Below are 57249 nucleotides of genomic sequence, written 5' to 3'. Positions count from 1 at the left end.
AGTGAGGGGATCTGAAAGTAGAGGGACCTAGGTAAAAAATTCCTTTGATTCCTGTGGAGGGGCGATGGAAGAGCCCCAAACAAAGACCCCAGTGTCGACTGTGGATCCAGGAGGGGGCGGTGGAGGGAGCAGTGGGTAGGAGCCGCGCTGGCTTCGGCGCCAGCCTCTCCCTCTGAGGTAAGGCCTCATCTCCTGCCAGCAGTGTCCCCCAGGACTCAAGTCGAGTGAGGCTGCAGGTCTGGGGAAACAGCCCAGAGGCATCTTCCTGTCCCCTCCGAGCCTCTGCTCTGATGCAAGTCTCTTGAAGAAGCTGCCAGGAGAACTTTCTAGAGCCACATTCTACACTCACTGCGCCAACATCTCTTCTCTTTTTTCTTCCTGGGGGATTTTCTTCCGGGCAAAGAAGCCAAGCTGCAGAGGAAGAGATAAGAACCATCGCCAAATGCCCTGACGGGAGACCTCGCCAATGGCCCTGGCACATATCTGAGGCCTTCACTTTTGTTCTGCTTCCAAAAGCGGAATTTAATTTTGTTTTAATTGGCTTAACTTATTCAACCAAGGATCGGGGAGAACAGTGAAGGAGATCTGGGCATCGCACCCACAGCTGACCAGCCGCCGGCGCAAATCCCAATTACACCCAGGGCCCGTCAGCTCGTGGGCGCCGTGCCCCTCACTCCCGCATGCACTGCTCACCTTCCACAGACAGAAGACAAGGAGGGCCAGCAGGAGCAGCCCTCCCAGGGCGCTGCCCAGGAGGACCCACAGGGAGATGAGCGCCGGGCGGGTCTGAACCACCTCCAGCAGGCTCTGCGCAAGAACAGTTGTTGCTGTTGTTGGGGTTTCGTTCCATTTTTTGTTTTAGTTTTATTTTTGGTACTGGAGGTTGAACCCAGAGGTTTTCTACTTCTAGGCTATACCCCCAGCCCTAGTTTTCTTCTCTTTTCCTTCCTTCCTTCCTTTTTTGCTTTCTTCCCTTCTTTCTTTCTTTCTTTCTTTTTTTTTATTTTGGTACTGGGGATCAAACCCAGGGACATTCTCCCTCTGAGCTACATCCTCAGTTCTATTTAATTTTTATTTTGAGACAGGATTTCACTAGGTTGTTGAAAGTCTCACTTGCTGAGGCTGTCCTTGAAACTGTGATCCTCCTGTCTCAGCCTCCCAAGTACTGGGATTACAGGTATGTGCCACCACCCCCCAGCTTTATTTATTTATTTTGAAACAGAATCTTGCTGAGTTGCTGAGGGACCTTAGTAAATTTCTGAAGGTAGTCTTGAACCTGTGATCCTCCTATATCAGCCTCCCAAATACCGGGATTATAGGTGTGCACAACCAGGCCTGGTTACAATCAATTGTTTCTTTTCTTTCTTTCTTTCTTCCTTTTTTTTTTTTTTTTTTTGTGGTACTGGGGATTGACTGAACCCAAGGACATTCTACCTCTGAGCTACACTCCCAGTCCAATTTTATTTTAATTTATTTATTCACTACTTGCTGAGGCTGTCCTTGAACCTGAGATCCTCCTGTAGCAGCCTCTCCAGTACAGGGATTACAAGTGTACACAACCACACCTAGCTGGGATCAACCATTTCTACTCAGAGGAGAGAGCCGAGGCAGGAAGGGAGGCAGTGGAGCCCTGCCACTCTCCCTGTCACTTCCCACTCAGCTGGTCGGCTGCCTTTGTGCAGGCACCCTTACCCCACCTATCAACACTCCTGTCCTAGCTCTCGGCCCACCTCGCTCCAGCGGGGGGCTTCTGGCAGCTGTAGGACACTGTCCTTCTCCGTTCCCAGCTCGAAGGTGCTGACCACGGTCAGAGACTTGAACCTGGCCTGTGGAACAAGGGGATAGGAAGACATTGATGGTGAGCATCACCAGGCGATGAGACTGCGGGGCCCCAAGAGCAAAGCTGGAGCTCAGTGGCCAGCTTCTAGGGCCCCTGAGACCAGAAGAGGTTGAGGACCAATGGGAGAGCGAGGAAGGCAACAGATGCAAAGCCTCTGGGTTTTTATTTATTTTTGCACTGGAGATTGAACCCAGGGGCCTTCCACCTTGGAGCTGCGTCCCAGCCCTTTTAAAAAATAATAATAATAATAATAATTATTATTATTATTATTATTATTTTGGGGTGGTGCTGGGGTTCCTGGAAGCCCTTCTACCTCCGGGCTACACTCCCAGACCTATTTTATATTTTTATTTGGAAACAGGGTCTCCTAAGCCAGCGCACGCAGCTGGCCTTGAACCTGCGCGATCCTCCTGTCTCTGCCTCCCAAGCGCGGGGATTACAAGCATGTGCCACCACGCCTGGCTCCCTATTTTAATTTTTGAAACAGGGTCTCTTACACCAGTGCGGCTGGCTTCGAACCAGCATGATCCTCCTGTCTCCGCCTCCCAAGTACAGGGATTACAAGTGTGCGCCACCACGCCCGGCCCTATTTTATTATTTTTTATTTTTTCGGTACTAGAGATTGAACCCAGGGACATTCTACCTCTGAGCTACACTCCCAGCCCAATTTTTTTTTTTTTTTTTTGTGGGTCTGGGATGAAACCCAGGGGGCATTTGACCTCTAAGCTACATTCCCTGCCCTATTTTTTTTTTAATTCTTTATTTTGAAACAGGGTCTCACTAAGTTGCGGAGGGCCTCACTAAGTAGCTGAGGCTGTCTGCGAATGGCGATCCTCCAGTCTCAGCCTCCCAAATGCTGGGATTACAAGCGTGTGCCACCACGCCCAGCTTCTGATTTTTTATTTTTTTATTTTGAAACAGGGTCTCACTAAGTTGCAGAGGGCCTCACTAAGTAGCTGAGGCTCGCAGGGAACCCAGATCCTCCTGTCTCAACCTCCCAAGAACTGGATTACAAGTGTGCACCACAACGCCCAGCTTTATTTATTTATTTTTTGAAACAGTCTCACTAAGTTGCTGAGACTGGCCTGGAACCTATGATACTCCTGTCTCAGCCTTGCAAAAGCACTGGGATTACAGGCATGTACCATAGTATATTGTTATTTATTTTCATTATGTTATTTATTTATTTTATGGTATTGAGGATTGAACCCAGGGGCATTCTACCTCTGAGCTACACTTCAAGCTCTATTTTATTTATTTTTAAAAAGTTTGAAATAGGGTCTTGCTAAATTACAGAGGTTATTACTAAATTGCTAAGGCAGGCCAGGAACCTGTGATCCTTCTGTCTCAGCCTCTCAAGTCCTGGGATTACAAGCGTGCACCACCAGTGCACCACCACACCTGGCCTGCCTCCGGAGCTTTAAATGTGTTGTTTACCTGAAATGTATTCCACTCCCCTTTCATTTAGCTAATCTCTCTCTATTACACTGAGGTTTATCCTCTGGGAATTAGGGAAATCTTTCCCTGTAACTCACTATCTATGTAACTATGGATTGTTTTAAATGTCCCCTGAGCTTTCATGTGTTCAAATGTAATCACTGTTGTGAGATATTATTAAGGGGGTGGAGACTTTATCCAACTATGGTGTTTAGTTGGGGCCTTTGAGATATGGTTAGGACTAAAATCATCAGAATGGAGCCCCCATGATCGAATCCTGGTGGCTTTCTAAGAGGGAGAGAGACAAGATGTACAATGTGCCCCGCCGTGCTGTGATGCAGCCAGGAGGGCCCTCACCAGGGCTGAGCTGAGGCCAGTACCATGCCCCTGAGCCTCACTGAGCCGGCGATTACTCATGTGTCTTTGCCACTGAACTATCAGATCCTTGAGGTTAAGATCTGCATCTTACTGGCCTTTATGGCCCCAGGGCCTAGTCCTGGCATGGTGCCAAGTATGTAGAGGTTTCTTAAAAAACTTTTGTCAATGCCGGGCGTGATGGCGCACGCTTGTAATCCCTGCACTTGGGAGGCTGAGACAGGAGGATCGCGCAGGTTCGAAGCCAGCCTCAGCTACTGAGTGAGGCTCTCAGCAACTTAGTGAGACCCTGTTTCCAAATAAAATATAAAATGGGTCTGGGAGTATAGCCTGGAGGTAGAAAGCCTCAGGGTTCCACCTTCAGTACCACCAAAAAAACAAAAAACAAAAAAAACCCTTTTGTCAAAAGGGTGAAAAGATACCAAAGAAAGATAAAGAGAAAACTAGACTGGGAGAAGGGTGGTTTGTTAGACTTATCCCTAAAATATATGCCTACATCCCCAGGATCTGGTGTTACGCAAAGTAGGTGGTAAGTGGGAATATACAGTATAAACACCTAGTGCTAAGTAGCCACTTATAATTAATGTCACTGTGCTCAGGAACTCACACTGACTTCTGACCGCCCACCGTATTAAGTTCAAATAATCTCCCTAGCTTCAGAGACCTTTCATCATTCAGATCATTCTCATCTACACAATTTTTTTTGGGGGGGGAGTACTGAGGGTTGAACCCAGGAGCTGTCTGCGTCTGAGCTATACCTAAGACTTATTTTGTTTAATTTTGAAACAAGATCTTGATAAGTTGCTGAGGGCCTCGCTAAGTTTCTGAGGCTGGTCTTAAACTTGCGATCTTCCTGTCTCAACCCCCTAAGCACTGGGATTACAGGCATATACCGCATGCCTGGCTTCAACTATACAATGTACATCCCACCGTCCCGATACAAATCCTACATGTACCAGCAATATTTCATTCATTCATTTAATAAAAATTGAGTAATACCTATAATGAATTAGATATGATGCTAATATGGAATCTTTCATATCACAAGCACTTGATGGATTATTAACTAATTAAATTCAGATATCCTGTGATTGTTACTTGATTTAATTATTGGGAGGGTGTCAAACCCAGGAACACACTACTACTAAGCTAAAACTCCAGCCCTATTTATTTATTTATTTATTTACTTACTTACTTATTTCCTTAGACTGGGGATTAAACCCAGGACCATTCTGCTTCTGAGCTATACCCCCATTCCTGTTTTATTTAATTTTTTTTTTTCAATACTGGGGATTGAACACAGGGACCTTCTACCTCCAAGCTACACTCCCAGTCCTATTTTTTTTGGTGGTACTAGGGTTTCTGGAAGCCCTTCTACCTCCGGCTACACTCCCACAGGCTACACCCCCAGACCTATTTTTATACTTTTTTATGTGGAAACAGAGTCTCTTAAGCCATCATGACTGGCTTCGAACCTGTGCGATCCTCCTGTCTCTGCCTCCCAAGTGTGGGGATTACAAGTGTGCACCACCACGCCAGGCACTCCCAGTCCTATTTTTAATTCTTTATTTTGAAATAGGGCTCACTAAGTTGTGGAGGGCCTCGCTAAGCAGCTGAGGATAGCCGTGAACCCATGATACTTCTGTTTATTTTACATATGCTCTACCATGCCTGGTGAAAACAGGGTCTCAGTGGCTGAGGCTGGCTTAAAACCTATGATCCTCCTGTCTTGGTACTAAGATTATAGGTGTGTGCCACCATGACTGGCTTTCTTATTTTGAAAAAGGTTAAGCCAGGCATAAGGGCACACACCTATAATCCTCGTACTTGGGAGGCTAAGATAGGAAGGTCGCAAGTTCCAAGCTAGCCTCAGCCACTTAGTGAGGCTATCAGCAACTTAGCCAGCCCGTTTCCAAATAAAAATTAAATAGATCTGGGGGTGTAGTCTAGAAGTAGAAGTGCCATGGGTTCCATCTCCAATACCACACACAAAAAAAGAAAGAAAGAAAGAAAGAAAGAAAGAAAGGGAGGGAAGGGGAGAGAGAAAGAGAAGCTAAATTATTGAATGAGGCTGTTCTTGAACCTGAATTCCTCTGCCTCAGCCTCCCAAGTACTGAGATTACAGGCATATGCCACTGCACCCAGAATTTTAACTGATTATTAATACAGCAGTAAGAAAAGTAAAAGGATAATAACTAGGTTCTATTGAGTATTTCCCATATGTCCACCTCAGTACGCATTCTTTACAAAAACTCAAAGAAACAGGTTTTTTTTTTTTTTGGTGGTACTGGGGTTCCCGGAAGCCCTTCTACCTCCGGGCTACACTCCCAGACCTATTTTTACATTTTCATTTTGGAAACAGGGTCTCCTAAGCCAGCGCGCGCGGCTGGCTCCGAACCTGCGCGATCCTCCTGTCTCCGCCTCCCAAGCGCGGGGATTACAAGCGTGCGCCACCACGCCCGGCTTATCTTTCCCATTTTGAAGATTGAGCAAAAGAAGTTTAGCGAGATGAAATAACTTGCTCATAGTTAAATAGCTACTAAAACTTGAAACATGGGTCTGTCTACTTCTAAAACCTATATGAACGTTCCAGATGAAAACAGAAGGTGAGAAGTAAAAAAAAAAAAAAAATTTACCCTCCGGAAAAATTCATTATGAATCAGCCTCAGTAGTCCAACAGAGACCTCCGTCCCCTTTGCCAGCGGCCCAAGGTGGCAGCTCACGACCTGACACCAAGCATTGCTCCCATTCTACCGAGAGAGAGACCTGTCAGGACCTGGAGGCGAGGCCCCGCCTCCCAGGCGCTTCCCCTTCGCCCCGCCCCTCCCATCACCAGGCCGAGGCCCCGCCTCCCAGGCGCTTCCCCTTCGCCCCGCCCCTCCCATCACCAGGCCGAGGCCCCGCCTCCCAGGCGCTTCCCCTTCGCCCCTCCCATCACCAAGCCGCCAGCTCCCGGCTTCCCGCTCTGGGTCCTCTAGTGATTCATACCAGCCGGCTCGTGTGCTGAAGCTCCTCCGGATGCACAGGGGGTCCCGGGGGCTCGGTCAGGTTCTGCACTGTGCAGCTGGCCTGGAGGGAGAGCCAGTTGAGACCCTGCTGCTGCGGGAACAGAAGCACACTACCCATGCTCTTTTTTTTTTTTTTTTTTTGGAGGAGGGTAATGAGGATTGATCTCAGGCACATTGTACCTCGAAGCAGCACCTCCAGCCCTAGTCATTCATTCGTTCATTCATTCATTCATTCATTTTGTGGTACTGGAATGGAACCCAGGGGCATTCGACCTCCAAGCTACATCCCCAGCCCAATTTTTTATTCTTTATTTTGAAACAGGGTCTCATTGAGTTGCAAAGGGCCTAAGTAGCTGAGGCTGTCTACAGACCACGATCTTCCTGTCTTATCCTCTCAAATTCTGGGATTACAAGCGTGTGCCACCATGCTCAGCTGTCCTGTTTAATGTTTATTTTGAAAAAAGTTCTTGCTAGCCGGGCGTGGTGGCACACGCTTGTAATCCCCGCGCTTGGGAGGCGGAGACAGGAGGATCGCGCAGGTTCGAAGCCAGCCGCGCTGGTTTAAGAGACCCTGTTTCCAAATAAAAAGTATAAAATAGGTCTGGGAGTGTAGCCCATAGGTAGAAGGGCTTCCAGGAACCCCAGTACCACCACAAAAAAAAAAAAAGAAAGGTCTTGCTAAGCTGAGAGTGATGGTACACACTTGTAATCCTAGTACTTGAGAGGCTGAGACAGGAGGATCGCAGGTTTGAGGACAGCCTCAATAAGAAGTAAGACTCTCATCAATGTAGTGAGATCCTGTTTCAAAAAAAGAAAATTTGGCTGGTGGTGTAGTTCGGAGGTAGAATGCCTCTGGGTTCAAATCTCAGTATCACACACATACACACACACAAAGGTCTTGCTAAGTTGCCAAGGCTGGTCTTGAACCTGCGATCCTCTTGTCTTAGCCTCCCAAGAACTAAAATTGAAGATGTTCACCACCATGCCCAGCACTACCCACACTTTTAATGATCTTTCTAGAGCTGGGCGTGGTGGCGCACACCTGTAATCCTAGTACTTGAGAGGCTGAGACAAGGAGGATCACAGGTTCAAAGACAGCCTCAGCAAGTAGTGAGACTCTTATCAACCTAGCAAGACTGTATTTCCAAGTAAAAATAATATAGGAGGTCAGGCATGGTGGCACACGCTTGTAATTCCAGCATTTGGGAAACTAAGACAGGAGGATCGTGGTTCACAGACAGCCTCAGCTACTACTTAGTGAGACCCTTTAAAACTCAGTGAGACCCTGTTTCAAAACAAAGAATAAAAAAAATAGAGCTGGGGCCGGGTGTGGTGGCGCACGCTTGTAATCCCCGCGCTTGGGAGGTGGAGACAGGAGGATCGCACAGGTTCGAAGCCAGCCTCGTTGGCTTAAGAGACCCTGTTTCCAAATAAAAATATAAAAAAATAGGTCTGGGAGTGTAGCCCAGAGGTAGAATGGCTTCCAGGAACCCCAGTACCACCAATAAATAAATAAATAAATAAATAAATAAATAAATAAATAAATAGGGCTGGGGTGTAGCTCAGAGATAGAATGCCCCTGGGTTCCATCCCCAGTACTGCAAAATATTTTATTTTATTTTATTTTATTTTATTTTATTTTATTTTATTTTATTTTGGTGGTACTGGGGGTGGAACCCAGAGGCTTTCTACCTCCGGGCTATACTCCCAGACCCATTTTATATTTTATTTGGAAACAGGGTCTCACTGAGTTGCTGAGAGCCTCACTAATTAGCTGAGGCTGGCTTCAAACCTGTGCGATCCTCCTGTCTCAGCCTCCCAAGCACCGGGATTACAAGTGTGCACCACCACGCCCGGCTTCTGCAAAAGATTTAAAAAAGTAAATAAAATAAAATAGGGCTGGAGGTATAGATAGGAAGTAGAATGCCCCTGGGTTCAATGTCCATTGCCACAAAAAAAGGTCCTTCTATGTATAATCTATCTCTTCCTTCCCAGAGAAACCATACATGTAAAAGAAAGGCCCTCCAGGAAGAGGAGGTCTGAGAGCAGTGGGCCAGCACAGAGGCAGGTGGTGGGATGCCCAGCTTCGGGGAGTCCACTGCTCAAGACAGCAGGGTTCCACGCACTGCAACCCAGACTCACGTTGTTAGTGATGACTTGAGACAGCGACAGGAAATAATTGCCCCCGTGGGCTACGGCTGGAAGGAGGGCTGAGATGATGAGGCCGCTGACCACATAGCAGCCGAGGTTCTGAACCTGAGCGGAGGATTGGAAATGGGAAGACATGGGACGCAGAAGGTCCTTCCTCATCTCCCCCTTCACCCTGGGTACCGCTGAAATCCAAAAGATGCTCTTTTCCTCGTCCCACACCCTATCGTTCTCCCAACCCCGCCCCTGCCATGGTAAGACCCCTCCAGCTTCTCACCCTCAGGGTAGTTTTGAATTCAGGGCCAGGACCCACTTGGAGGGGCCGGTAGGGGTGAACCTCATAGCGGTGCAGGGTGGACTCACTGTGTGGACACCAAGTCAGGAGGTACAAGTCACAGCCATGCCACACACACAGGGTCACACGATCAGCACACAGGGGGTTTGGGGATGCCGTGGCCAGCACATGGATAGAGAGAGGAGTTAGATGTTAAGGAAAGAAAGAGAGCATGACAGGCTCGATTCAAACTTTATGACCACATCCCAGATCCCCTGAGCCCAGCGCCAGCGCAAAGCCTCCTGCCTAGGATAGTGGGAGGCTTAGAGAAGGCTCCTCAGGAGTGGGAGCGAGGACAGAAAGATTGAGTAGCCGCAAAGTTTGTGTTCTGGGACAGTGACGCACATGGAAGGAGAGGAAGAGACAATGTGATGGGTTGTCCGGAGCTGGGGCATACCTAGAGAACAGGAGGTGAGGCTCATAGCGGATGTGGGCGGAGATCTGAGCCGAGTTGTCTTGAAGGGTCTCCTTCCTTTCCAGGCTGCTGCTGTGGGGTCAGGGGACAGAGGCTCACAGCCCAATTTCTCCTCAGACCTCCAGGTGCAGTCTACCTTCCTGCTACACCCCCAGCCCTTTGAATTTTTTGTTTCGTTGTTGTGTGGTTTTGTCTGTTTGTTTTTGTGGTACTGGGGATTGAACCTGGGGCATTCTCCGAGCTACACCACCAACCCTCTTTTATTTTTTATTTGGAAACAGGGCTTTGCTAAGTTGCTGAGGCTCAAACCTACGCTCCACCTGTCTCAGTCTCCCAAGTACCGGGATCACAGGTGTGCACCACCACACTTGGCTTATTATAATGTATTGCTGAGTCTCGCTAGGTTGCTGAGGCTGTCCTTGAACCTGCGATCCTCCCATTTCAGCCTCCTAAGTACTGAGATTACGGACACTCCCCACCACACCTGCTCTTCTAGAAAATCGACATGATTCTTCTCCCAGCCCTCTAGTCAAGACCCAGTAGAAAAGGCTGGGCAGAAGCGCCCTTGTTCTCACCTGCTGGTAGTCAGCCTCACCCACACCTGGCTCAGGAGGAAAGAGCAGCTAAACTCAAACTCCAGCACAAAGGTCACCTGGGGGAGGGGACACGAGGTCCTAAACAAGCATGGAGGCAGGGGAGCCCCAACTCCCAGGCCACAGAAATCCAGGCCCCTGCTCCCTGGAGCCCCTTCCGCACCCTTGGCCCTAACTCACCTTGGCTCCAGTCTGGAAAACAGGGTGCCCCACACTGCAGAGCCGGGCATTAGGGGAAGGGGCTGCGCATTCCACCTTCAGCGGGCTGTCCCTCTGAGGGCAGAGGAATGGGGGTGCAGGCTAGAGCTGAAGCGGCTGCTGCTCTCCACCCCTGGCCTCTTACACACCAAGCCTTCCTGGAAAGAGCCTCGCAGCCCCAGCTAACACCCCAACTTCTGTCCCCCTCCAAGGGCACCTGAATAGTGAGGCTGGCCAGGTGGAGGTTTCTAGAGAAGCGCAGGCTTAGGCTGGTGTTGTAAGCATTTTCCTTCCTGTTCTCCAGAGTTGCTGATACCAGCACTTTTCGCCGGCCACCTCGAACCACGAATGGGGCCTTCCTGGGAGTGTGGATAAGGGAGAGACAGGAGTTGAAGAAATAGCAAAAGTGTCTTTTTTTTTTTTTTTTTGGTATTGAGTATTGAGGTTTGAACCCAGTGGTTCTAACTCTGAGCGACATCCCCACATCCCTAGCCCTATTTTACTTTTTATTTTGAAACAAGGTTTAGTGGGGCATGGTGGCGCACGCTTATAATCCCAGCATTCAAGAGGCAGAGGAATGCAGTTTGCAGATAGCCTCAGCTACTTAATGAGGCCCTCTGCAACTCAGTGAGACCCGGTTTCAAAATAAAGAATAAAAAATAGGGCAGGGGTTGTAGCTTGGAGTTCGAATGCCCCTGGGTTTCATTCCCAGACCCGCAAAATAAATAAATAAATAAACAAACAAACAAACAAAATAAAAAGACTAAAAAGTAGGATTGGGGGTGTAGCCCAGACATGCAATGCTCCTGGGTTCCATCCCCAATACCGCAAAACAAACAAACAAACAAACAAAAACAACAAAAAAACAAGGTCTAACTAAATTGCTGAGGCGGGCCTTGGACGTGATATCCTTCTGTCTCAGCCTCCCAAGTACTGGAATTACAGGTGTGCGCTACCACGCCTCGCAGCATCACTGTTGTTATCTGAAAGTCCCTTCTGGTCCCTCTCAGGTCACCCTGGCTTGCCAGTGTCCGTCCAACCTGGAGCCTTTGATGTCCATATTAGCTTGAAGCACCAGGTCTGTGACACATTCATTGTCAGGGCCACAGTCTTTGGAGAAGGGGACCTGGAAGAGAGAGAAGGGCCTGAGATGCCAGGAAGGCAGGGAGGAAGGATTGGAGCTGGGGGAAAGAGAGAAGAGGGGAGAGACTGATTAGAGGGGCCTAGGTCAGATCTCACCAGGGTCCAAGCCCCCCAGTGCCGGGACCCAGGGACAGGCAGGGCTCCACTGCTCACCAGCTTTCCGATGGAGGTGGGGGAACCTTCCTCCAGCACAGGCCCTGGCTTTGTGGTGTTGTCCAAGGCAAAGGTCACAGTCAAGGCCACCGGCCGAAGATAATCTGATGTGTCCTGAGGGAAACCAGAGCCGAGGATCCTGGGGAGCCAGAGTCAGGGTACAACCCAGGCCCTGGCAGCACTGCTAGCTGTGGAGCACGGCCCCAAGGCCTCATCGATATCATTAAACTGCATCCTTCTACAACGCCCATGATAACATCACCACCATCATTGTGTGATACTATTATTATTTTGGGGGGCTTGAACCTAGGAGTGTTCTACCTTCAAGCTACACCTCAGTCCTTATTTTGAAACAAGGTCTCCCTGAATTGCTGGGGACCTTGCTAAATTGCTGAGGGTGGCCTTGAACTTAAGATTCTCCTGTCCCAGCCTCCCAAGCACTGAGATTACAGGCATGCACCATCATGCCTGGCAATATAATTATCATCACCGCTTGCAGACAAGAAAACCAAGACTTTGAGGTTGACTGGCAGAGTTGGTGGTTGTAAACGGCAGCGCTAGGACTCACACGCAGCTCAGCCTGACCCCAGAGCCTGAACTGCCTTGCGTTCCTAGCTTGGCTCTGGCTGCTCCAGTTGAAATCGCCCTCCGGCCCAGCCTTCCCCTGGCCTCCAGCCCAGGCAAAGCTGCTCCCGTCCCTTCCTCACCAGCACGTGGAAGCGCAGCTGCTCACAGGTGACATTGCCCGCGCTGAGCTGGAGCTGCCGAGGGGCCAGCCTCTGGCCAGAGCCATCAAATGCCGCCCGGGGCCCAGCCATCCAGTCGTCCAGCGATGCTGTGAGCCGCAGGTCTGAACGGGAGGCAAGAGCGAGGGTGGACAGGAGTGTGGAGACCGAGGCCGCGCGGGCTGGGGCGGCCTCCCAGACACTCTCGTCACTCACAGAAGTGGGGGGCCCAGCGCCCCGGGGTGCGGGAGGTCACTCGGAAGCAAAGGGCTGCGGTCAGGCAGGCTGCCTCCTGGCCTCGCCGCTTACAGTCCCTCTGGACCACGCTGATGGCAGGGGGGGTGACGTCCAGGGATGGGGCCACGTGGACAATGGGCCTGGAGCTGCGAACAGCGGGAGAGAAATCCTAGCGGCAGGAGGCAAGTCCTCAGGGAGGTGCTACCTCAGTGTTGACCTGCCCGCGGCCCAAACAAAGAATGAGGGGCTGGAAGGCACACGTGATGCCCTTCCCTGAACCCCGCACACAGGTCAGATGATAGGCTCAATTCAAGAAGCACTGTGTCAAAACCTGTTCTTTTTTTTTTGGTGTTTTTTTTTGTTTGTTTTTTTGTTTTGTACTGGGGTCAGAACCCAGATATTGAAACAGGTTCTCGCTAGGTTGCCGAGAGCCTTGTTAAGTTGCGGAGGCTGTTCTTGATCCTGTGATCCTCCTGTGTCCGTCTCCCAAGTACTGGGATTACAGGTGTTAGACACCACACTCGACTTGAATGAAAACCTGTACATGGGTGACCCTGTGTGGTCCTTACAATAGACCTACAAGGTGGGTGCTATTAGTGTTTTCCTTCTGGAAACCAGGAATGAGCTGGGCATGTTGGTGGGCAACTGTGATTCCAGTACCTGGAAGATGAGGCAGAAGGATCACAGGGCTGAGGCCAGCCTCAGCAACTTAGTGAGACCCTGGCTCAAAATAAAAGATCAAAAGGGCTAGGGTGTAGCTTGGAGGTACATGGCCCCTGGAATCAGTCTCCAGTGCCACCCAAACAAACAAGACAAAAACAACGGGATCAAGTGACCAGGACACACAGATCGAGCCAGTGACCACAAAGCCCTTGCTATTTAGGGGGGCAAGGATTCTGGGGGTCGGATCCAGGGACATTTATTTTGCCTCTGAGCTACAGCCTTAGCTCTATTTTTTAATTTAAATTTAATTTAATTTTATTTTATTTTTGGTGGTACTGAGGATGGAACCCAGGGGCCTTCTACCTCCAGGATACACTCCCAGACCTACTTTATATTTTATTTGGAAACAGGGTCTCTTAAGCCAGATGAGGCTGGCTTCGAACCTGCGCGATCCTCCTGTCTCCGCCTCCCAGGCGCGGGGATTACAAGCGTGTGACACCACGCCCGGCTAATTTTTATTTTTAAAACAGAGTCTGACTAAGTTGCTACGGGACCTGCTAAATCACTGAGGCTAGCCTCAAACCAGCAATCCTCTTGTCTCAGCCTCCCAAGTACTGGGATTACAGACCCGGGCCACCACACCCGGCCAAGCCCTTGCTCTTAACACCTGTGCTGTGCTGCCCACTGCTACCTGGGCTGGGACTCCTCACCTCAGCAGGACGGCTGCCCCCTGGGCACCCACAGCCACATCTACCAAGTCATCTCCATCCAGGTCCAGCCGGCCATCCACACTTCGGCCAAAGTAGCTGAGGGCCTGTGGCATGGAGGTAGCCGCAATCCGCTGAGAGGGAGAAAGGGAGGCTGATGCAGGACTGCCAGGCGTGTGTGTGTGTGTGTGTGTGTGTGTGTGTGTGTGTGTGTGTGTGTCTGACTGGGATTGAACCCAGGGGCATTCTACCTCTGGGCTACACCCCAAGTTCTATTTTATTTTTTATTTTTGAAACAGTCTCATTAAGTTGCTGAGTCTAGCCAAGAGCCTATGATCCTCCTGTCTCAGCCTCCCAAGTATAGAGGTTACAGATGTATGCCACCACACCTGGCTCAGGCTTTTCTTTTCTTTTCTCTTTCCTTTTCTCTTTCTTTCTTTCTTTCTTTCTTTCTTTCTTTCTTTCTTTCTTTCCTTCTTTCGTGTGTGTGGTGCTAAGTATGAAACCCAGGGGTCTTTTACCTCTGGGCTATACTCCCAGACCTATTTCTATTTTCTATTTTATTTGGAAACAGGGTCTCACTAAGTTGCTGAGAGCCTCACTAAGTAGCTGAGGCTGGCTTCGAACCTGTGCGATCCTCCTGTCTCAGCCTCCCAAGTATGTGCGCCACCATGCCCTGCCTCACTCAGGTTTTTTCTAATACCCCCATCAGGCAAGGGAATAAGAAAAACTTGCCTGGGTTCAGGAGTCCCTTCTTCAGCAACCTTCTCCCTACCACCTCTCTTTCTTGCCTGCTAATGAAAGCACTTGTTCGGCTTGTGTCTCAAACCAAGAAGACCATGGATAAGCCAAGAGCATACTTTTCCTTGTTTTTATTTATTTATTTATTTTTCCATTTATTTATTTTTTGTGGTACTGGGGATCGAACCCAGAGGTATTCTACCTCCAAGCTACACCCCACTCATCTCTATTTTTTGTTTTGAAACAGGGTCTTGCTAGATTGCTGAGAGTCTCACTAAGCTATTGAGGCAGTCTTGAACCTGCGAGCCTCCTGTCTCAGCCTCCCAGATACTAGGATTACCGGCATGCACTGCCATACTTGGCTTCCTTCCCTTTCTTTCTTTTCTTTTCTTTTCTTTTCTTTTTTTTAAAATCTGGGGATGGAACCCAGAGGCATTTGACCTCCAAGCTACACCCCCTGCCCAATTCTTTATTCTTTATTTTGAAACAGGGTCTCACTGAGTTGCAGAGGGCCTCACTAAGTAGCTGAGGCTGTCTGCGAACCGCGATCCTCAGGTCTCAGCCTCCCAAATGCTGGGATTACAAGCGTGCGCCACCACGCCCGGCTCTCCCCTCCCTTTCTTAACACTGTGCCCTGCTCTATCTGGACACTCCTCACCTGGGCAGGATGGGGCCTGACTCCGCTCTGGGTTCCATGATACAAGTATAGTGCTCCCCGGTGTCCGTCCTCCAGAGGTGCTCCCACGGCCACATCAGCAAAGCCATCTTGGTTCAGATCAGGAAGAGCACCCATGGCAAAGCCAAACCGAGCATCCTGGGGAGGATCTGGCTGGAGCACTCCTTGGAATGTCAGCAAAGACTGCTAGCAGGTGCAAGGAGGAGACAGAGGACGCTGACTCGGGAGCCCCAGTCTCTTAGCAAGCACCCACATCTATGTCCCTTCCCTCCACCCCCTGACAAGTTCTAGGGGGTCCCAGCAAGTCTCACCTGGCCCACCAGATACACATACACACGTCCCGTCTCCTTGTTCTGGGGCCCCAGGAACATGGGGGCAGCCACAAGTAAGACATCCGTCACGCCGTCCCTATCTGTGTCCAGTGGGCACAGCTCACTGCCAAAGTAGGAGCCAATCTGGCAATGATGACCCCAGAGAAGAGAGAAGGTGACTGTGGGCAAGGGGACTCGGCGGGACACACTCACCAGCCTGCCCATCACATCCCTGACAGGCTCTGCTGACCACAATTCGGTGCAAACTTTTCTGGCCTCTCTCTGGCTCCTGCTCACTCCTCCCCCTCAGCCTGGGAGTCCCTGGGGACTCCGCGTCCCACCCAGCGCTTGGTACCCTACCTGCTCCCCCAAGAGGCTGTGAGCGACTCGCACAGCCCCATCTTTCTTAAGCTGGAAGGCGATGACTTTTCCTCGATGTTGAAACCTTGGAGCCCCAGAAAGAAAGAGGCGGCGTCCAGCCCGCAGAAGCATGGAGGAAACCGAGTAACCTGGAAGTGGGTAAAGAATGGGGTGGCACATGCCTGCACTTAGGAGGTGAGGCCAGCCTTGGCAACTTAGCCAGGCCCTGTCTCCAAATAAAAAGGGGCTGGGGGCGCGGCCTGCAGGTAGAACACCCCGGGCTCAATCCCTAGCACCTCCCAAAAAGGAATCAGGAGTAAAAGGGAAAGGAAGATGGGGTCAGAAGAGGGGTCCCCCAAAAGCACTGAGGAGCCCCAAGGGAGCCATAGATCAGTGAGAGACTGCGGGGGGAGGGTGGCCTTCTGTCCCTCACAGGGAGGCGGCCCTCTGCAGCTCCGTACTACTCACCCAGGTAGGCCGCGTGGTTCTGCAGTGCTGGGGGAAACTCATCTTCCAGGGCCATCCGAGAGGGGAACAGGCGGTGATCACCCTCAAGCCACAGCACGGAGCCCCCCCAGTCATAGGCCCCCACCATCCCAAAGAGAATCCCGTCCTGTGGGGCAGAAGCAGGCAGGGTCATGGAGAACACAGCACGAAATAAGGAGAAAAGCCTCCCCGGGAGCGAGGTGGTCACCATTGACTGAGGGTGTGCTGAGGTCTGTTAGAAAGGCCTGGGAGGTCAGCATGGAGTTTGCCTAAAGGAGGAATCTGCAAACCTGGCATGGTGGTGCACACCTGTAATCCCAGCACTTGGGAGGCTGAGACAGGAGGTGGGCAGGTTTGCAGCCAGCCTCAGCAACGTAGTGAGGCCCTCCGTAACTTAGCAAGTTTTCAAATAAAAAAAAATAAAATAGGGTTGGGGGTGTAGCTCAGAGGTAGAATGCCCCTGAGTTCAATTCCTAGCACCAAAAATAAAGTAAAATAAAATAAAATAAAATGGAGGAATCTGCAAAGGCCCTGGGGTCGAAGTTGTCCAAGTCAGAGGGTGGAGAGAGTCAGGAAGGGCTCAGAGTCTGTCCAACCTTTAGCCGATGAGCGGAGAAGCCAATCTGAGACATTTCCAGCCCAAAGGAGCTTTCATTTTCTCCGTGGGACCCTGGGACATGAGAAAAGAGCGAAGCAGTATCAGGGGAAGCATGTCTCCCTCTGACCTACTGAACTCACTCTGACCCCAGCTCACACCTAGAATTCCCACCCTTCCCTTCATTTCTCCAGGGTCATGGTTACCCTCGAGGCCAAAAATGCGGTCTCCCAGAGCATCCACGATGTCGGTGAGCGCAGCCTCATCTGTGACATTGAAGAAGAACCGCTCATCGGGATCGCTGGCGATGCTTCGGATTTCCCAGAGGAAGGAGCTGGGGTCTCGCTGCCGCCGGAGGTAGTGACCCAGGACCTGCGGTCAAGAGATCCAGACGGGGTCTGCTAGCAGTGCTGACACGGAACAGAGCCAGCCCGGGGAAGGAAGGGAAACATGGCTGAAGCCGAGGATGTACTTAATATTGTGTGTGTGTGTGTGTGTGTGTGTGTGTGTGTGTGTGTGTGTTACTGGGAATTGAACCCAGGAGCATTCTTCCTCTAAGCTACACCTCTAGCCCTATTTGTTTTTTATTAATTAATTAATTAATTAATTAATTTATTTGTGTGTGTGTGTGGTACTGAGGGTGGAGCCCAGGGGCTTTCTACGTCCGGGCTATACTCCCAGACCTATTTTCTATTTTATTTGAAAACAGGGTCTCACTAAGATGCTGACAGCCTCACTCAGTAGCTGAGGCTGGCTTCGAACCTGTGCGATCCCCGTCTCAGCCTCCCAAGTGCGGGGATTACAAGCGTGCGCCACCATGCCCAGCTTTTATTTATATTTTGAGACAGGGTCTCACTGAGTTGTGGAGGGCCTCGAACCTGCGGTCCTCCTGTCTCAGCCTCCCAAATCCTGGGATTTACAGGCATGCACCGCCATACCAACTTTATTATTCCTATTTTTTTTCTCAATTTTTAGTGTATTAGGAATTGAATCCAGAGGCATTCTACCTTTGAGGTACACCCCCAGCCCAATTTTATTTCTTATTTGGAAACAGAGTCTTGCTAGCTTGAGAATCTCACTACTTGCTGAGGCTGTCCTTGAACCTGTGATTCCCCTGTTTCAGCCTCCTGAATCCTGGGATTACAAGTGTGCACCGCCACGCCTGGCTTCTATTCCCATTCTCTTCAACTTCCCAGTCCTCAAAGTCTTCCCCTGCCAGACCCTCTAGATCCAGAGTCATCTCTCACCGCAATGCCGTAGCGCGTCACCCTCCCGGCCTCACAGGCCTGCAGTGCCGCAGGAAGCTCCTCTCCATCATGTGATTCTCCGTCTGTGACAACCACCAGGAGCCTGGCAGCCTCTGGCCGGCCGCCCCGGGACTGACTGAACCCTTCTGTGCTGAGAAGAGGAGAAAAGAATGAGGTATGGTCAGATGTATAAACACACACACACACACACACACACACACACACACACACACACACGGTTGTGGTTTTTGAGTTTTTTGGGGGGTGTTTTTTGCAGAACTAGCAATTGAACCCAGGGGTATTCTACCTCTCGGCTACACCCCCAGCCCTATCTATCCTTCCTTCCTTCCTTCCTTCCTTCCTTCCTTCCTTCTTTCGTTATTTTTTACGATACCAGGGATGGAACCCAGGGACATTCTACCTTAGAGCTACACCCCCAGTCCTATTTTTTATTCTTTATTTTGAAACAGGGTCTCATTAAGTTACAGAGGACCTCACTAAGTAGCCAAGGCTGGCTATGAACCTGGATCCTCCTGTCTCAGCCTCCCAAATGCTGCGATTACAAGCGTGCACCACCACACGCTCACTCTTATTCTTTATGTTGAAACAGGGTCTCACTAAGTTGTGGAGGGCCTAAGTAGCTGAGGGTGACCTTGAACCTGCTGTCCTCCTGTCTCAGCCTCCTAAGTACTGGTATTATAAGTGTGTGCCACCACACCCAGCTGGGTTTTTTGTTGTTGTTGTTGTTGTTTGTTTTGTTTGTTTTGTACCAGGATTGAACTGAGGGGTATTCTATTTCTGATCTATACCCCTAGTCCTTTAAAAAATTTTGTTCTAGGCCGGGCGTGGTGGTGCACGCTTGTAATCCCTGTGCTTGGGAGGCTGAGACAGGAGGATCACAAGGGTTCGAAGCCAGCCTCAGCTATGTAGTGAGGCTTTCAGCAACTTAGTGAGACCCTGTTCCCAAATAAAATATAAAAAAGGTCTGGGAGTATAGCCTGGAGGTAGAAAGCCTCTGGGTTCCTCCCCCAGTACCACCAAAAAATAATAATAATAATAATTAATAAATAATAAAAAATTTTGTTCTTATTTTTAAATAATGTCTTGCTAAATTGATAAGTGTTTTACTAAATTGCTGGGGCTGGCCTTGAATCTGCAATCCTCCTGTCTCAGCCTCTCAAGTACTGGAATTACAGGCCTTTACCACCATGCCCAACTTATACAGGATTTAACACTATCATCAGTTTACTGAGATTGATATCTTTCCTTTTAGGCCATTTCCTAACAGTGTTTAAAATGGAGACAAAGGGCCAGGCGTGGTGGCGCACGCTTGTAATCCCAGCGCTTGGGAGGCTGAGACAGGAGGATCGCACAGGTTCGAAGCCAGCCTCAGCTACTTAGCGAGGCTCTCAGCAACCTAGTGAGACCCTGTTTCCAAATAAAATATAAAATAGGTCTGGGAGTATAGCCGGGAGGTATAAAAGCTCCTGGGTTCCACCTCCAGTACCACAAATAAAATAAAAATAAAATAAAATGGAGACATAGATTTAGAGCTCAACTGTTTGAATGCCACAGAATGTATAGATTAGTTTATCATTAGAACCAATAAGCACAGAATTTATTCAACAAATACTATATTTGGGGAGCTAAATATTAAGGGAAAGTATAATAGAGGAGAATGGTCAAATCAGGGAAGTCTTTCCAGAGACGAGTTTTGAATCATGTTTGGAAAGAAGACTAGGATATGAATGAGGAAGAACCTGAGGTCCAGGATCAAAGTATGCACGGAGGGATGGAGAAAGACAGGGCTCTGTGTGCAGAGATGAAGAACAGACATGGCGCAGGCGTGGCGCCGCACTCCTGTGACCCCAGAGCTTGGGAGGCTGAGGCAGAAGGATTGCAGTTTCAAGGCCAGTCTCAGGAATTTAGCAAGGCTCTCAACAACTTAGCAAGACCCTGTTTCCAAATAAAAAATAAAATAGGGCTGGGGGTGTAGCATAGAGGTAGAATGCCCCTGGGTTCAATCCCCAGCAACACACACACATACACACACACACAAAAATAAATAAATAAGCCAGGCGTGGGGGCGCACGCTTGTAATCCCAGCATCTGGGAGGCTGAGACCAGAGGATCGCGGTTCATGGTCAGCATCAGCTATTTAATGACGCCCTTTGCAACTCAGTTAGATCCTGTTTCAAAATAAAAAATAAAAAATGGGGCTGGGGGCGTAGCTCGGAGGAAGAATGCCCCTGGGTTCCATCCCCAGTACCACAAAATAATAAATAAATAAATAAATAAATAAATAAATAAATAAATAGAAATGCAGCTGGGGCAGAGGGGAAATGACAGCCAACTTAGGCTCCCTCCATGTGCCACCAGTATGCAGGGAAAGCCAAGCATGCAAGGCATCTTGGGATGAGCACACTCTACTGCAAACCCTCCACCCTCTGCACTCCAGCCTCCTGCTGCCTCGGTGCCTCACCAGGCCACCATTATGGCTTGGGCGGTCTTCGTTTCTCGGCCCTCCCGCCGGCTGAGGTTCCTGGCAGCTCTCACCACTTCTTCCTTGGTGCGGAAATCTCCCAGGGACCACTCATGGACAGGGCTCTCTCCGTACTGCACCAGCCCCACCTGAGAGCAAAGTATGCGCCCGAGTGGAAGGTGTGAGGGAGGAGGATGGGGAGAGGAAAGGAAGGGAGAGGGAGGTAAACACCTGATACCACTGAAGACACCACCTCACACTCGTCTCTCCCCTTCCAGGCCTCCATATTGCCTTCTCTTACCTGGATCTGCTCTGGATCAATAAACAGCCTCCCTACCAGCCTCCGTAGGAAAGTCTGAACTTCAGACCAGGGGTAGATGCTGTTGGAGCCGTCCAGGACAATGACGACATCCATGTACGTGGGGCAGCCTGGGAGGAGGGGGAGGGTGGTGGGAAAAAGAGACGGGAGGATTCTGGGTTGGGGTCAACAAGGGAAGAGGTCACAGGAGGACACCTTCAATTCAAACATTTATCAAGCACTTCTGACATGCAAGGGAAATACTGTGCCAAGCCGTGGGCAAGCGTAGAAATGAGTAAAACGAAGGTGGGCATGTATACAATTTACTACACAAAGAAGGAAGTAAAGCCAGGTGTGGTGGCACACGCTTAGAATCCCAGTACTTGGGAGACTGAGACAGGAAGCTTGCAGGTTCAAAGCCACCCTTAGCAACTTAGTGATGTTCTCAGCCACCTAGTAAGACCCTGTTTCCAAATAAGAAAAAAAAGGGCTGGGCATGGTGGCGCACGCTTGTAATCCCAGCGCTTGGGAGGTGGAGACAGGAGGATTGCGTAGATTCAAAGCCAGCCGCGCTGGCTTAAGAGACCCTGTTTCCAAAAAAAAAAAAAGGTCTGGGGGTGTAGCCCAGAGGTAGAAGGGCTTCCAGGAACCCCAGTACCACCAAATAAGAAAAAAAAAACTTGAGCTGGGCATGGTGGCCATGCTCGTAATCCCAGTACTTGGAAGGCTGAGACAGGAGGATTGCAGTTTCTCAGTCAACCTTAGCTATTTAGTGAGGCCCTCTGCAACTTGCAAAATAAAGAATAAAAAAATAGAGCTAGGGGTGTAACTTCAAGGCAGAATGCCCCTGAGTTTAATCACCATTATCATTTTTTAAAAAATTAGGCTGGAGGTGGACCTTGGAGGTAGAATGCCTCTGGGTTCAATCCCTAGCACAAAAGAAAAGAAAAAACAAAAATAAGTCAGTAAATATTGGGTAGAAATCTACCACACTATGGGAGAATGAAGAGAACACCCCCATCACACACACTGTTGGGAACCGAACCCAGGACTCTCTCTGCTCAGCACAGGCTTTAACACTGAGCTACATCTCCAGCCCCAGAGGGTTGATTCCAATGGTGGAGAATCAAAAGAGGGAGCGAATGAGAAGGGTTTTTGGTGTGTGTGTGTGTGTGTGTGTGTGTGTGTGTGTGTGTGTTGCTGAGGATGGAACTTAAGGACATTATAGTCTGAGCTACACCCCTGGCTCTATTTTATTTTTACTTTGAAACAGGGTCTCACTAGGTTGATGAGAGTCTCACTACTTATTAAGGCTTCCCTCAAACTTGCAATTCTCCTGTCTCAGCATCCTAAGTATTGGAGGTGTGTACCACCATCCCTGGCTCTTAGAGGCACTTTATTTTTTAATTATTTTATTTATTTATTTTTGCGGGTCTGGGGATGGAACCCAGGGGCATTCAACCTGCAAGCTACCCCCCCACCCTATTTTTTATTCTTTATTTTGAAACAGGGTCTAACTAAGTTGCCAAGGGCCTCACTAAGTAGCTGAGACTGTCCACGAACCTCAGTCCTCCGGTCTCAGCCTCCCGAATGCTGGGATTACAAGCGTGCGCCACCACGCCCGGCTTTTAGAGGCACTTTAAATAAAGAAAAATAAAGGTGTGAAAATACATGACAGCTGGGCCTGGTGGCGCACGCTTGTAATCCCAGCATTCCGGAGGCTGAGACTGGAGGATCGAGGTTCAGGACAGCCTCAGCTACTTAGTGAGGCCCTTTGCAACTCAGTGAGACCCTGCTTCAAAATAAAGAGTAAAACTAGGACTGGGGGTGTAGCTCGGAGGTCGAAGGCCCCTGGGTTCCATTCCCAATACCTGAAAAACAACAACAACAACAACAACAACAAAGCTGACACAGAGTGGTGAGGTGGATCTCTGGCTGAGCGAGGCCCAGGGTGTGCAGGATGCATTGGGTGTTTGAAATTGGTTAGACAAGATCATGAAATCTTGATGCTCTGGTACAAAATCCGGATTCTAATCTCTTAGGAAACATGGAGCTTTTGCAGGTGCTTTTGGTAACAATGAGGGCTAGCCATGCAAGCCCTCCGCCAGGCTCCATACCGTCTTGCCCCATCTTTATCCCACCCAGCGCCCCTGCCTGGGAACTAAGTCCTTCAGTTAGTTGACTTGGTGCTCTGGCTCACGTTGGGCGGTGGGTGCCAGGCTTCCCTGCGGCCGGAACGAAGCATCAACCAGGGCACAAATTCCTGAACTGAAGACAGAGCTGCCACAGGCACGAGACCAGAGAGGGGCGCAGGCCTGGGGATGGGGGAAGAAGACGCCCTTGGAACATGCTCCCAGCCCCAGGCGCCATGGAGACCACTCCCTGGGATGCCCTCACTTTGCTTCCTAGGGCTTTAAACTCCTCCACCCTCCCACCCCACCTGTTTCCCTCAGCACACTGTGCTCTTTGGGACCTTCTCCTCTGCTCACCATGAACCCCCCATCACCATCCGTCTCCAGCAGAGACATCCCCAGGTGCATATTCACAGCAGGATGAGATGAATTGCCCAGCGGGTAGTCACCTGGTTGGAAGGGAGTGGAAAAGAACGAGATCAAGGGGTCACAGATGGGGTGCTTGAGTTCAGAAGGGGACAGGGAGCCTATGGGTCATGGAGGTTGTAGAAACTAATGCTTAAGGGGTCAACACGACTCAGGGTATCAAAGTCAGGTATTAGAAGGGAAGGGTCAGGCACCCTCTTACCCAAGTGGCCCTTGGCACATGGGGCGTTGTGGGGGTCCCCTATAGGGCAGCGGTAAACGTCCCCTCTCCTGTCGCCTGAAGGCCCATCCCAGGGGGCGCCCACCAGCATCCTGGAAAGAGAAAGTGAATATAAGCATAGGGTGAACATGACCTTCACACAGGCCAGAGGGAAAGTACTGCAGGTCACAAGTCTAGAGCCCCAGTCTCCAAAAAAACCAGATGGGAGCAGGGTGTGGCGGTGCATGTTTGTAATGCCAATACTTGGGAGGCTGAGACAGGAGTTAGCACAGGTTCGAGGACAGCCTCATCAAGTAGTGAGACTCTCAGCAACCTAGTGAGACCCTGCTTCAAAAGATAAAAATAAGAGCCAGGCGTGGTGGCGCACGCTTGTAATCCCAGCATTCGGGAGGCTGAGATTGGAGGACCGTGGTTTAGCGGACAGCCTCAGCTACTTAGTGAAGCCCTCTGCAACTTAGTGAGACCCTGTTTCAAAATAAAGAATAAAAAATAGGGCAGGGGTGTAGCTCGATGGTCAAATACCCCTGGGTTCCATCCCCAGACCCACAAAAAAAAAAAAAAAAGATAAAAGTAAGCCAGGCGTAGTGGTGCACGCTTGTAATCCTAGTACTTAGGAGGCTGAGACAGAAGGATCAAAGGTATGGAACCAGCCTCAGCAGCTTAGTGCGGCTCTCAGTAACTTAGTGAGACCCTGTTTCCAAATAAAGTATAAAATAGGTCTGGAGGTGTAGCTTGGAGGTAGAAAGCCCCTAGGTTCCATCCCTAGGACAACACACACACACACACACACACACACACACACACACACACACACACATAAAAGTAAACCGGCATGGTGGCACATGGTTGTAATCCCAGTACTTGGGAGGCTGAGACGGAAGGATCGCAGGTTTGTGGCCAGCCTCAGCAACTTGTGAGGCCCTCGGTAACCTAGTAAGACCCTGTTTCAAAATAAAGAATGAAGCCGGGCATGGTGGCGCACGCTTTTAATCCCTGCACTTGGGAGGCTGAGACAGGAGGATCACACAGGTTCGAAGCCAGCCTCAGCTACTTAGTGAGGCTCTCAGCAACTTAGTGAGACCCTGTTTCCAAATAAAGTATAAAATAGGTCTAGGAGTATAGCCTGGAGGTAGAAAAGCCCCTGGGTTCAACCCCCAGTACCACCAAAAATTAATAAAAATAAAGAATGAAAAAAAGATCTGGGAGTGGAGCTCAGAGGTAGAAGGTCCCTGGGTTCTATTCCCACTACCAACATAAAAAATAAATAAATAAATAAATAAATAAATAAATAAGGCTGTGAGCTCAGAGATAGAATGCCCCTGGGTTCATTCCCCAGCAACACACACACACACACACACACACACACACACACACACACACACACGTTCAGAGGCCCAGCTCTTTTGCCTCTCCTCGGTCAGCAGCACCACAGTGTGAAAACCCCATGGCCCTCTGGTTTCCTCTCACCATCGCTGTCCACCTCCAACATGTTGTAAGACACTGTATCCAAATTCAGCTTCTGGTGGCCCTGCAAACAGGCGTGGGTGATGCACATCCAGGTTAAAGGGGGAGCCAGGACCTGGGGGCCAGGACCATAAGGTTAGCGTGAAATGGTCAGTCCATGAATGACTGCAGTGGTAGAGATGTCAAGGCAAATGTGTGTGGTGGTGCACGCTTGTAATCCCAATACTTGGGAGGCAGAGAGGGGCCTTACAGGCTCAAAGCCAGCCTCAGCAGCTTACTGAAGCTCTCAGCTACTTAGTGAGAGCCTGTTTCTTTCTTTCTTTTTCTTTTGCAGTCCTGGGGATTGAACCCAGGGACATTCTACCTCCAAGCTATACCCCCAGCCTTGTTTTTTATTATTAATTTTGAAACAGGGTCTCACCAAGTTGTTGAGGGCCTCCCAGCAGCTGAAGCTAGTCTCGAACCTGAGGTCCTCTTGTGTTAGCCTCCCAAGTACTGGGATTGAAAGTGTGCACCACCATGCCTGGCTGATGTGGTGGTGGTGCACGCTTATAATATTCTAGTCATAGTAATCCACACCTGCAATCTCAGTACTTGAGAGACTACAGGAGGATCACAGGGTTGAGATCAGCCTTAGCAACTTAGCAAGACCCTGTTTCAAAATAAAAAATAGAGCTGAGCATGGTGGCACATGCTTGTAATCCCAGTACTTGGGAGGCTGAGACAGGAGGATCGTGCAGGCTCGAGGCCAGCCTCAGCAGTTTAGTGAGGCTCTCAGCAACTTAGCCAGACCCTGTTTCCAAATAAAATATAAAATGGGGGCTGAGGGTGTGGCCCAGAGGTAGAATGCCCCTGGGTTCTATCCCCAGTACCTACACACACACACACACACACACACACACACACACACACACACACCTGGGTTGAGGGTGAGCTGGGAGGTCCAATGCCCCTGAGTTCAAGTCCCAGTACCACAAAATACATAAATAAATAAAGGGTTGGGGGTATAGTTCAGAGGTAGACTGCCCTTGGGTTCAATCACAAAACAAACAAATAAATAAATAAATATAAAAATAACTGGACTTGTAGCTTGGAGGTAGAACACCCCTGGGTTCAATCCCTAGTCCTTCTGCAAAATTAAAATTTGAGCCCTTCTGCCTGCTTCTTCCTCATCAGTTCTCCTAGACTGTGTCAATGTCATAGACTCAGAGCCGCCAACAAGATGATCCCTTCCTGTGTCTGGGTCCTGTGGCCCTCTGCCATGACGATGCACAGCTGAATTTCCATTCCTACTCCTGAAATCTCATTCGCAGACATGTCTGGAAAGGTCAAGTTACTCTTTTCCACATCATTCCTCCTACATATCCTCCTCTCAAAACCATGAGGGCTAAAAGAGCGAGAGGGCCAGTCTACAACCCCAGCATAACCAGGCCTTCCAAAAACCCCTTCAGAAGGAAAGCAAGTGTGTGTCTGCGGCTCTCCCCGTCTCTTCTTGATCCACAGTGCCGTGGTCACACTCTCGCTTTTTCTCCAACGTCTAAGTCTCTGGTTGACTCCAGCCCTGGAAACCTCAGTGGTAATTAAGCGGGTGGGGCGCCTGCCCACACACACAGCCATCCATCCTTGCCAAGGGTCCCATCACCCCAGTTTCCCACAGTCTGCTTCATTTCCATCTCGCCCCGTCTCCCAACTGCCCCTTGCCCACCTTCCTGGTCCCCTCAAACTCTGGCCCCTCCAGTGGTCCCCCAATCCTGTCCTGCCTCGATTCTCCTTCTGACCCCAATTCCCTTAAAATCAGAGAGCTGGTATTTTAGGAAACAAAGATTATAGGGCACTGGCAAGGAAAAATTCCGGACCTCTGGCCCCTCCCATATTTCTCTTCCCAACTGTTTCTTGCTTTTTCAAGCAACCCTGCCTCAAGCTCCCACGACCACCACCACCACCACCAATAGCTATAGTTCCAACCCGAAACTGTGCTTACTTTCAGAGAGGTGTTTTGTATGGGAGCCTTTCTGCATCCAGGAAACTGGCAGGGCTGGATAGCCAGGAACTGTAGCCCATTGGCTAGAGAAACTCAGAGTTCTGACCACACAGTAAGGCAGTTATGCCTCAAGCCCAGGTGCTACCAAGGGTAGGGAGAAGTAGGGAGGGAGATAACAACAAGAAGCAGACTCGCCACGTGGAAGGTCACATCGTGTTTCTTTTCTGTCTCCTCACACCCACAGGGCTTAGGACAGAGGTTTTAGATAATGAGGTACAAACTTCATGCCAGGTCCTAGGCAGCCTCACCCCCCCTGCCATGCGGGAACTGACTGTGCGCAGACACATGAACTATAGATTCAGTACTAACCTCCTACTCTAACTCCCAATGATTTTAACCCCAATGGTCCCAATCCCAATCAATCCACCTATCTTCCACTCCCACCAGAAACCAAGAAGTTAACCTTCCTCACCTGTCAGGAACATCAGGGGCAAGAACAGGTGAGGGAGGAGGAGGCCCTCCATGCCGGCCGATGCGTCCCGTCAGAAGTGCTCTGTGCCCGTGTCTCTGTCCTTTTCTGTTTTCTTTACTTTCCCTCCCATCCTGCCCCCTCCCACTGGCAGCTAAAAATAAAATTAGAAGGAATGGGAGGAGTGATGGTGGGAATCTGTGGGGAGCCCCAGACCAAAGAAAGGAGGACCGAGGGAGCTTAGTCTAGTTCTGTCTCCATGCTGCCCCCTGGAGGCCACATCTCCATTCCCAAAGAGAACACAATTTTTGACCATGTCTGCAGCTTCTCCCTTTTCTATTCTTTATTTGTTGCCAGTTTGATACCACTTTTCTCACCTTTGGGACGGAAAATAGAAGCAGGAGATAGTTTTTTCTCACTCCCTATTTATCTCAGTGTGAGATAAGCGATCTGAAGGAGCTGAGCACAGTCCCATCATTTCCCCACCTACCCAGGAGCATCCCATCGTGTGGAGATGCAGCCTGAGCCAAGCCTTGTCAGCCTCCTCCCTTAGCCCTGCTCGCCCGGCCTATGCTGCCTTGCGGGCACAGTTTGGGGAGGGGCTATCTATAACTATGAATCTGTATTATATTTGTTTTTTTTGCAGCCAGTATAATTATTTTAGCATTAGACTACCCCATCCCCAACTCCTCAATAGGCTACAAACTTTAGGGGAAGGTACTGGGGGTTGAACCCAGGGTTGTTCTACCTCTGAGCTACACCCTGAGCCTTATTTTATTTTTTAGTTTGAAACAGGGTCTAAGTTGCTGAGGGCCTTGCTAAGGTGCTAAGGCTGGCCTCAAGCCTGGGATTCTCCTGTCTCAGCCTCCCAAATACTGGGATGACATGAGCGTGCCATCACGCCTGACTGAGGCTACAAATTTTTGTGGGGACCGTGGTGTATCTTAGTTTTTGGTATGTCCACTGAATAGTATAGGTGCTCAATAAAAATCTGTGACATGGTTTGAAGCCATGGGAAACCCAAACCACAGTGACGGGAATAGCGGCCTCGAATGACCCGAATATGAGGAATCAGACCAAGTGTTAAGGAGCAAATTCATCTTTAATTTGCTGACCTGGAAGGCTTGCTCTCCATTGTGGGAACAGGCCACAGCTATTTACACAAAATCATTGTACAGTATTTACAGCGAGATGCTGGACACAGCATCGATCTGGATTGGCAAAGAAGGGGGAAGAACCAGCTACGGAACAAAGCGCTGAAATCAAGTGTAAGCAGAAACCGGAAGGTGTGAAAACAGGGAAGGACCCAATCGAGGGGGAGCTCGGTGGAGTAGACATGAGGGGGAGAGAGATCATCAAACAACCGGGGGTGCAGAGATATGAAGGAAGAGGCCACCGGACATAAAGTCTTAAAAGGAAGATTGGGAGTTTGAAGGAGAAAAAAAATCTGCGATAAGCTACCTCTGTGAGAAAAATGAAAGCAGTTAGAGCCTTACAAACCAAACCTTATGCCTCCCCTACCAAAAAAAGGGGACAGAGACAGACTCTTAAATAGACTTCAGATAGAGTCAAGAGACTCAAACCATGAAAGAGGAAAAGAATAAAATCGTGGGCATAGCTAAGTCATCTGTCCTCGCCTCATCTTCCCGAAAGTTCCTTGCTCCACCCCAAATCTCGGTATTTTAACTTCATTCAAGGAGTAGAATAGAAGAAGGGTGGCATAGAGGAGGCCAGCAAGATTCCACCTCACCAGTGCAGGGCCCCTCCTTACCCTGACTCACAGTGCTAGGGTTTGAGCCGTAGCCACGGACAGACCAGGGTGAGAATAGACAGGATGGATGACACGAGGCCACAAAGCCCCACAACCCCAGGGCCACAGCGCCAGAGGCCTAGTTTGTCCAGTGGGATGAAGAGGTCACAGGCATTTCTGACCACATCCAGCAGAAGAGGGGGATGGCCTCGCAGGACCCGGGCCAGAAGCAGGACTCGGAGCCGAAGCTTCAGAGCCAGCTGGGGCAGGCCTCCGCCCGGAGCCCCCGACACCCCAGGTTCAGTTCCTCCTGGGACTCCTCCACCGCTGGAAGCCTTCATTCGCCGGCTACTAGCTGAAGACTCTTGTTCCATCAGTAAGCGAATCTCATAAGCATCACGGCTCAAGTTCATGATGAGAGAAAACAGGTAGTACCTGAGACCCACAAGGCAGGCGGGTTAGAAAGGACATGCGTACCACTTACCATATCCAACACAGCACTGATGCTTTTTATTTCCATTAGTGCGAAGGGATTATACATTAGAACATTAGACGTGCATGTTGTAACTATGAGAAATGTCTTAGTTGGGTGTGGTGGTGCACATTTGTAATCCAGGCATTTGGGAGGCTGAGATAGGAGGATCGCGGTTCGAGAACAGCCTCAGCTACTTAGTGAGGCCCTCTGCAACTCAGTGAGACCCTGTTTCAAAATAAATTGTAAAATAGGGCTGGGGGTGTGGCCCGGAGGTAGAAAGCCCCTGGGTTCCACCCCTAGTATGGAAGGAAGGAAGGAAGGAAGGAAGGAAGGGAGAGAGAGGGGAAGGAAGGAAGGAAGGAAGGAAAGAAGGAAAGAAAAAAAGAAAGAAAGAAAGAAAGAAAGAAAGAAAGAAAGAAAGAAAGAAAGAAAGAAAGAAAGAACCCAGGCATGGTGGCGCACGCTTGTAATCCCAGTGCTTGGGAGGCTGAGACAAGAGGATCACACAGGTTCAAAGCCAGCCTCAGCTATTTAGTGAGGCTCTCAGCAACTTGGACCCTGTTTCCAAATAAAGTATAAAAAATAGTTCTGGGTGTTTGACCCATAATAATGCAAACTTGTTATTTTTGTGTGTGGTACTGGGAATGGAACCCAGGGGCATCTATCTCTGAGCTCTATCCCCAGCCCTACTTTTTATTCTTTATATTGAAACAGGGTCTCACTGAGTTGCAGAGGGCCTCACTAAGTAGCAGAAGCTGGCTTCAAACTGCGATCCTCCTGTCTCAGCCTCCTGAATACTGGGATTACAAACACGCGCCCCGGCTCTCAAATTTGTTTTTTGTTTTGTTTTGTTTTGTTTTTGCAGTACTGGGGATGGAACCCAGGGGCATTCTACCTCCAAGCTACATCCCCTGCCCTACTTTTTATTCTTTATTTTGAAACCTAGTCTCACTGAGTTGCAGAGGGCCTAAGTAGCTGAGGCTGTCCACGAACCGCAATCCTCCTGTCTCAGTCTCCCAAACGCTGGGATTACAAGGGTGCACCACCGTGCCCAACTCTGTTTTAGTTTTAAAAGATGGTCTTGAGCCAGGTGTAGGAGACTGAAACAGGAAGATTAAAGGTTCACAGCCAGCCTCAGCTACTTACTGAGGCCCTCCCCAACTTCGTAAGACCCTGTTTCAAAATAAAGAATAAAAAACAGGGCAGGGAGTATAGCTCAGAGGTAGAATGCCCTGGGTTTAATCCCCAGTACCACAAAAAATCAAAATGGAACAAAACAAAAAAACCACAGCATTGCTAAATTCCTAAGTCTTGCTATGTTGCTGAGGCTGTCCTCGACTCCGCGGTGCTCCTGCCTCAGTCTCCCAAGTACTGGGATTACAGTCGTGCACCACTATGTCTGTCTAGAAAAAAAAAGTTTTAAAAGGCCCACAGCTTTTAATAACTGCCAAAAGTGTCAGGTTATAAATTCTTTATTTTTATTTACTTATTTTTGTGGTACTGGAGAGTGAATCTCTGTTTTTTTTAGTTGTTGTTGTTTTGTTTGTTTGTTGTGGTACTGGGGTTCCTGGAAGCCCTTCTACCTCCGGGCTACACTCCCAGTCCTATTTTATACTTTTTTTATTTTTGGAAACAGGGTCTCTTAAGCCAGCGCGGCTGGCTTCGAACCTGCGCGATCCTCCTGTCTCTGTCTCCCAAGCTCAGGGATTACAAGCGTGCGCCACCACGCCCGGCTTAGAGTGAATCTCTGTACCTCTGGTCAACACCACCCATTTTGTTCATTTATTTATTTGTCTGTTTGGATTATTTATTTGTGGTAGTAGGAATGGAACCCAGGGCATTCTACCTCTGACTACACCCCCCAGCCCTATTTTACTGTTTTATTTTGAAACAGGGTCTCAGTAATTTGTAGATGGCCTTGTTAGTTGCCATGGTTAGCCTTGAACCTGTGATTCTCCTGCCTCAGCCTCCCAAGTACTGGGACTAGAGGTATGGGCCATCACACCTAGATTACTATTATTATTATTATTATTATTATTATTATTATTATTATTTTGCGGGTCTGGGGATGGAACCCAGGGGAATTCGACCTCCGAGCCACATCCCCTGCCCTGTTTTTTAGTCTTTATTTTATTTTTTTTTATTTTTTTTGCGGGTCTGGGGGTGGAACCCAGGGGCATTCGACCTCTGAGCTACACCCCCTGCCCTATTTTTTATTCTTTATTTTGAAATCGGGTCTCACTGAATTGCAGAGAGCCTCACTAGGTAGCTGAGGTTGTCCACGAACCGCGATCCTCCGATCTCAGCCTCCCGAATGCTGGGATTACAAGCGTGCGCCACCACGCCCGGCTTTAGTCTTTATTTTTGAAACAGGGTCTCACTAAGTTACGGAGGACCTCACTAAGTAGCTGAGGCTGTCTGCAAACCGCGATCCTCCTGTCTCAGCCTCCCAAATGCGGGTCTGGGGATGGAACCCAGGGGCATTTGACCTCCAAGCTGCACCCACTGCCCTATTTTTTATTCTTTATTTTGAAACTGGGTCTCACTGAGTTGCACAGGGCCTCACTAAGTAGCTGAGGCTGTCTGCAAACCGCGATCCTCTGGTCTCAGCCTTCCGAATGCTGGAATTACAAGCGTGTGCCACCACACCCGGCATAGATTATTTTTTATTTTGAAAAAGAGTCTCACTAAGTTGCTAAGGTTGTCCCCAAACTTGATATCTTCCTGTCTCCCCTTTCCAATTAGCTGGGATTACAGGCTGGCTAGGTTATAAATTCCTTAAGCACAAACTGTTTTTTTATTTTTAGTCTACTCTGACAACAGTAGTCTGTACTCAATAAATTGTCCAACTTTCAAAACCTATTTCAAGCCGGGCGTGGTGGTGCACACTTGTAATCCCCGTGCTTGGGAGGTAGAGACAGGAGGATCGCGTAGGTTCAAAGCCACCCCTGCTGGCTTAAGAGACCCTGTTTCCAAATAAAAATATAAAAATAGGTCTGGGAGTGTAGCCTGGATGTAGAAGGGTTTCCAGGAGACCCAGTACCACCAAAACAAAAAACAAAACAAAACAAACAAACAAACAAAAAAACCTATTTCAAGTCCAACAACATTTCCATCACTTTCCACCACCACTGTCTAAATCACCCTCAGATCTTGCTTGGACTACTGCCTTAGTCTTCTAACTAGTCTCTCTGGAGCCAGTCTTGCCTCCACCCCCCAAAATTTAATTTCATAAAGTAGCCATCATAAATGTTAATCACATCACTACTCCTGTTTTGAAAACTCCCCATGGTTTCCTTCCTATCACAGAGTAAAATCTAGATACCTTGGACAGGCTCACAGACTTCACACCATGTGGGTCGGGGTAGAGCTCCCCTGGGTTTAATCCCCAAGCAAAATCTATCGCTCATATAGACTCTTCAAGTGAGCTGCTTCTCCAACCACTCCAGCCATGCCTCCCTTCCAGCCCCACTCTTTCTCTCCGCCACATGGGTTTCTGTCTGTTTTTATCCCAGCAAGCTTGTTCTCGCCTTGGTGATCTTGTACTACTGGCCCCGCCACTTGGACTCTTCTCTCCAAAACCTTCACATAGCTGCCTCTTCCTTGCTCTTTCGGTCTGAGCTTAAATGTCACCTCTTCAGAGAGGCCTTTAGTGACCCCCAAACCTAAAGCAGTGAGCCGTTTACTCTCTACTACATGACCCCCCTTCCTTTTCTTTCTTTCTTTTCATCTTTTGTGGTACTGGGGATTGAGCCACGGGCGTTCTACCTTTAAGCCACACCCAGAGCCCTATTTTATTTTTATTTTGAAACAGGGTTTTGTTAGATTGATGAGAATCTCACTACTTGCTGAGGCTGTCCTGGAACCTGCGATCCTCCTGTCTCAGCCTCCCAAGTACTGGGATCACAAGTGTGCACCACCACACCTGGCTTTACACGACCCTATTATTAAATTTTCTTGTATAATACTTGCTACTATCCGATATTTTTCTTATTTATTGTTTATTTGTCTCTTCTCATTACAATGTGAATTCCCTTGGAACGAGGACCTTGTTTATTTTTAACCACTATATCCCTGTGTCTAGATCACTGCCTGTCATATAGGATGAGCTCAATAAGTATTTGTTGAGTAAAATGACCAGATACAAAAGCGGGGTGTTGTGGTACACAACTGTAATCTCAGTTCTTGGGAGGCTGAGACAGTAGGATCATGGGGTCGAGGCTAGCCTCAGCCACTTAGTGAAACCCTGTTTCAAAGTAAAAAAGTCTGGGGGTAGCTCAGAGGTAGAACTCCCCTGAGTTCAATCCCCATAATATATGTTATATATTACATTATGTTATATTATATATATTATACACATATTATTATATATTATATTTAATGAGTTGTTTTTCCATACCACTTGAGCCATACCTCTAATTCCCACCCCTCATGCATCATAAACCATGTTGTAATTATGACTCACTGAGAAAGATGAAGGGGAAAACAAAGCAGAGCTGGGCGTGGTGGCGCACGCTTGTAATCCCAGTACTTGGGAGGCTGAGACAGGAGGATCTGGGTTTGCAGACAGCCTCAGCTACTTAGGCCATCTGAAACTCAGTGAGATCCTGTTTCAAAATAAAGAATAAAAAATAGGGCCGAGGGTGTATCTCGGAGGTAGAATGCCCCTGGGTTCCATCCCCAGTACCACAAAAAACAAACAAACAAAAACAACAACTGCGATCCTCCTGTCTCAGCCTCCCAAATGCTGGGATTACAAGAGTGCGCCAGCATGTCCGGCTTCTTTAAATCATCTCTGAATTCATCATACTATGTATGCTATGTAAATGTTATACAAATAGTTGTACACTGTATTATTTAATGAATGACAAGATGGTGAATGTCTGCGATCCCGGTACTTGGGAGGCTGACACAGAAAGATCGCAGGTTTGAGGACGGCCTCAGCAACTTAGACCCTGTTTCAAAATAAAAAATTGAGCTGAGAATAGAACACCCCTGGGTTCAAACCCCAGTACCACACATACAAAATTAACAATAGTATTAGTAGCAATAATAATGACAAGGAAAAAGTATAAACGCGTTCAATACAGATGCATTTTTTCCTAATATTTTCGATGTGTGTTTGGTTGAATCGGCACATGGGAACCAGTGACTACAGAAGGCCAAGTGTGACAGGAAGAATTTTACTCCCGAATCATATTTACTCTACGCCGCTAGTTCAAGCCAACATCATCTCTTGCCCATATTAGGGCATCTCCTCCTCTCTTGCTCCACTGTAATCCATTTTCCACATCCCAGCAATCTGAGGGCCAGGGATTTAGCTTAGATGTAGAGCAGGTGCCTAGCATGCATGAAGTCCTGGGTTCAATCCCAAGCACTGACCAAAAAGAAAAATACAACTCCAATCATGTCATCTCCCTGCTTAGTACCCTTCAATAATGTCCCACTTTACTTGGGATCAAATTTAAACAACAGAGAATCTCACCACTGTATAAAAGGCTCTATATAAATGATCTGGCTCCTGTTTCTCAAATTCAGTCTTGTGCCTGTACCGGTCACATTCATCACACTGACATGTTAGGAAGGTCTTTTCTGTGAGTATGTTTTGTCTAGATAGTACTCGGACTTCAGGTCTGAACTAAAATATTACTTTCTGAAAGTTCTTCCATGATCGTTCAATCTAAATTGGCTCCTCTTGTCATAGTCTTTCATAATACTTTATACTTTTCCATAAATATATGCGGAGTGGTTGTTTTAATATCTGACTCGCCAGGAGTGGTGGCACAAGCCTGTAATCCCAGGATTTGAGAGGCTAAGACAGGAGTACTGCAGGTTGGAGGACAGCCTCAGTAAGTAGTGAGACACTTATCAATCTAGTTTCAGAATAAAAATAACTAGGGCTGGGGTTGTAGCTTGGAGGTAGAATGCTCCTGGGTTCAACCCCTAGCACCACACATACACACACACCTGACTCTCCCAGTAAATTGCAAGCCTCATGGGGAAAGGCATTATATGTGTTTGGCTATTTGCTCATCCGTGGGCCCATAGTAAGTACCTAATAAATAATTTTGGAAAAGTTGAACACAGGGTGCATGTCTATAGTCCCAGCTACTTCAGAAGCTGAGGATCACTTAAGCCCTGGAGATCAGGATTGGCCTAGGCAACACAGTAACACCCCGTATGGTGTGTGTGTGTGTGTGTGTGTGTGTGTGTGTGTGTGTGTGTGTGTGTTAGTGAGGATGGAACCCAGGGGTGTTCTACCTCAAGCTTCATCCCCATCCCTATTTATTTATTTATTTATTTATTTATTTATTTATTTATTTATTTATTTGTGGTAATAGAGATTGAGTCCAGGGGCATTCTACCACTGAACTACACTGCCAGCCTGATTTTTTATTTTTATTTTAAAACAGGGTCTCACTAAATTGTGGATGGCCTCACTAAGCAGCTGAGGCTGGCTGCGAACCCCGATCCTCTTGTCTCAGCCTCCCAAGTACTGGGATTACAAGCGTGTGCCACCATGTCCAGCTTTATTTTATATTTTGAAACAGGGTCTCATTAAATTGTTGAGGGCCTTGCAAACTTGCTGAGGCTATCCTTGAACCTGTAATCCTTCTAAGTAGTATGATTACAGGTATGCATCCCTATGCCCAGCTGACATCTTGTCTCTTAAAAAGAATAGAATGCATTGGAATTAATGAACAAGCAGGTAGTGTGGGAGGACTACCTGTGTTAGACCAAAGCAGAAATAAAGTAATATATTTTATCTTGCCCAATCGTAGTCACTCATCATGGAAGAGCATCTGTCTTCCATCTTCCTCCATCCATTATTCTCTGATAGTTTATGATCTAAATGAAGATTGAGAACCAAGTGACTAAGACATATGCAGTTTTTATACAGTTGTGCCGGGCGTGGGGGCACACATTTGTAATCCGAAGACCTATACAGTTGTCCCTTGGTATCCATAATGGATTAGTTCTAGGACCCCCCCACCCTTAGATACCCAAATCCTACCAAAATTCACAGATGCTTAAGTCTCTTATATTCAAAAATAACCTATACACATCCTCTTATATACATACATACATACATATATATATATTTTTTAATTAATTTATTTTTTTTTTGCGGTACTGGGGATGTAACCCAGGGGCACTTAACTTCCAACCTACATCCTCACCCTATTTTTTATTTTTTATTCTGAAACAGGGTCTCACTAAGTTGCAGGGGGCCTCACTAAGTAGTTGAAGCTGTCTGCAAACCATGATCCTCTGGTCTCAGCCTTCCAAATGCTGGGATTACAAGTGTGAGCCACTACCCCTGGCTTATTCTTTATTTTTTGAAACAGGCTCTCACTGAGTTGCAAAGGGCCTCACTAAGTAGCTGAGGCTGACTATGAATCATGAACCACGATTCTCCTGTCTGAGCCTCCCAAATGCTTGGATTACAAATGTGCCACCATGCCTGGCTTTCTCATATACTTGATCTGTTTTTTGCAGTACTGGGGATGGAACCCAGGGACATTCTACCTCCAAGCCAAACCCCCAGCTCTATTTTTTTATTCTTTATTTTGAAATAGGGTCTCACTGAGTTGCAAAGGGCCTCATTAAATAGCTGATGCTGTCCGTGAACTGTGATCCTCCCGTCTCAACCTCCCGAATACTGAGATTACAAGCGTATGCCACAACATCAGGCCCTCTCATATTTTATTTTTTATTTTTTCTGGTGGTACTAGGGATGGAACCCAGAGGCTTTCTACCTCCGGGTTATACTCCCAGACCTTTTTATATTTTATTTGGAAATAGGGTCTTGCTAAGTTGCTGAAAGCCTCACTAAGTAGCTGAGGCTGGCTTTGGTTTGTTTGTTTGTTTATTTATTTATTTATTTATTTTGTGGTACTAGGGATGGAACCCAGAGGCTTTCTACCTCCGGGTTATACTCCCAGACCTTTTTTATATTTTATTTGGAAACAGGGTCTCACTAAGTTGCTGAGAGCCTCACTAAGTAGCTGAGGCTAGCTTCAAAACAGTGCGAACCTCCTGTCTCAGCCTCCCAAGCACGGGGATTGCAAGTGCGCACCACCATGCCTGGCTGATACTTTAAATCATTTCACTTATAATAATACCTAATATACTGTACTGTTTAAAGAACAACATGACCTGGGCGTGGTGGCACATGCTTGTAATCCCCATGCTTGGGAGGCTGAGACAGGAGGATCGCACAGGTTCGAAGCCAGCCACGTGAGCTGGCTTAGGAGACCTTGTTTCCAAATAAAAAAATATAAAAATAGATCTGGGAGTGTAGCCCGGAGGTAGAAGGGCTTCCAGGAACCCCAGTACCACCCAAAAAAAAAAAAAAAAAAAAAAAAAGAATAACATGAGCCGGGCGTGGTGGTGCACTCTTGTAATCCCAGCATTTGGGAGGCTGAGACCAGAGGATCACGGTTTGCAGAAAGCCTCAGCTACTTAGTGAGGCCCTCTGCAACTTAGTGAGACCCTGTTTCAAACTAAAGAATAAAAATTAGGGCAGGGGGTGTAGCTCAGAGGTCGGTGTAGCTCAGAGGTCGAATGCCCCTGGGTTCTAGACCCACAAAAAAATAAAATAAAATAAAGAATAAGTTGGGTGTGGTGGTGCATGCTTGTAATCCCAGCACTTGGGAGGCTGAGACAGGAGGATCGTGCAGGTTCGAAGCCAGCCTCAGCTACTTAGTGAGGTTCTCATCAATTTATTGAGACCCTGTTTCCAAATAAAATATAAAATAGGTCTGGGAGTATATCCTGGAAGTAGAAAAGCCCCTGGGTTCCACCCTCAGCACCTCAAAAATACTAAATAAATAAAATAAAGAATAACATGAAAACAAAAGTCTGTTAAGATGCAATTTTTTTCCTAATGTTTTCAAACTGGGCCTAGTTGAATTTGCAGATATGCAACCCATAATCCATGGATATGAAGGGCTGATTATATACTCTGGGAAGACTGTGAGAGATCTTTTTCTCATAAAAGGCAAGCTATGCAGTATGGAGGCAGCACAGGGTCTTGAAGGCTAAAAGAATAACAAACCTGAACGAACGCTGGGCCCACTTCTCCTGATCCACACGGGGAGCTAATCCAGACTTTCCAGCCCAGAGGACATTGTCACAGGCGAAGTACAAGGCTCGATTGAGGTGGCTAACAGTGATGCAGAATCTCAGGACAACGTCTGATAGGTGCACAGCTCTTTTGGCTGATTCAAGGGCATCTGCTGAGTTTCCCAGGCGTAGAACTTGTGGAGATTAGCAAGGGAAAGCAAGGATTTGAAAGCAAAGAGGAAGAGCGTAGGACACACAAAGGAGAGAGAAAGCAAGAGCGTGAAAACAAAGCAAGCGAGAGTAACGACAATGAAGGAAACAAAAAACAAAAACAGTTTATTCATTTTCCAAATTTTAATTTTTGTCCCGGTTTAGTTTTCTCAAATTTGCCCCATTTTCCTCCATCAGGCATTGCTTCCTGATACCTGCTCTCTTCTCTGTATTGGAGGCATGCAGACGATAAGTCAGAGCCAAGTGAAGAGAAGAACTGGGAGGGAGGGGAAAAGGCAGGAGAGAGGGGCAGTGGGAGAATATCCGGTGGTGGAAGAAGAGTTGGGGTGACAGAAAAGTGTAGTTACAGCTGGGCGTGGTGGCGTACGCCTGTAATCCCGGCATTTGGGAGACTGAGACAGGAGGATTGTGGTTCATGAACAGCCTCAGCTACTTAGTGAGGCCCTCTGCAACTCAGTGAAACCCTGTTTCAAAATAAAGAATAAAAAATTGGGCAGGGGGTGTAGCTCAGAGGTCAAATGCCCCTGGGTACCATCCCCAGATGCAAAAAAGAAAGAAAGCAAGAAAGCAAGCAAGAAAGAAAAGTGTAGTTACTTACGCTTTCTTCCAAGGCTCAGATGACTCTCCAGTTGTCGGATCTGTTTCTGTAACTCAGGACTGGCCCCATGTCTCTGCAGTGCGTGGCCAAGAAGGGAACAAGCATACTGGGCAGCCCTGGAGGAGACAGAGGGCAGACAAGTTACTGTGGAGACCCCCCACCCTCCCCCTCAAACTGTCTTCCAAAAGACAAGAATGGAGCTGGCCATGCATGGTGGTGCATGCCTGTAACCCCAGGACTTGGGAGGCTGAAATAGGATGATCCCAGGTTCAAGGCCAGCCTTGGCAACTTAGTGAAACCTTCAGAAACTTAGGCTCTGTTTCAATATAAGAAGTAAGGCCGGGTGTGGTAGCACAAGCTTGTAATCCCAGTACTTGGGAGGCTGAGACAGGAGGATTACAGGTTCACAGCCAGCCTCAGCTACCCCTCTACAACTTAGTGAGATCCTGTTTCAAAAGTAGAGAATAAGCTGGGTGTGGTGGCACATGCTTGTAATCCCAATATTTGGGAGGCTGAGACTGGAGGGTCGCGATTTGCGGACAGCCTCAGCTACTTAGTGAGGCCCTTTGCAAATCAGTGAGACTCAGTTTCAAAATAAAGAATAAAAAATAGGGCCGTGGGTGTAGCTTGGAGGTACAATGTCCCTGGGTTCCACCTCCATCCAGTACCTCAAAAAAAAAGGAGGGGGGGAGAATAACAAATGGGGCTGGGGGTGTAGCTCGGAGGTAAAATGATTCTGGATTCCATCCCCAGTACTGCAAAACAAAACAAACAACAATAACAAAAAATAAAAAGCCAGGACTAGTGGAGGCTGAGACAGGAGGATCACTGGTTTGAGTACAGCCTCAGCAAGTAGCAAGACTCTCAGCAACCTAGTGAGATCCTATTTCAAAACAAAAAATAAAATAGGACTGGGGGTGTAGTTTGGTGGTAGTACAAGAAAAGGAAAGGAAAGGAAAGGAAGAGAATGGGCTTTCCTTTCCTTCTCTTAGTGCCCCTATCTCATGTTGGTCCTCCAAGCCAGAGAAAGAGAAAGACCTAAGGGATAAAAAGGAGCCAGTTGGGCGTGGTGGCGCATGCTTGTAATCCCAGGACTTGGGAGGCTGAGACAGGAGGATTACAAGTTCGCAGTCGGCCTCAGCTACTTAGTGAGACCCTGTTTCAAAATAAAGAATAAAAAAGAGGGCTGGGGGTGTAGTTCAGAGGTAGAATGGCCCTGGGTTCCATCCTCAGGAACACACACATACACACAAAAAAATAAATAAAAAATAAAGGAGCCTATAGAGCTGGGCGTGGTGGCCCTTGCTTGTAATCCCAGCATTCGGGAGGCTGAGACAGGAGGATCGCAGGTTCACAGCCTGCCTCAGCTACTTAATGAAGCTCTCCACAACTTAGTGAGACCCTGTTTCAAAATAACGAATAAAAAATTGGGCTGGGGGTGTAGCTCGGAGGTAGAAGGCCTCTGGGTTCCATGGCGCGCGTACACACACACACACACACACACACACACACACGCCTATGAGTGGGGTGGGGAGCACAATTTGGAGCAGAGAAAATAAGAGATTTGACAATGACGAGGCCTGTTAAAAAAACCAGCGAAAGCAGCAGGGTCCGTCACAAGAAGTGTGTGAGCATATACAGGATATAGGAGAAAAAGAAGGATAGTTGGAGGGCACATTACTCCTCCGAATAGGTGAACTAAGAGATTTCAACTCTCAAGCTGAACCGAGACCGAGAGAGAGGGCGAAGGCAGCGCTGCTCCCGGGTGACAGCAGGGCCGGGACAGGGCAGCGGGGGCTCGGCTCCGGCAAAAAGTCCGGTCGCTATCGACCGCCGCCCAGGGAGGAGCCTGTGCTCTTTGCGGCCACAGCCACCCTGGCGGCCTTCCCGCCGGCCCACCCGTGCCTCAGTTTCCCCATCCCGCCCGTGCGTAGGAAGGCGCCCTCTCCGCACGACCCGCGCGAGCCTGCGCCTCCCGCCGTCCGGGCCCCCGTAGCGGGCGCTGAGCCTCTCGCACCCCGTAGCCGGGCTGGCCCGGGCCTCGAGGGCTCCCCGGCCGCCCCCCCCACTCCGGGTCGCACCTACACAGCCGCTCCCGGGCCTGGCTCTGAGCGCTGAAGCGGACCCAGGCGTCCATGACAGCCGCAGCCCCGCCTCCGCGGCCGCGCCGCCCCCCGGCCACGCCCCTGGCGGCCACGGCGCCCCGCGAGGGACACGCCGCGGCGGAGGCGGAACTCCAGGGCGCGGCGGGACTCCAGCCCGGAGCTCGGCGCGTTGGGGTGCGCGCTTCTCGTCAGAACCCCTCCTACAGGACAGCTCCCCGCTCCCAAACCCGCCTCCAGCGGCACATCCAGCTTTGCATATTCATGAGGGGCGGAGCCTGGGCGTCGGGGGCGGGATCTGGGCCTCGGAGGCAGAGCCTAGGTGGCGGGGGCCTGTGCGGCGGAGGCGGAGCCTGGGTGTCAGGGGCGGGGTCTTGCGTCGGAGGCGGACCCTGCGTGGCGGAGGCGGGCCGAGAAAGCCCGCAGTGATCACGCCCTGGCGGCTGGAACTGGGTTCCCAGCGGAGGCGCCCAGCCCACCGCCCCAGTACTCACGCACCCACCCACCCTCGAGTGCACCGAGGCGCTAGAGAGACGTTAGGCAGTAGGAGCCTGACGCCCAGACTAATCAGTCTCTTCGTTCCAGGGGAAAGTGGCAGGATTAGCACCAGACCGGTTTGGTGACCTCCTCCAGAATAGATGGAGCGTCATCAGAGACAGACCTCAGTGGACAAGAGTCGCAACAACCAGCTTCAGATCCTGAAACGAAGAGCGAAGAATCGGCCGCCAAACTAACTGCTTCATACCCACGTTTCATCCTTCTCGGCCTTCCTTTCCAGGCCACCATGTCCGGGGGCAACGGCACCCCTTGGGGGTCAGCAGAAGGGGAGGAGGTCTGGGCGGGGTCAGGAGTGGAGGTGGAGGGCTCAGAGCTGCCCACCTTCTCAGCTGCAGCCAAGGTCCGAGTAGGAGTGACCATTGTCCTCTTCCTTTCTTCGGCTGGAGGCAACCTGGCCGTGCTGTGGTCAGTGACACGGCCGCAGCCCAGCCAGCTCCGTCCCTCTCCGGTCCGGCGACTCTTTGCCCATTTAGCAGCTGCCGACTTACTGGTCACTTTTGTGGTTATGCCCTTAGATGCAACCTGGAATATTACTGTCCAGTGGCTGGCTGGGGACATCGCATGCCGGACACTCATGTTCCTGAAACTAATGGCCATGTATGCGGCAGCTTTCCTGCCTGTGGTCATCGGGCTGGATCGCCAGGCAGCAGTACTCTACCCGCTTGGACCCCGCTCAGGTGGAAGGAAACTTCTAGGAGCAGCCTGGGGACTTAGTTTCCTGCTTGCCTTGCCCCAGGTGAGTGACTTGTTGGGATTCAGGACTGGGCTACACAGGAATTCGGATACACTGTATGAGCCTTGGGAGTCCAAAAACTCTGCTTGTTTGCTATTAGCCATTAACCCCCCATTGAGGGAGCCACTGCTATCTCTAAGGCAAATTAAGATAATTTGCATGCTAATTTCCTTCATTAATAGCCTAACTTTGCAAAGCAGTACCCTAACTGTGCCTCTTTCTTTAAATTTACTGAGTTTGGCTTCCACCACTTGGCAGCCTCTGAGTCCCACCTCCTTCAAGCCAATGGTGCAGAATTCAGAGCGTTTGAGTAAAAACTTTGTGGACCATTAAAAAATCGAGTCACCTGCAAATACACTTAAGTGCTAAGAATACAGCAACAAAGTTCTGCCTTCAAAAAGTGTATAGGCAAGGCTGGGTACACACTTGTAATCCCCGTGCTTGGGAGGCTAAGACAGGAGGATTGCACAGGTTCGAAGCCAGCCTCACCTACTCAGTGAGGCTTTTAGCAACTTAGTGAGACCCTGTTTCCAAATAAAATATAAAATATAGGTCTGGGAGTATAGCCCAGAGGTAGAAAACCTCTGGGTTCCACCCCTAGTGCCACCCCCCCAAAAAAAGTGTATAGACAACTGGGCATGCAGGCTTTTAATCCCACTACTTGGGAGGCTGAGACAGGAGGATTGTAGGTTTGAAGACAGCCTCCGCAAATATTGAGACTCATTAACCTAGCAAGACCCTGTTTTAAAATAAAAATAAAATAGGGCTGGGAGTGTAGCTTGGAAGTAGAATGATCTTGTGTTCAAAACCCAGTGCCCCTCCCCCACAAAAAGCGTATGGAATAGTACAGGCCTAATTTATAGTATAGTGCAGTCAAAAGTATTATGCTAAAAGTAAGGAGCTGAACAATAGAGAGTATCTCATTCTTGTAATAAAGAGCTTCCCAGAAATGCCAAAAAAAAAAAAAAAAAAAGGCGTGGTGAAGCTGGTGTGAGGCCACTCTTAGGCCTTTTGCAATTTAGTGAGTCCCTCTTTCAAAATAAAGAATAAAAATAGGGCTGGGGGTATCACTCAGAGATAGAATGCCCCTGTAGTGGAAGGGAAAAAAAAACCAGGCTGGAGATATAGTTTGGAGGTAGAATGATCCTGGGTTCACTTCCTAGTACTGTTGGAAAAAAAAAAAAGTGTCAAACAAGTTAAAGCAGGAGAAATGCTGAGGGGATAGAGAGTAGAGGATCTCAAAGAGTAGGGCATGGTGGCGCAGGCTTATAATCCCAGCATTCGGGAGGCTGAGACAGGAGGATCTGGGTTCATGGCCAGCCTCAGCTACTCAGTGAGGCCCTTTGCAACTCAGTGAGACCGTTTCAAACTAAAGAATTAAAAAAGCATAGGGCTAGGGGTGTAACTCAGAGGTAGAATTCCCCTGGGTTCCAACCCCAGTACCGCAAAAAAAAAAAAAAAAAGAGGCTGCTACTGAAGTTGAGGACCAGAAAATAATTAGCAAAAAGGGGAAAGGCAGGTCTGATCACAAATATTAAGCCTTTCTTATCCTGAGAACAGCAGAGACATATTAAGGCAAGGTGAAGAACTGACATAATCGCTTTTGTATTTTTTACTCCGCTTTACTGTGGAATGGATGCTAAAACTAGAAACAGGGAAGCATCTAAACTTGAGTGCTGGCTAACCAAATCTCAGTACTGAAAAGGAGCTGGAAGTCTAGGGGGGAAAAAAAATGTAGGGCAATTCTTTCAAAACAAAAACCACTATTGAGTCTAGCATCTCTTGAGATGATAGGACTAGGATTCTGTCTGAAGGAGGCTAAGAAGGTCTATGATTTCAGTCTCTGGCATGATAATGCAATGCATTATAGTCAGATCAAGATCCGATCCTTACTGGGTATGGTGGCACATGCTATAATCCCAGTACTTGGGAGGCTGAGAGGAGGATCACAGGTTTGAAGCCCACTCAACAAATTAACAAGACTTTCGGGAGGATCACAGGTTCAAGGACAGCCTCAGCAAGTAGTGAGGTTATCATCAACCTCTTCTAAACGAAAATAAAATGGGGCTGGAGGTATAGCTTGGAGGTAGAATGCTCTTGGGTTCAATCTCCAGTACCACAAAAAGTAAGCAATAAAATAGGGAGGTATAGCTCAGAGGTAGAATGCCCCTGGGTTCAATCCCAGTACCACCAAAAATAAAAATAATTTTTTTGATCCTTAGATCCTCAAATATTAGAAATTTAACTATCAAGTCTCATATAGTTGTAAGGACAAAAAAAAAAAAATTGACTTCCAGCGGGCATGGTGGTGCATACTTGTAATCCCAGCATTCGGGAGGCGGTTCACAGACAGCCTCAGCTACTTAGTGAGGCTCTGTGCAACTCAGTGAGCCCCTATTTCAAAATAAAGAATAAAAATTAGGGCTGGGGTTGTAGCTCGGTGGGAGAATGCCTGTGGGTTCAAGCTCTAGAACAGCGAAAAAAAATTACTTCCGACGGTGTTACGGATAGGATCTTTACCATTGCAAGCATTAAAAAAAGCCCATGGGCTGGATGGTGGCACATACATGTAATCCCAGTACTTGGGAGGTTGAGACAGGATTGCGCAGGTTGGAAGCCAGCCTCAGAAACTTAGTAAGCCCCTGTTTCCAAATAAAATATGAGGTCTGGTAGTGTAGCCCAGAGGTAGAAGACCCCCAGGTTCTATCCCTAGTAACACATACACACATACCTGGGTTCCATCCCTAGTAACACACACACACACACACACACACACACACACACACAGAATAAAAGGTACGGCTGGAGGTATACCTTGGCGGTAGAATGGCCCTGGCTTCAATCGCCAGTATTAAAAAAAAAAAAAAATAGTTGGGGGTAGCCCATGGGCTGTGGATATTGCTCAGTGATAAAGCATTTGCCCAGCATGCTTAAGACCCAGGGGTCTGGGGGATTTCTATCTATTCCCAGCACCTCTCACACAAACAAAACAGCCTTGTTGCCATAATGCAATAATTACAGTTGGTTTGGTTATCTGAAGTTCACTTTGGGTGTGGACTGGGAAGGCTGTTTTACTTTGTCGTTTTATTTTCCTGAGTCTAGGCTCCACTAAGTCCCCTGACTGAAACCCCTGGGGAGCATGAGGATGAACTAGAAAATGAGTTTTACCCTTTCTTATGGCCTGGCAGACTCATTGAAGTCTATATGTTTCAATGGCAAACTGGTTATGACATGTGTATGTGCAAAAGGTAATGGTCTATTTTTGGTTCCAGGTTAGTGTCCTTTGGATAATTCTGCGTTGCCAATATGCTGTAACTATATTTAAAATATTAGTGCCAATAAAACATAGCATGACATAAGTGTGACAATGGAATATTAAGGATAGCTAGAATGTACTTTTTTTGTAGGCTAAAGTTTCCAGGTTATTAGTAGTTGGATGGATGATTTCTCCTATTACTGATATTAAGTTACATATAAAATATAAGGGAGAGAGAGAATCAAGGCTATGAACTTTGCTCATTCTTGGGGCTTTGACTATTGTTATACTTCTCACAATTCTCAAGTATTTTTTAACATAAGGCAAAACAAACATTCAGAAATATATAGACACAAGATGAGGGATGATGCAAGACCATTCCCCAATTCAGAGCAGCCTGATCGTACCCCAAGTTGTTTATAAAATTGTCACACAGAAGTCCCCATGCTTGCTAAACTTCCAGAATGCCCCAGAGAACGTTAAGAACCTGACACCTACAGGGCTTGACCTGCATTACTAGAACCAAGGCTCTCTAACTCTCTAAACTGAGAAAATTACTGATCCAACCCCCAAATTCAACAAGTTATCAAAAAGAGGAAGCGGGCAACCAATAGCATTTGGAAAATGTTAAGATTTTATTATTCACCCTTATAGTTACTGTACATAAACCACTGGTAAAGGTCACTTTAGAATGGCGGCAAAATGGGCCTGGAATTTTATCAGCACCTATTTTATTTTATTTGCGGGTCTGGGGATGGAACCCAGAGACATTTGACCTCCAAGCTACACCCCCTGCCCAATTTTTTATTCTTTATTTTGAAACAGGGTCTCACTGAGTTGCAGAGGGCCTCACTAAGTAGCTGAGGCTGTCCGTGAACCGCGATCCTCCAGTCTCAGCCTCCCAAATGCTGGGATTACAAGCACGCGCCACCACGCCCAGCTAGTACCTATTTTATGTAAGATTATTTTTTCACACAAAATTTACCATAGACACACCAGGAAAATCATCTCAGCTAAAAACGTGAGTGACACGGTAGGCATTCTTTCATGAAGTGCAATGTTAGAATAGTATTTGAAAAGGAAGGAGCCCAGGATTTAACAAACTTCATGCTCAGCACCATATTCAGGCCTAAGGAGAAAACAGGCATTTCCAAGATGTATTTCTCACGTTTTTAAAATGGCACTACAGATGGCCACTACTCAGCGCTGCCCTGCTCCCCGTGGAATTAAGGATGAACTGGGAGATAGTGTGCCGCAGGCTGGAGGGTGTGGGAACCAGTTCTAATAGTCCTCAACTCCACTCCAGCTGTTCCTGTTCCGTACTGTCCGACGAGCTGGCCCAGTCCCCTTCACTCAGTGTGTCACCAAAGGCAGCTTCAAGGCTCAATGGCAAGAAACCATGTATAACCTCTTCACCTTCTGCTGCCTCTTTCTCCTGCCACTGACTGTCATGGCCATCTGCTATAGCCGCATTGTGCTCAGTGTGTCCAGTCCCCAGACCAGGAAGGGGAGCCATGGTGAGACTCCAATTCCCAGGCCTCTCAGCCCTCATCCCCAGAACTGCTGCCTCTAGGACCATTTATCTATCTACCCAGTAGCTGTCTACCAGTGACTACATCAAAGAGATGCTGACCCTATCTTTAGCACCTAACACTGGTGATAATTTTATCAAATGCCTTAAATTCTAAGCTACCTCTAGCTAAACTGAAGAAGTTGGGCAAGGATTAGGAAGAAAGGTTATCAGTATTCTCCTTTATTCTTGAACACCATCAAGACCTTGAAGTAGACTTGGTGGTTTCACCTAACACAGCATCTCAATAAAGAAAAAATTATCTCGCTGAGCATGGTAGTGCATGCCTATAATCCCAGCTACTTGGGAGGCTAAGGCAGGAGGATTGCAAGTTCGAGGCCAGTTTGGGCAACTCAGTGAGATCCTGTCTCAAAGTAAAATTTTAAAAAGTGATGGGGATATAGCACAGTGGCACAGTGCTTGCCTAGCATGCGCAGGGCCCTGAGTTCAATCCCCAGTAATGTAAACATACCTTTTTTCTAACACATCTGTCATAATGCCTGGGGGGAGGGGAAGGAACCATGCTCCCAGACTAGAAAGGGAAAGATGGTTTATAGCCTTCTTGGTGGTGGTGGGGAAGGGGTCCATCTTACCCTATTCTCAGTTCAGAAACTGAGTAGTTGTGAATTTGAGTATTTTTTTAAATTCCTAGCCCCTGCCGATGACTTTACCCTCCGCCGCTCCTTAGACACTCGCCCCCGTGTTCGTCTTCGGGCCCTGCGACTGGCCCTCCTTGTATTGCTGACCTTCGTCCTCTGCTGGACACCTTACTACCTACTGGGTCTGTGGTACTGGTTCTCCCCCACCATGCTGAATGAAGTCCCTCCCAGCCTCAGCCACATCCTTTTCCTCTTTGGCCTCCTCAATGCTCCTCTGGATCCTCTCCTCTACGGTGCCTTTACCCTTGGCTGCCGAAGAGGGCACCAAAACCTTAGTACAGACTCCTCCAGGGAAGAAGGGTCTGAGAGAATGCCACGACAAGAGAGTCACGCCCTTAGGCAGCTCAAAGTACAAACAAATGTGACATCAAGAAGAGAAGAAACAAAAGAGACATTCCTATAACACCCATTCGCTCACAACAGAGTACACAGAAAAGAATTATTACTAATACCTTAAGAGCACCTCACAGGTACCACTGCTCATTTAGCTTCCAAGAGAAAGACATGCTCAACAGTCTCTACATAACATAACCCAAGACCTGAGACTATGTCTAATGTAGAAACATCTCAAAAGAATTCAGTCTCTGGCACCAGTCTCTTCACAATGACCCTACTGTAAAGAGTGCTTCAGAACTCTCAATGTTAGTACAGGAAAGAAAGCTTAAATGTAGAAAACAAAAATGGAACATTTATTCATGACTCAAAAGAAACACTAGGCAGGTAGGGTAAGAAATTAAATATAAACAGAGTGAGGTCCAACTCAATCCCATTTCTCCAAGACTGCATGGCCAAATGGAATCTTGCCAAGACCACCTGGACAACAGAGGACCTGTCAGCGACGTCTCCGGTCTGGACTCCGGCTGCGTCTTCGGCCACCTCTAGGGAAAGAGAAGAGGGAGGGGAATCCATTAGAGGGATTTAATACAATGTCCTTTTTCTATTTTGCTCATGTTCCCTTCACCAAAATAGTGTATGTCCTCTCCAAATTACCTTCTCTTCCCCTTGGGTGGACCTCGAACAAAACACCAGTCCACGCTGATTGGCTGTCCCATCAAATCCTGGCCATTAAGTCCTTCCATAGCAGCCTGGGCTTCTTTGTATGTTTCATATTCAACTAGGGTATATCCCTGGAGTAAGTGAAAAGACAGACATCAAAACTCTCCTGTCTCTCCAAGAACGGAGTGCCCTAATACTCAAATCTAAATCCATACTAAAACAGAAAAAGCTATAAACTTTACACAATGAATGTATATCATATATTCCTAGTGTACACACGTGTCTGTTTTGTTTCTACTCTGTCTCTTTTCTGTGTCTAACAAAAACTAACTTCCAATGTCATTTTACTTCTTTTTTGGGGGGGATTGAAGGTTGAACCCAGGGACATACTACCTCTGAGCAACATTCCCAACCCTATTTATTGTGAACAGGGCCTTGCTAAATTGCTGAGGCTATCCTTGAACCTACAATCTTACTGTCTCAGCCTTCCAAGTACTGGGATTACAGGCTTGCACCATCACGCTAGCTTTTTTTTTTTTTTTTAACGGGTCTGGGGATGGAACCCAGGGGCATTCGACCTCCGAGCTACACACCCTGCCCTATTTTTTATTCTTTATTTTGAAACCGGGTCTCACTGAGTTGCAGAGGGCCTAAGTAGTTGAGGCTGTCTGCAAACCACAATCCTCCTGTCTCAGCCTCCTGAAAGCTGGGATTACAAGTGTGTGCCACCACTCCCAGCTACACTAGGTTCTTTTTACTTCTACTTTGTTTTTGGCCAACAACAGCAGACACTGGAGAACGACCATAATTGTCTAAGGGTTATGGGGGAAGGGAGGCAGTGAAGCGTTACCTTCAGGTATCCTGTACGCCTGTCCAGGTTGAGGTGGATGTTTTTTATTTCCCCATACTCTGCGAATTTATCGTGGATATCTTCTTCAGTAGCTTCCTCGTGGACTCCCGTGACAAAGAGAATCCATCCTTCAACAGCTGTTGGGGAAGGGTTGTTATGATGGTTGTATGGTCACAGGAGAAAACTTCATGTACCATTATAGGAATACAGTTAAGTGCGGCCTCCAGAGACTGGCTGAGCCACCTCTGATGCTATTCCTATTGGGTTTAATTTTATTGGTCTATAACTTCGTATAGATACAGATCCACACAGGTTGCATTTTACTCACAGCGCTGTGGTCCAGGTTCATCACCGTCCTGCTCGACGCTGTCATAATCCTCACGCATCCGCGCTCTGGACCCTTCTTCTATATGGAACACATACCAGATCACCGAAAACTCTCCCTTCTTCCCAATGTTCCCCATGCATCAGGTGGGGGCTCCAACACTCAGAGCTCCCGCCCTAGCAGACCACTCTACCCACGTTCCCCACGCTCACCGGAACCGAAGCCGCGGCCCTTCCGTTTCTTCGCTTTTTCTTTAAGTTTGTGGATGCTCTCTGGAGCCCCAGAAGAGAAAAGAACGAATTACAGGGAGTCATGGGTAGCGACTGTCTTAGATAGTATAGAAAGCGCACCCCGCCGCTTCCAGGCGGGTCCCGGCCCGGCCCCGCCCCTATCCATTCCAAGGGGGCGGGGCCTCCCGCCGGCCCCGCTCCCGCCCGCCCGCCCGCCCGCTCGCCCGGGAACTTTTTCCTATTGCACCCTTCTCTCGCACCTTCCCCGCTTCCCGAAGCCGCCTCCACTGCCCTCACCGTCCCCATCCTCATCCATGGCGAAATCCTCGCCCCCGGCCTCGTGAAGATCCAGCACGTCCGCCATCCTGCCTCCGTACGCGCTCTCGGCAGTGCGACTGAGGAACTGGCCGCCTCCGGAAACCGTCGCAGAGGGGAAAGGTCGCCAGTCAGGTTGACCAATCAAAAGCTAGCCCTAAGGCCCGCCCCCGGCGCGGTGAAGACACGCAATTGAGGGCGGGCTCACGCCGAGAGGGGCCGGAAGTGCTCCTGCGGCCATCTTAGACAGCCGAGAGGTCGGAGCGGGAGAGGAGGAGTCTATGCTTTCTCTGTACTTTGGCAGCTGACTTTGGCAGCTGACCAGCTCACAAAGAAGCCCGGCCTGGTGTTCTTAAAGAGCACGTTTCTGTCTCCCTCCATTTCAAACTAGGAAATCGAGAGTCAAGAAAGTTTATGTTGAAGCCGGGCGTGGTGGCATACGCCTATAAATCCGAGCACTTGAAGCTGAGACCAGGAGGATTGCAGGTACTAGGAAAATCTCAGCAAGTAGTGAGACTCATCACTGGAGAGAGCCTTTAAAAAAATAGAGCCGGGCGTGGTGGCGCACTCTTGTAATCCAAGTACTTGGGAGGCTGAGACAGGAGGACAGCCTCAGTACTTAGACCCTGTTTCAAAATCGGGCTGGGGATGTAGCTAAGAGGTAGAATGCTCCTGAGTTCAATCCCCAGAACCACCAAATAAATACTAAATAAATAAATAGGGCTAGAGTGTAGCTCGGAGGTAGAAGGCCCCATCCCCAGAACCCCACCACCACCACACACACAAAGTTTATGTTGAAACTTCTTAGCTCTCGATCTAGGATAGGTGTGTGTGTGTGTGTGTGTGTTGGGACAGGAACCCAGGAATATTCTACACCACGCTCAGCTTGAACCATTTTTTTTTTAAGGGTTTTGTTTTGTTTTGGTACCAGGCATTGAACCCAGGGGTAGTACACTCCAACCCTACTTTTTATTATTTATTTTTTTTTTGGGGGGGGGGTCTGGGGATGGAATCCAGGAGCATTTGACCTCCGAGCTATACCCCCTGCCCTATTTTTTATTCTTTATTTTTGAAACAGGGTCTCACTAAATTACGGAAGGCCTCACTAAGTAGCTGAGGCTGTCAGCGAACTGCGATTCCATTCTCCGGTCTCAGCCTTCTGTATACTGAATGCTGGGATTACAAGTGTGGGTCACCATCCCCAGCTCTGACCCTCAGCAATAAGGGAGACAGAGAGAGAGGGAGAGGGGGAGAGAGGTAATTTGGAGATAGAATGCCCCTGGGTTCAATGCCAGGCGTGTCAGCCCATGCTTGTAATTCCAGGACTTGGGAGGCTGAGACAAGAGGATCACAGGCTGGCGGCCAGCCTCAGTAATTTAGTGAGGTTTAGTGAAGCTCTCTGCAACTTAGTGAGAACTTGTTTCAAAAGAAAGAATAAAAAACAGGGCTGAGGATGTAGCTTGGAGGTAGAATGCCCCTGGGTTCCATCCCCAGTACCATAAAAGAAAGTTCAAGGCAAGGAATTTAGCTCAGTGGTAGGATGTTTACCTTGAAGCCCTTGGATTCCATTCCCAGCACCGCAGGGGGGGGGGGGGGAGAGCTCAGTCAGCAGTGCTTCCTCAAAAAACTGCTTCTGGATTGTACTGCAAGCTGTGGATTGCTTTCTTAAGGAAACTAACAGACCTGGCTGCTCTATCTGTTGATCAGGTTGGTATCTTGAGACAGATACCAACTTGTTTTGTTTTTACAATAATCCCAGTACTTGAAAGGCTGAGACAGGAAGATCAGAGCCAGAGTCATCAATTTAGCAAGGATTTCAGCAACTTAGCAAGGCCTTGTTTCCAAAAAGAAAAGAAAAGAAAAGAAATAGGGCTGGGGATGTAGTTTGGAGATAGAATGCCCTGGGTTCAATCCTCAATAGCCTCCACTCCACTCCCCTCCCCAACACACACACCTGAATAAATCAACCACTCTGCCTCCTCTAGGAATTAAGGAAAGGAAAAATATCATGGCCTTAAATAAAACAGTGACTTCAGCCTTTCTAAGGGTGATCATCATTTTTTTTTGTTTGTTTGTTTTTTTGTTTGTTTGTTTTTGCAGGTCTGGGGATGGAACCCAGAGGCATTTGACCTCTGAGCTACACCCCCTGCCCAATTTTTATTCTTTATTTTGAAACAGGGTCTTACTGAGTTGCAAAGGGCCTCACTAAGAGGCCGAGGCTGTTCACAAACCGCAATCCTCTGGTCTCAGCCTTCCCAATGCTGGGATTACAAACAGGGTCTCACTGAGTTGCAAAGGGCCTCACTAAGTAGCCGAGGCTGTTCGCAAACCGCAGTCCTCTGGTCTCAGCCTTCCCAATGCTGGGATTACAAGCGTGCACCACCATGCCCAGCGTGAGCATGGTTTTTCATGTTTAAAAACCTAGGAGTTGGCCAGGTGTGATGGGACATGCTGAAATAAGAAGATCATGGGTTTACAGCCAATCTCACCTACTTAAGCCCTGTTTCAGAATTCAAAAATGGGGCTGGGGGTGTATCTCAGAGGTAGAACGACCCTGAGTTCAATCCCCAGTACCCCTCCACACACACAAATTAAAAACTAGGAGTTGAGCCAGGCATGCACACATTTAATCCCAGATTTTGTGGGCTGAGACAGCCCACGATTCTGAAGGAGGATCTCAGGGTCAAGGCTAGCATGCAGTAATTTAGTGAGACCTGGTTTCAAAATAATAGCTGGGGGGTAGAAGGCCCCTGGGATCAATCCCCAGTACCACAAAAATATCTAGGAGTTGAGGTAAAACTCTTATTGCCCCCAAATTCTGGAATCGTGATATAAGCCTTTGACAATAGGGGGGTCCCGATTCACTTGTTAACCAAATAGTTAAGAGTTTCTGTAAGTGTATCTAATATCAGAGGAGGACTGGCAATAAAAGGGTGAATAATTGCATTATTAACACTCACTTTATTATTACAGGGCAGTGTGTGTGTGTGTGTGTGTGTGTGTGTGTGTGTGTGTGTGTGTGTGCACAGTACTAAGAATTGAATTGAACCAAGGGCCATTTTACCTCTGGGCTCTGCCCCCAGACCCCACCTTTTTTCTTTTTTAAACAGAATCTCAGCCAGGCATGGTGGCGCATGCTTGTAATCCCTGTGCTTGGGAGGCTGAGTCAGGAGGATCAAAGGCAGCCTCAGCTGCTTAGTGAGGCTCTCAGCAACATAGTGAGACCCTGTTTCCAAATAAAATATAAAATAGGTTTGGGAGTATAGCCCAGAGGTAGAAAGCCTCTGGGTTCCATCCCCAGTACCACAAAAACAAACAGAATCTCATAAACTTGGTAAGGTTCTTGCTAAATTACTGAGACTATCTTTTCTTTCTTTTTTTTTTTTTATTCTTTATTTTGAAACAGGGTCTCACTGAGTTGCTTTTGTCTGAATTTGTAGTAAAAAAAAAACTATTGGCTTTCCATTTATGGTAGTGATACTAAAATTTCTTTTCAGTATAAATTTATGTTTCACAAAACACCTATAATCCCAGTATTTGGGAACTTGAGACAGGATAATCTCAGGTTGGAGGAAATGTCATCAACCTAAAGAGATCCTGTTTCAAAATAAAAAATAAAGCGAGTGTGGTGGTGCATGCCTGTAGTCTCAGTACTTGGGAGGCTGACACAGGAGGATCACAGACTGGAGGCAAGTCTCAGCAACTCAGTGAGAACCTGTTTCAAAATAAATAGGGCTGAAGGTCTAGCTCAGAGGTAGAATGACCCTAGCACCAAATGCACACACGCACATGGACACACATAAATACACAAACAATAGTAAAAATATTTGAAATAGAGAAATTTCTTATAGGATAATTTCAAATTTCTTTAGCATGTTAATTTGACCCTAAATTGTATTAAAAGCATAAGTATTAAAAGGTGTTTGTTGCTGGGCGTGGTGGTGCACACTTTAATCCCAGCCTTTGTGAAGCTGAGACAAGGATCATGGTTCGTGGACAGCCTCAGCTACTAAGTGAGACCTTTGCAACCCAGTGAGACCCTGTTTCAAAATAAAGAATAAAGAATAGGGCTGGGGGTGTAGCTCAGAGATAGAATGCCCCTGGCTTTCATCCCAAGTACCAGAAAATTAATAAATAAATAATAAATAAATAAATAAATAATAAATAAATAAATAAATAAATAGTGGTTGTCCAGCCAGACATGGTAGCACATGCCTCTAATCTCAGTACTTGGGAGGCTGAGACAAGAGGATCACAAGTTTGAAGCCAGCCTTGGCAACTTAGTGAGGCTCTCAGGAACTTAATAAGACCTTCTTTCCAAATTAAATATAAAATAAGACTGGGCATAGTGGCGCACGCTGAGACAGGAGGATCATGGTTCTTGGACAGCCTCAGCTACTTAGGCCCTTTGCAATTTAGTGAGACCCTGTTTCAAAATAAAGAAAAAAAAATAGGGCTGGGGGTTTATCCATCCCCAATACTTAAAAAAAATAGGGTTGGGGGTGTTGCTTGAAGGCAGAATGCCCTGGGTTCCATCCCTGGTACCACACACACACACACACACACACACACACACACACACACACAATATATATATATATATATATATATATATATAATATAAATGTTATATATTTATGTATTTTATTTATGTATTACATATTATAAATATTCTATATAAATATAATTTATATTATGAATATATTATATATAATATATAATACAATTATGTTATTTATATGTCACATGTAATATATGATATATATACATATATGTATGTATATATATATATAAAATAGGGCTGTACCGTAGAGGTAGAACGAACCTGGATTTAATCCCCAGCACCAAAAATAAAGAGTTCATATACCACCTAAAATCATTTCAGGTAACACCACTGTTACCATATATTTTAAGATAACGCATATAGTAATGTAACATATAAAACCTGTGGAAGCTGACTGGTGGCATACACCTATAATCATAGAACTTGGGAGGCTGAGAACAGGAGGATGGTAGGTTTTAGGCCAGTGCACAATATCTGGGGGGTGGGGGGGTGGAACACAGGGGTATTCTACCTCCAAGCTACACCCCCAGCCCTATTTTTTATTCTTTATTTTGAAATAGCATCTCATTGAGTTGCAAAGGGCGTCACTCAAGTAGCTGAGGCTGTCCGCGAACCTGGATCTTCCTGTCTCAAACTCCCAAATACTGGGATTACAAGCTTGTACCACCTCACCCGGACAGTGCACAGTAACTTTACAAGACCCTGTTTCAAAATAAAAAGTCAGCATTTGGGAGACTGAGACAGGAGGATTGTGGTTCAAGGACAGCCTCAGCTACTTAGTGAAGCCCTTTGTAACTCAGTGAGACCCTGTTTCAAAATAAAGAATAAAAAATAGGGCAGGGGGTGTAGCTCGGAGGTCAAATGTCCCTGGGTTCCATCCCCAAACCTACCAAAAAAAAAAAAAAAAAAGATAGCTAAGGGAGTGGAACAGTCAAGTTTTTAGGAAGAAATATGCGAGTGGAGAATTTTAAGAATGAATACAAAGACCAGTTAGGAAGGTATTGCAGTAGCACCATCAGATATGAGAAAGAGCTGAGGTACAGCAGTAAATGTACACAGAACAGTTTTCTTAGAAGGCAGACTCAACAGTATGGTCAGATGTGA

General features: G+C 47.9%; 4 protein-coding genes across 8 annotated transcripts; 1 reads left to right on the top strand and 3 right to left on the bottom strand.

The window, feature by feature from the left end:
* Positions 1-345: 345 nt before the first annotated feature.
* ITGA10 (integrin subunit alpha 10) lies at positions 346-27919 on the bottom strand (the record flags this gene model as incomplete). 4 transcript variants are annotated; one of them, XM_080692921.1, is made up of 30 exons in its annotated part: positions 346-411; positions 694-807; positions 1731-1826; positions 6289-6402; positions 6641-6721; positions 8803-8916; positions 9086-9170; positions 9540-9629; positions 10133-10209; positions 10331-10423; positions 10566-10707; positions 11389-11474; positions 11645-11758; positions 12352-12494; positions 12586-12752; positions 13980-14110; positions 15376-15579; positions 15705-15848; positions 16065-16213; positions 16533-16677; positions 17147-17220; positions 17352-17517; positions 18393-18543; positions 20875-21023; positions 21176-21303; positions 23373-23487; positions 23662-23753; positions 23933-24042; positions 25418-25529; positions 27859-27919. In XM_080692921.1, 30 exons carry the CDS (start codon positions 27917-27919, stop codon positions 346-348), a joined length of 3513 nt encoding a protein of 1170 aa, XP_080549047.1. The 4 variants fall into 4 exon arrangements, with proteins under 4 accessions (XP_080549047.1, XP_080549048.1, XP_080549050.1 ...); XM_080692922.1 differs by having other exon boundaries at positions 27868-27919; XM_080692924.1 differs by lacking the exons at positions 23373-23487; positions 23662-23753; positions 23933-24042; positions 25418-25529 and having other exon boundaries at positions 27868-27919.
* A 1730-nt stretch (positions 27920-29649) lies between these two features.
* Positions 29650-42124, bottom strand: PEX11B (peroxisomal biogenesis factor 11 beta; the record flags this gene model as incomplete). The annotated part of the gene is made up of 4 exons (XM_080693478.1): positions 29650-30049; positions 39151-39352; positions 39988-40103; positions 42069-42124. The coding sequence occupies 4 exons, from the start codon at positions 42122-42124 to the stop codon at positions 29650-29652; spliced, it is 774 nt and encodes a 257-aa protein (XP_080549604.1).
* A 749-nt stretch (positions 42125-42873) lies between these two features.
* Positions 42874-49268, top strand: LOC308259800 (gonadotropin-releasing hormone II receptor; the record flags this gene model as incomplete). The annotated part of the gene is made up of 3 exons (XM_080691057.1): positions 42874-43383; positions 47943-48153; positions 48859-49268. The coding sequence occupies 3 exons, from the start codon at positions 42874-42876 to the stop codon at positions 49266-49268; spliced, it is 1131 nt and encodes a 376-aa protein (XP_080547183.1).
* A 429-nt stretch (positions 49269-49697) lies between these two features.
* Positions 49698-51630, bottom strand: RBM8A (RNA binding motif protein 8A; the record flags this gene model as incomplete). 2 transcript variants are annotated; one of them, XM_080693488.1, is made up of 6 exons in its annotated part: positions 49698-49743; positions 49856-49992; positions 50712-50848; positions 51040-51117; positions 51249-51308; positions 51564-51630. In XM_080693488.1, 6 exons carry the CDS (start codon positions 51628-51630, stop codon positions 49698-49700), a joined length of 525 nt encoding a protein of 174 aa, XP_080549614.1. The 2 variants fall into 2 exon arrangements, with proteins under 2 accessions (XP_080549614.1, XP_080549613.1); XM_080693487.1 differs by having other exon boundaries at positions 51040-51114.
* Between the last annotated feature and the right edge of the window lie 5619 nt (positions 51631-57249).

This window comes from Muscardinus avellanarius (assembly GCF_963383645.1).
Source record: "Muscardinus avellanarius genome assembly, chromosome: 3".
Classification (NCBI taxonomy): domain Eukaryota; kingdom Metazoa; phylum Chordata; class Mammalia; order Rodentia; family Gliridae; genus Muscardinus; species Muscardinus avellanarius.
Note: the sequence above shows the minus strand (reverse complement) of the source record. Positions and strands in the feature narration are given on the sequence as shown.